This window comes from Bacillus rossius, chromosome 6 (assembly GCF_032445375.1).
Source record: "Bacillus rossius redtenbacheri isolate Brsri chromosome 6, Brsri_v3, whole genome shotgun sequence".
Classification (NCBI taxonomy): domain Eukaryota; kingdom Metazoa; phylum Arthropoda; class Insecta; order Phasmatodea; family Bacillidae; genus Bacillus; species Bacillus rossius.
Window position 1 is genome coordinate 16,900,781 of NC_086334.1, and position 51,395 is coordinate 16,952,175.

Consider the following 51,395-nt stretch of genomic DNA (forward strand, 5'->3'; position numbering starts at 1 on the left):
ATCTGTTGATTTTTTTGTTGCATTCGGTAAAATATTACTCGAACTTGTGCCAGGAACACTTTCCATCTTGAATTTCTGCAAAGGACTGTTTATATTCTAAACAGCCAATCAGAGGCTAATGTAGAAGATATGTCGATCTGAACTACTTTGCCAACCTGTTTAAGTTAAATGGGAAATGGCCTCGAACGAAACATGTTCAGACTGTGTGTAACCGCACTCAACAGCTGAACATGTTCACCTGAAGTAGTTCAGACTCCCGTGTAACCGCGCCATAAGTTACCACCTAAGATTGCATTATACATGGTAAGAGTGCCGTCACCCGACCTATGTGAAAGGCCCGGGGGGTACCTGACGGGCGCTATGGGCGTCGCGGTGCTCTTGTTGTCCGGAGGGGCACCAGGCTAGCGGGCTGCTAGGCCGTTGGTGTTGGGTCGTGGGTACTCTGCCCCCGCGTGCCCCGCCAGGTACACGGCTTGAATCTATCCTGAATGGCTCTCCCTTGACTGTGAAGGCCGCTCGGCCGTGTGGAGGACGGGAGACTCCGGAAAATTAGTATACACGAGTTGGTGAGAATTACCTTTAATCTAGTCCCGCTACAAAACACTCTCACCAACATTTGGCGACGTCTAGCCGTTACACAATTAACACAGAAAAAACATAACACTACGCGACACTAATAGTTACCGCGGCAGTCTCGCGGGTCGCGGGTCGATGCTCGCTGGAGACGGCCAGCGCCGAAAGTTAACTGGTGCAGGGGGGGGGGGGGGGTCGATGAGCGGGCTCCTAAGTTCGGTGAAACACTTACGTGAGTGATACGATCTGCAGCACGGTATCACGATGAAGACGGTCGGGATAGGCCCGGTTCCGTAAAATACGCGCCGAGTCGACATGGGCAGCTATGAATTAATGAGGTTTAAATTTAAAGATTTAGTACAGGATAAAATAATCAAAGAAAGAAAACTTGGATGCTGCCCACGGACACACGTCTGTTCCCGGCGCGGAGTGGTTCGAGACTGCCGGACATGGCCGCCTCGCAAGGAAGTGAAACTTTCTCTTCTTTGTGAGTCGGCGTCAAAAAACTTATATTAATTGAATTTAATCTATGACCAGTTAAAACATGTTCCAGGTGCCCAATTAAAATGTAGCACCTGGTAATTGGGTGCTTAAGGCTTAACAATGATTTAATGTATTTAATTATTTAAATTGTGACATCAAGTTGGCGACTGTAAATTTACTAAATTATTGTCCCACTGTGAATTGTTTTAGAGGGATTTCTCCTATTCTGACTTGATCATGGTCATGGGCATTTTAATTAAGTCCAGTGGCCGCGGTGACTGTTAATGAGGTTTGTTGTCTATTGGGGTCACGCCCGGGGCGCTCGCCTGACTCAATCCGGCTGGGCAAGGGGCACGCTCCGAAAACGGGATACGGTACTGGCGGTGCGGAGCACGGGCTTAAAGGCCATGGTCGGTACGACGTCAAGAGTAACAGCTGTAAGTAAATTTAGAGAATAATATACATCAACAATTATTAGGTAATTTTAATGATACAGCTAACCCAAAATAAGTCTAGATGCTAATATGGAGTTTCATATTTTCTTAATTTTTTATTATTTTGACGCTGACAATCGGTGTTCCCTGTCTCGCAGGATATTATGCCTCATAGACGCCTCACCCGGGCGGGTGCGGCCTCGACACCATGCGTGGAATGTAGTGTAGTGTGTCGAACGGCGCGCGCCGCCCTGTCGATAGTCACCCGCGCAACGGACGACTTCGACACATGTAAGGATGTATCTCTCCGGCAGTGTTGCCAGGTTGAGGGATAAATCCCTCATAGTAGGGATTTTTTGCTTTGAAAGGGATGGAGGGATTTTAAGCCGACCAGGTCATAAATGTAGGGATTTTCGGAGAGGTGAATGTCGTCTCTTTTTCTTGTTTGCGTTGCAGACGCCTTTTAATGAGAATATTCAGTCTTTCGATATTTTTGTCGGCGAAGTTGGTGCATATACAGCATGCTATGAATACCCAGTAACTGAAATTAATGCTGTAGTTGTTCAACGAAAACATGTAGGTACAAGAAGGATCACAAGGAAACTGAAATTGCTGGACTCTTGGCTGCTGAAGACGAAGAAGATAAAACTGTTATCTATGTCAAAGTCTTTAGGACAAAAAAATGTGAAACATTTAAGGTAGAATTGAATAGAAAATGTTGTGTGTGGACTAGGTGTAGCCTTCTTCATTAAAAACTATTTTTGCATATTATTAATACCATATTGTATTATTATTACTTGTCCTATAACAAAAAAAAACTATTTTAATGTAGGGATTTTTTAAGGCATGGAGGGATTTTCTAAGTAGTCTGCAGGGATTTTTGCATTGGGAAACCTGGCAACACTGCTCTCCGGCTGGTATGACTGTATTTTTCTGCTTTAGGTGCTGAGGAGTCACTTGATTATTATTTTAATTGCAAAAGTGATAAGTACTGTTTCTAAAATATCTTTAAATAAAAACACAGAGTCGTGCCTTTCCAACCATTTTTTTTTCTGTACCGGACATGTCAGATATTATTGATTTCAGTTGTTTCAGTTCTATTGGCTGACTTATGGAAGAATCCGCAGACTTCATTGATATCGCCTGTACAATTTTTACTTGCATCAAACACTAAATTAAACTAGTATGTGAAGAACTGTGTGTAACAAGGCTAGTGGTAGTTTTTCTTTTATAGAAGCTCGAACCCAACTGAATTGCCCTCATCATGGCAGCACCATTGTATCCTTATCCTTTCATTTTTTAAGTCACACCCTAAACTTGGCAAGGTCTCTAACACTGTGTTAGCTAAGCTTGCACCAGCAATGTCATAAATGTGGATAAAAGTTGGAAAATCTCTAATTTTGTATGATTGATCATCAACATCCATACACAAAGAGAAATCAGTTCTATTTGACTTATGTCAGTGGTGTCATTTGCTCAAATGGCATTAAATAGACTTATTGGCATTTGTCACAATTTGAGATTAGATTAAATGACCAAATGAGCTCATTTTGAATAAAAGAACCTGTTTACAAGCTCCTCCCATTACTGTTCATTAATTGGTCCACTGTTAGCACTGTATCTCAGCTTTGATTGAAAATTTCCATCATTTTTTTTCTGGCTCATTTAAGTCTATTCGTCCTCCAACACAATGACCGACTGCTATTTACTGCCTTCCGCAAAATTTTAGTTTGTATTGCAAGGATAGTCTTTTTCTGTATTTTTTTTTTTCGTTATCCAATCTTCTTTGAAAATGTATTCAATTGATAACACACTCAATATACAGAATACAATGAAATTTAGAACCCACTGCACATTGTATCTCGCATAGAAACAGAATGAAAAAATAAAAATGTATTCTGGAATTGATACGCAACATCTCTTATCATTGAACATTTGTATTCAGTTGGGACACAGATTTTGCACCCATATTTTCACTTGTAATGTTACCGGCTTCAAAATAAATAAAATAATGCTTTTTGATGTAAATAATAGGTCTGAGTTGGACACATTTTGTTAGTTCATAATTCCAAAACATAATTTTTTTATGACACGCAGGACCAAAATATTGATATATATAAAAATATTTCATAAGAAACACTTTTTCATACCAACCCTTTTAAAACACATTCTTCCTTACATATTAATTCTTATTAGCATTCGGATTATACTCGTTAAGTTTTCCTACATACATATATTACCTTACATTAATTTTATAGCTCTCATTGTCTAATGCCTTACGGGGCTAAACGCCTAACTACAATTGCAAGAAAAATATTTACATGTTATATTGTCAATAACTAATTGCAATTTCCTGTTTATTCGCAATGAACTCACGTCCAACACCAAGACATATAATTCACCCTCTCGCAATCCAAACATACTTTCAGTCGCCGTACAGCTACGATTAGGCATTATGCTAAATTCCAAAATGACTTAAAATCTTTTATAATGCAAAATTAAAGAAAATAAATATTTCCAGGGTTGCTAATTTCTCATACTTAAATCAATGTTCACTGCTAGCTCTCCAAAAATTGTCAAACTGCAGAAACTACTCACTTCAAACTGCCGTGAAGACGTTCTTCATCATGCATGCTACAGCTGTGGCACTTGTGAAGACTTAATGCCTTTCCTTCCCACTCCCTAGACCAGCCTGAAAGACAATGAACTCTGTAGGCATGGCTGGACTGTGGCTTATTGAACTTACCTCAACTTCCACGAGAAATCACCTCCAAAAATACTTACCAAATAAACTGTATGTATTTCATTACTTTTTATTTATGAGAACTTTGGAATGTAACAGTGAAAAAAAATATAAAATTATTAAACTTACTAAAAATACATGTTAGATACAGATACACATACGTATGAAAACAACACTGACTTTAAATTATAAGTGCAGCTCAGGAGGAAAATCTAATAGGAGAATCCAATAATACACAATTGTTTTTTTTTAAATTCTGTTTATTAGCAGTATTTGAAAAAACATGGAAATTTCCAGTGAATCTGCAACACTGTGCAACAGCACGCTGGTAGCTGGTAATAGAGAATGGACCATAAAATTCTTACAATTTTTATATAAAAAAAAACTTGCAATTTTGATCTTGGAGATTACATTTATTCACTCAAAAATAAATAAAAATATATACAAGTTCTTAACAATGTAAATTACACTTCTGACACTCGATCATATCTACATACAGGTACTGCACATGTCAATCTTATTTCAATAAAAGTTCTAAGCTAATATATAACTTCACTTGAAGATACAGCACTTCAGGAACCAAGTTGTGTAGACTTAGTTGTTGTCGGCCTGTAGCGTCTGATGTCTACACAGTACAAGATTGGAATGTTGTAATTAAATTCTGTAAAAATAAATTCATAGATGTTTTAGTATGTGATTTTATAATTTTGCTAAGATTAAAAAATACTTGGTACATTATCTTAGTTAAACTACATGATGGTTCAGTGATGGCCAAATAGCAGGCCGCGGTCCACATAAAAATATCAGAGTATGCTATTTTGTACAAGCCATCCTTTTTACACGCTTTATATTAGCTTCACCTGTATGTTTGTTTGTATGTATGTTTGTAACTGACTCCTTTGGGTGTGATTTTGACCCACTTTAAACGGCCAGATTTCATTCAAACTTTGTAGATTTATCGAGGACCAATGACAATACACTAATTTGATAAGATTATTTCATTAATCAATTTGCAAAATAAGATTTCTGTCAATTTATATAATTGGTAAAATGAAACAAAGACATATATGTACAGAAAACCATTTCGCACATGTGCGAACTCTTTTCTTTCAGTTTCTCTTTGGTGCGATATAAACAAAGCCTACTAAATATTGTGACATTTAATTAAATGAAAAGTGAGAGTGGGTTATGATTATTTGGAGTTAGACTTCAGAAGGGAAGTTATAAAAAAATTATGAGTGAAATTTAACTATGCATACACACCTGCAATAAAATTTTCACAGGATGAAAAAATGGCTGTAGAGCACCCCTTAACTGGAATCATTGGGGGGAGGTCTATTCCGGTTATGGGAAAATTCCGGGTAAGGGGAGTTGCGGTAGGACCGGCCTCCGGGCCGGTTGAATGACCTTCATTCAAGCAAGCTGGCAGGCACGTGTTTCTTATCTCTGTGGGTGGGTGCGTGCGTGAGCGAAGAGGATGAAGAGGGTTCGGGGGAGGTAGTGGGACTACAGCTGCAGTATTGTGTTACTTCTGTGTTGACGTGCTAGTGATTCACACTTCCTGGAGAGTGTATAGTCACTGCCACGCACAGTTTACATTTCACATACACAAGAATAACACTTCAAGAATCTCGTTTAAAAACACAGAGATAGAGAAATACAGGTAAATGTAAACTGTTTAACCATATATTAACGTATAAATATGTACATAATACATATTTGTACACTAAATTATTGTCTACAAACTGAAAGCATCACACGTTGGAAGTAAATGTTACTCGCTATCACGTGTGTCAGCGTGTGTACTCTAGGGCCGGCCGGAATTTTCCGTTTACTGGACATAGTGAAACAATAAAACTACTTATAGCATAAACATCTTTATAGTAATTCACATCTGACGCGAAAACCAGCTGTGTATTTACGCAATACGCGGGAAAGACTGGCTATAATTAGCTCTCTGACAGACGTGCACGCGCACGCCTACAAGACATGTACAGCCAGGCAAAAGCAAAAAAGCCTCGTTCCAGTGCGGAAATGTTTTGGAGATGTTTTATTGTTTTGTAATGTTTTAATTTTTTTTTGGAAAATTAGCTCCGGATATCAGGAGTTCCGTTTGTGGGAATTACGGTTGAGGGGTGCTCTACTGTATAAGTATATACAAATAAAAATAACATACTATGTGCTTTTAAATCTTATACATTTAAAAGTTTATTTTTAAATGTTTTTTATATAACTGAGGTTATGTTCCCAACGTATAATTTAATCACATTATTTGCTACATTATTTATTCCCACATTCTTCAAATCAAATTATTTCTGTGGTTCTCCTTCAAAGATGGATTATATAAAATAAGTATTTCAAGTACTACATTAATTAATCAATCTGCATCCAGCTCTGTACTGAGGAACAGTCAATTAAAATACTTAAGTGAATATTTACTCAAATTAAAGTAACAACGGAAAAAACAATCTTTGACTAAACAGCTATAAACACACTATGGCATGCCTCTGGCGACAAATTTTTATATTCTCACATATGTGAAGAACACTGCAGCCATCAGACAGTCTACTCGCAACCAAGTTGAAGCCATCATTTGATGCTGTCGCTTGGTGTCTTATCGAAACAGTTTCGTAGCGTCGTGCCGCATCTGACTCTGTGTGCATTGCTTTTATGTAAATACATGTAAGTCAGCTACTATCGGACAAAATGTAGCATCATGTTGTGCCTCATTCTGCGTGTACCCAGCCTAACTCTACAAAATTATAAATACAATTCCCAGAGTTGGATCAAAATCTCTAGCAAAACATTTTGAGACATCATGAGTATCTTATCAAATTCCTAAAAATTAATGTTAAACACTCAGTGGCATGTAGAACGGATGGATTAATTATTAATAGTTGCCACAGCAATGTGGTTCTTTTTTGTTATGTACTGAGCCTAAAGTTTGCAATCTAAGTGAACAAAATTATTTCAGGAAAAGTCCTGGTATTTGTAAATGAAAATAGATTTAATTAAAACAATAATTGAATTAAAAAGTAAAGTATTTCATAAGCTTGCATAAGATGCATTGTTTATTTACAAAATAATGATTAACAAATCAACATAATAAATAAGTTGCACAGTTGATTAAACCAACATATTACACATGTGATATATTTGGAAATGTGTCACAATGTTGAGTAAACATATAAACCACTTAGTACTTACCACTGTTAGAGTCCGGTGGATATTTTTTACATCGGACATGAAGTATTATGTTCCTACATTGTGCAATAACAGAGCAGTACAGCTTGAAAACCTCTTGCCCCAAGGTTTGTGGTTCATGCATCTAAACAAAATATCCAAAAACAATTTGAAGAAAAGCACTAAAGGCATAACACTGTGGTCAGTAAAATGCATGTACTAGGAAACAACTACCGTACATTATAATTTATCAGACCACAAAACGCTTTCTCGTTTGGTTTTATGTTTGGAGGCAGAATATTTCATAAGCTTTTGTGAATACTGTATTGAAAATTTGCATCTAAATCAGAATAAAATATCAATATATCCATTAATCTTAAATATTTTTTAGTCAAATTAAAACGTACAGCGAAATTATGTTTGCACTTCACTGAAGTCCAAGAAAAACTGATGCAAAATAAATTAAATTGAAAGAGAAAAAAATAAATCACTATAACAGATTATTTGTTACATATAGATATTGTGTATATACTATGTTGCAGAAAACAAATCAAAATTTCTTGACTTCGTACATGTTACACCACTCAATTTTTTTCTTCCAACTTTCTGTATTTATTGGTAATAAATAGAGCCACCTGTTTGCGGTGAAAATAAATGGCAGATTTCATCAATTTTTTTTGTTGATTTCGGTGTATTTTTCGTCATTTTAAAAACTGATTTCGGTGTATTTTCGTCATTTTTAAAACTAATTTTGGTAAAATTTTCGTCGCTTTTAGAATTTTTTTTCTTTTTAATGCTTTTTTATTTCTTTTTAAAAACTCGGGTAATTTGTGATCTTTAAAATTTTTAGTTTTAATGAAGTCATGCAGAAAAAACAAGAATTTAATAATTACTTAAATCACCAGCACCTGGGAAAAGTAAGGAACGTCAGGAATGTTATATAATTAGGCCTATGGCATTTCCATTTGGATAGAATTTCAGGAATTTAAAACCAGAAATGTTAAAAATATTATGAGAATTTAGGTTTTATTCAGTTTTATTTAGGTACAGAAAGCCCTTCAGTTCTCGTGTATTGAAATGTTATGCTCATTGACTGGAATTTAATTTTTTTTACAAATTTCAGTGTATTTTCAAGTTTCTGTGAAAACAATAATAAAAAAATCATGAAGTTTGTAAATCAAAGGATGTTTTTAAAAGTAGGCCTACCGTCAATGTACTTGATTTAGGATGATCAAGTTTCTCTAAAGGAATATTGGCTTCCATGAAAGCACAATCTGTTGACATAACAAATTCTTGTTTGTCTTCTTTAGCCTTTTTTGTGCGGGAAATTACGTCAGTGAGTGAAATCTGACGTTAGACACCTGACGTATTTTGCAGCTTGTGCGAACACTTTATTCTTTTTGTGGGAAGCACTGCCATTAATGTGTTTCAAACACGTATCCTTCCTGGCCCACTCGATGCGCACGTTACAATACTTCGTGCGAGAATTCTTTCTCGCGGTCGTAAATTGTAACCACCATTCTAAACGTTTTATTTTGTAGACTACACGCAGTCGACAAAGCAAACTGTAAACAAGCAGATCTACGACGAGACTAAATAATCACAGAATAACAAAACCACAAGACTCCCGACATTCAACTAAATACTGCTAACCGAATAAATATATTAAATTGACGAATCGTTCTCGCGCGTCCAGTAGGCAACTGTTGGAGTTGGGGAACGTGTTTCAACTTCACATTGCTTGCATTTAAGTTCTCACAACTTCGAACTTTTTCTTTGCACCTTATCTACCTAACCCGGTCAGACAGAGATCTCGTAATTGCCACGTAAACAAAAACCAGTCGATTCTTTACCGCGAACATGACATCGGAGTTTATCGAGCGTAAGCAGTTTTCGTTATTCTGTTGTTTGGAAAAGGTAGTTTTTTGTGGACAGCAACGAGCTAGTCGACGAAATATCGATATAATTGATATATCTCACGTTAACACGGTTTGATCGACTTATAGCGCTCAATCGAATAAAAGTAAACACAACAGCGAGAGGAATACGTTCATTTCGTGATTTTTTCGCGTTTTATCGCCATCGCGGTAAATTTCGCGCAAATTCCTAGATTATGGCGAAAATTTCGCGATTTCGCGCGCCGCTAAAAACAGGTGGCTCTAGTAATAAACAATTCAAGAAATTATTTCATATGAAATTTTGAAGCATTCATCAGAAGTTGGTAATGAATCTTCAGATCAAATTTATGTCACAACAGAATATTTAATTACTGTATTTACTCGTGTATAGCGCGCCCTCGTGTATAGCGCGCACCACGATTTTTGCAACAAATTCCAAAGAAAAAAAACTTTTTTCCCGTAAATAAATTTTACTAACATTTTGTGGTACCTGTTAAGTAATTACGTATGAAACAAATGATAATTTAAATTGATGTGTGGTGATCCGTCAGGAAAATACTTAAACTCTGCTGTGTAGACGGAACATAATGAAGCGCTGTATCGTCACAACTGGTACGTGGGCGGGAGGGAAGGAGACAGGCAGGAACGGGACGCAGAGGACTAGATGACTCACCGGTAGCAGCTGCGACAAGGAAGCGAAGGAAGTGGGAGGGGGAATGGCGACAACATTCTCTCTCTCTCTCTCTCTCTCTCTCTTTTATTTTAGTAGCTGCGCTGGCTTTCTGTAGAGGGGGAGGTCTAAAAATAAACAAGAGACGTGCGAGCTTGCGCGCGCACGTGTGTTTGTGTGTGTGTGTGCTGTGAGCGTGTGTGTGCGAGAGACCAGGTTGTGTGTGTGTGTGTGTGTGTGTGTGTGTGAAAGAGAGGCCTTGTTGCTTGTGCGTATGTGTGGGGGCTGGCCAGAAACGTCACCCGGCAGTTAACGACTTCCACTCCTCCTCCCAGCCTCACCCCATCACTTTTTTTTTCCGTGTATAGCGCGCATCCTTATTTTTTTCCTTTACTTGAGGGGAAAAAAGGGCCCGCTATACACGAGTATATACGGTAATTTTGTCCAGTGTTATCTTTTATCTTTCCAATGAAAACACTGCACTTTCAAGTAAAAATACACACACACACACACACACACAGATATATATATATATTAGGGATGGGACGAATCCACATTTTGGTCGAATCCGAATCCTTGTTCGAATCCTCAGTGTTTGTCATCGAATCTCGAATCCCAGTCCCACACTAAACTTCACCACATGTTATTAAAAAAAATCACACATTTATTTTAAAAAATTACATAGGACTATGTATTAAAAAAAATCACATGTGTATTTATAAAATTGTAAAATAAGTGCATAGTGTATACACCTGATATAAAATAGAGACAAAAAACCTCAAAAACCACACACATAAGTTTGCATCTGTCTAATTCTATGTTAAATTGATCCTTCCTATGTTTTCAATAAAATACATTTGTATAACAGACACCATTTAAAAAAATTACATTTTTTCTGCAATGTTATGTTATTGAAGGTTGGAAATGATCGAGTAGTTATGCTAATTGACAAAATGCAGCGTAGTTTATCTTATGTTTGTGCTATTTCCGTTACCTTTATAATACAGTTTAGGTATACAATTTTCTAGAGCTGGGCGAACCTCAGTTATCTGGTTTCGAACCGAACCGAACCGAATCGAACCATAGCAAAAAAATTTTGAACCAAGCCGAACCAAACCTCATACAGAAATAATTGTTTTGAATTAAAATGAACCGACCACCAGCATTTTGGTCTTTAACTGAATGGTAAGAAAGAAAGAAAGGTTCTCTAGCCATATGTAAAATTAAAACATTATATAGCTTAGCTTTATTAAAACATTGCAAAACATTTTATAAGTAAAGTTTATGCAATAAATAATGAAGGAAAGAAAACAGTTTAGAGAAAATCATTTTTCATTTAATTTCTTTAGATATATATACTTTTAATTCATGAAGAAATTCCATCTAAATTCAAAAAGACTATCTTCCTTTTTCAGTGTACACTAACATTCATTAAAAAAAATATAAGATTATAAAGATGACGAACATTCAGCATAAGGCCACAACATATTTTTGTGGTAGACATAACCTAACATTTTTAAAAAGTAAAACTTTTTAATAGGACATTAAAAAAAAGTCGAATGTGAATTAAGTTACCTATCCACATTACAAAACCCGCTGACTGCAGTTGCTGTTTTCTTGGAAGAATGCTGCTCGTCAGAAGAAAATTTAGACATTTTTTGGGGTGGTTCTGGGTCATCTGGGTCGTCATTATCTTTTCTCTATTTGGAAAACTTAAACGACGTAAGTCCTGCTAGTCGCAAATCACCTCAAGAACAATAATATTGTAAACGTAACGTAAGTCAGTGTGGTTATAAAAATTTGCGTCGGAAAAAAGAAAACACGAGAAATAATGATGGCTGCCGCAACTACGCTAGTCAACTTAGTACCGTACTGTAAAATTTACTGGACCAGTACTTTTAATACACAAGATTAAATTAATATTTTCAGTACCTGACTGTTATAACCAAAAAGTCCAAAGAAAATAAATACATTTCAGTAATTTAAAATACGTAATTTACGTAATCATTTCCTACCGCATTTGTCTTGTGTTAACTTGATCACGTTAGTTTTGCCGAAATACGAGAGTTCTCGTACATGCGCTTTAGTTTAACGTATGGGGTACGCAATCTTTGGTGATTTTACAACACTTCTCGTACACGCACTATAGTTAAAGGTATAGTATACAATACCTTTGGCATTTGTACGATAGTTTATTTTACGTAGTACGAGAAATGCATACAAAATTCTCTAAAGTAAACAAAAAACAAAGCGCGCCTATATGAAAAAAATGTTGCGAGTTATGCGACGATTAATAACTTTTTTTTATTATTTTGTCTGCGCTTGAAACTGTTGAGGCGACGATTATGCGATAAAAGTCGGAATATTACAAGTAATGGAATTTTGTTGTGCTGTTTTGTGAATGGTCTCAAATGGGGGTTAGAAAATTATAAAAACGTAATTTTTTTTTAAACGAACGTTCGGTTTTTCGAATATATTTTAAGAGGTTTCGAACCGAACGTAAGGATTCGGTTCGGTTTGAAATTTTCAAACTTCGCCCAGTACTACAATTTTAAAGTACTACCTAAAACTCTTAAAAACCCACCTCGAATCCCACCTCGGATCCTACGAATCCTCGAATCCATAGGATTCGGTATATTTGACGAATCCAAGATTCGAAAATCCCATCCCTAATATATATATATATATATATATATATATATATATATATATATATATATATATATATGAACACACACACAGATATATATTTAAATTTAAATAATACTACTAAAACAACACTAATTATAGACTTGTTCGTGGACATGAGTATCTTAGAATAGCCTCTTTGTCTAAATATGTACAGCATTTGCACGTAATGAGCATTATTGTTAAGTGTTTGAACCATTGTTTTTAGTGTCATGAAAAAAGATGTTTAAAACTCTGATATTATCTGCACTGGACTTGAGAGCATGAGTAAACAGACTGACATCGGAGTGTCGCGATTCAACTGTTACCTGTGCCTTCTCTCTGAAGAGGTATAGCAGCTCGCCGTCCCGAATCGCGAGCTTCAGGAGCGCCTGCCACTGGACCTCGGACATCTCGAGGACTTGCCGCACCAGGTCGTCCTTCACGACGAGAATGGCTTCCGCACAAGCATCTGCGACCTTTGCCCTGCACGACGCAACACGTACCTGTAACTGCTTATCTACCACTGCCATTTGAAATTCTTTGCACAACACTGTCAAATTTTGATTCTACAACCCTTAACAGTTCCTAGAAAAGGTTGAAGGGTTGTTACAGGAATTTGAACTGATTTTTACCCATGCCTCCCTCGAAAACCACTACGATGGTGGTGAGAATAGGGGAATGGAATGTGTTCGATGAGGAATGTGGCTCAATTCAGAAGGGTGAGAGGACAGTAGCGTGAATGCTTGCCACAGGGCTTTGTGCTTGATTTCAGCAGTTTTAAAATATACACGAAAAAAAAAAATAACTTGTCCGAAAGCCAAAAATGATGTGCTGTTTTGTTGGAATTTATAAAAATAGAAAATCTGTTAAACTTATACCTAAATTTTGATATTAACACAATAGATAAAAATATAATCAGCCACCAAATGTTTTAAAATAAACAATTAACCTTAAAATAGTTATGAGTTATGAACACAGCAATATACGGACACATATGTGTTTTGTAACTTTAACAAAGAAACGCACACTGCACACACCTCAATATCTCAATTATTGCTTATTACAGAGACATAGCTCAGAGTGAGTAGTATAAACTGAGTATATTTATTCGCTCCTCAAATCACAATACTTTATTAAATAATCAATTTCAAGGACTTATGCCATTATTCAAATTTCCATATTTACCAAGAACAGATGAAATTCAAGGGCAACTCCAGCTTTGCGAGGATTGAAGTACATGTGGCACTCACTCACGTGAGCAGAGCGGACGGCAGGGCTGCAGTCTTGTCGTGGCAGCCCACGAAGCCACAGGCGTCGCCTCGCAGCAGGCAGCCGCAGGTCTTGCACACCGCCTTCAGGGAGACCTTGAGGAGCCGGGAGAGCACCACCGTGCCCCACACCAACTGCCTGCCGGGAGGGACGTGCAGCAGCAAGCAGCTCCCACCCCAGTCCTCGTCCCTGCGACAACACACGTTTGAAAAAACCATTTCAGTGTCTTTCATATTAGCATGTTAACTCTCTCCAATTTTTAGGGCAGTGTCAACATTACCTAAACTAAACCTGAGGAGTAGTAAAACAAAATTTTCTAGAGTTTGCAGGAACGAGCAGATTTTCAAGTTAGAAAGCTAAAAACCTTTAAAATAATTTCCAAGTGATAGTGTCCACGAGACTATGAACCGAAATAAGGCGTCAGAAATCAAAAATGCAAGTTAGCAAAAAAAAACTTCAAAGTTTTGTGATTGCCACTGCTGTTTATTTTTGGGACTTTTGCACGACTTCCCCGATAAGTCTTCCAGTTTCCTTATGTTTGCATGATTGTTTGGGAATTCCATGAGCTGTAGAGAGCATGGATATGCTCGGGCTCCTCCATTTTCGTTGCAATGCCGGCGATGATGAGACAGCCGGACGAGGCACTCACGGGGCGACGTCCCATGGCTGGCCCACGGCCAGCACCTCGACCGTGGTCAGGGGCGACGAGCTGAAGTACGCCCCCTCCGCGGTCAGCCTCTTCTCCATCATGGTGAGGCGGACGCAGCAGCCCGGCAGCAGGCCGAGCGGGTACCTGCTGCGGTCCCACCTCGGCAGGTACACGTTCGTCTTCGGTCCCCCGCCCACTTCCTCCAGTCTCAGCACCGTTGTTTTACACACTGCAAGTCACACTTGTGCATCAGCATTTCACTTTATTCATCAGAAGACAGCAAGAACAAAGTTCAGAAATAACATAAGTAAGATTTTAAGAACTGAAACCCTGTTTAGGTATGAAAATGAAACAAAAACCCTAAAGTGAAAAAAAAAAATAAAAAAAACTAATATGATGGATACAAGCAACAAACAACAAGCTGTTCTGAGTGTTAATTTCTTAAGAAAAATTTAATCATTTGCTGTAGCATGTGTGCATTTCAGGTACATTTCACTAAGTGAACATGAATGAAAAATAACACCTAGAATATTCTTTCCTGTACAGACCTCGTCTAAACAGCCAGGAATGAATGCACACAGGAATCAAATCAATCTTCAGATTTTTACTTTATTCCATAGAAATTTTTACCTCTAACACGTTACTTTCAACAGCCCATCTACACAATCAGGTGAGATTCTGAATAAAATAAAAATTTACGAAAATTCTAGCATGTTATTATCTACTCTGCTTTTTATTCATTATCAAAAGAAATATTACATTTTTTTTCTTCCATTTTCCAATAAAGTAATACGTTTTCAACAGAAATTAAATAAATTCAAACAGACTATGTAATTGAACTGTTTAAACATATTTAATTTCTGTAATTAATAAATTAATTTTGTGAGAAATATTAAAATGATAAATGTAAACAAAGTGTCCTAACACGTATCGAACCCAAGCCCACAGATTATCATTCATGCATTTTATACCACTGTACCACCTTGCTCACTCAACAATGGAAAAAAAAAAATTGTTGAATTGTACCTTTTTAGATTAAAACTTTAAATGATGATTGTGGCAAAGTTACAAGTTATTGCCTTGTATTCAAACCCTAGAAAGCTTCCAAATAAATTAAAAACCCTAAACTTTACCCGACGTTTAAAACGAAACAGTTTTAAAAATATTTATCCATTTTTATATGAAACTCCCATTTAATTCAATGTTAATGAAAGGGCAACTAATGAAGGGCCATTCCACCGCGAACTTCACTAAGCCAACGTAGAATGTAGCTAAGTTGCCAGACCTATCTATATGACCGTAATCGTGACTATTGATTTATAAGCTGTTGAAGCTATGGTGTTCACTTCTTTTAATGGCCATTGAGCTGGAGTAACCATGTTTTGTGGTGTTGCAACAATTGGTTGTAGTCCATGGTTGTTAATGTTTATTTATTTTTTCCCACTATTGGTACGTGTAACGAAACATCAAAAAAGGCTACGACTTAACATCAACAGTAAACTTTGGTTCACAACAAACTAATAAGGTATGTAATGTCAAATATTCGTAAGCAAATGAATATTCGTTATTTCAAAGTGTTATTATTAGAGGTTGAATCGAATACAAATAATTAACTATTTTAATTCGAAAATTTGAATATTTGCACAGAACTAACCACTTATTTTGTAAACAAAAACTGAATTATAGTTTTGGGGATATATTTTCTTGTTGTATTTCATCAAGAGCATCATCTATTCATAACTATTCAATTTTTACTTCTAAAGATCTGTAACTGAAAGATGCCATCTTGGTTTAAATCACTTTTGTAAAAAAAAATTTCTGTATAATTTTATTTTATTTAGCATTTTTTTATTTAAATCAGAGTGCCTACAGTTTTAATAATGATGTCAATAGACACTATTTTATGATATTATGGCCTTGAAAAATTCAACAAATAGTAAAGTTTGCTAAAAAAAAAAATAGTTTTAACATTTACCATATATGATAAACATACAGCCTAGTTATTGATGGCAAAAAAATAACATAATAAATAAAATTAACTTTGTTAGTAAATTAATAAAATTAAAATTTGCAAGTGGATGGACATCAATTCATTTATTCTTCAACATTTGTGAAAAGTGACTGTCACAGCATCTGTTACCTCTAGAGGAAAGTTCAGCAAGATTGAAAAAAAACAATCAGCGAAGAACACCTACAAAGAAGCCTCCATTTCCACCATGCTTGCATGGTGCCCTTCCACATGAAGCTGGAGTTCTCAACACAAAAAAAAACACCAGTGGTCGAGAAGGAAAGCTGTCCACCTACAACAGATCCAGAGGTGTGTCGCCACGCAACACGTGACACTTGCATCCCTCCCGGTCACCCAGCGATGCCACCAAAATATCACCGAGAGGAACCTCCCGATGGGTCAGCCAATTGTTTTCAGGCACTCCATGTATTGATGTTTTATTATCTCTTTCATTAACATACACTGTACAACCGATGTTACAATCTTACACACTTGTCTCTCTAGTCGCCATTCTCCACACCCCCTGTACCAACTTTTCCACATCTACATTACCACACTCCACCCTCAACGACTCTCTTGTGGTTTAATGTTTTATGCTGACAGTCCAAGAGATATTGGATGGTGGATACCAAAAATAATGGATCTAGATTGTCATATTGATAAAAAAAAACTTATTTCACATATACAAAGTTGTCTAAAAATCACCCGTATTTAATCAATTTAGAAATATTTAGTACCAATTCCAGTTGGAAGCGTTTAATTATTTCATATTCAAGTGAATTTTTTAAAGCCACATTGGGAAGAAAAAAAATATAAAGTTGATTAAAATGCCTATAGAGCAAAAATCTTTAATTCAAGAATACTTGAAGTAACATGAAATAGTTTTATTAAGCTGTAAACAGCAGATGATGCACAATTAAAAAAAATTATTAAATAACTAACTGGATGGAGACTGTTGTACCTACTTGGAACTCCATAACCAGTTTCCCACAGAGGCAGTTTCTCGCTGATGTATTTGGGATCAACATGACTTCTGTCAGCAATCACACCTTCCAAGTCCATAACTTCACTGGACAAGCCTTCCTGCAGACCCTCTGACACACTGAAACCACAAATCACTGCTTTCAAAAAGTGCACTGCATATTAAAAAAAAATAATAATTAATTGCACCAACTACCAAACATTTTCCATACCTACTAGCAACACATACTCTTCATAAACGTAATCAATTCTTTAAAATAGCTTGAAATTAACACAGCACCTATTTAAAAACCCCTACACCATGTGAATTAAAACAGGTGACAGTATACATCAGTTCTGATAACATTTTCACTACTTACCTCATTTTCTAAGATTAAGATAAATATGGATTTGGGTATCCATTACAGAAAAATTTCAAAAATTATTAATTTAGAAAAATTAAGATTTTTCACACTTGGCAAACCTGATAAATTATATAACTTTACTCCAACCTGTTTCCTCCGAGTCGAAAGAATTAAATGAATGAGATCAGTGTTCTAATAACTAACTTATTACAAAAAACACAAAGAAAAACTACTAAAAGGGTTAGGAGGCAGCACCTACCATGGAACTTTGTAATTAGATAACTTAAATTTAAAAAAAAAAATTGTGTACATAAGTTTAAAAGATTTCAGAGCATTCATTTTATTATGCAACAAGTATTTATGAGATTTAAATCTACAATTATTTTAATTGTTAAAAGAGATCATAAAAATAAGTTCAAATTTTTCCATCCAGCACTGTTGTATTTTTTTTATACATATAATTGAAATTGAAAATTTGAGCTGGCTCAATCCAATAATAAACTTTGACAGTGTGAATCGATGAAAACATATTTCAGGTTAACTGCCTAACTTTATTAGACAGAGAAAATTGGAAGTCATATTTAGTCCAATACTACGCCTCAAACTATATTGTCAAAGGTAAATAAAATCTGACTGCAGGGCATTCTCTTAAGCATGAGGAATCTTATGTATAGCATTTTTTAAGTCCCCCACCCAAAAACACACACCTACCGAGAGTGGCTATGATGACAAAGACATATTTAAAAACATAAATATCAAAAAGCATTACCTGTAGAAGTCTTTACATTTCTGAGAAATCTGTGTACAGCAGAAGCTGGAATCTTGTGGCAACACAATTAAGCTTCTTGTATTAACTGTTTTTCCTAAAAAGCATCTGAAAAAATGGAAAACAAATGTCATATATAGTAGGGTTACACTATCACAAGAATTAGTAGTTAAGTAACAGGGGCGTAACCAGGGGAGGGGGGGGGTTAAGGGTTTCAAACCCCCCCCCCTCCCTTAGCACCAAATCTTTAATTAATTTCTTATTCATCACTCAAACAAATTTCATATTAAAATTAATAAAATTTTTACCATTACAATATTTAAATTTAAGTACCGAAAACTGCTAAAATAGCACTATTTTACACCTTAAAAACCAAATTTTCCCGGGGGAGGACCCACGGACCCCACGCTTTAATACGGGGGGGGGGGGAGGGGGGGGGTCATGCTTCTTAACACCCCCCATACACAAATCCTGGCTACGCCACTGATAAGTAATATACATAAACTTATAAGCTCTATCAAATAACTACAACAACAAAAGAGATCATTGTCCATAGCTGGTGAGGTTACAGGTTGGAAGAGGGGCTGAAAGAAGAACTCAAGGGGAAGGCATCTTGACTTGAGGCCTGACACAAGTGCCTCCAGAACAAGGTCATGTTTTGATGCAATGAAGGACTGTTGAAATGGGAAGAATGAACAGTAGCAACTAGAGAAAACTTATCAGCAATCTGCAACACTTGTCACATTTCTTACGCTTTGTTATGGCTGTTAGTGTTTGAGGTACCACCTACCTTGACTTGAGTGTAGGGATGAAAGCACCCAAAAAATACTAAAATAATTATAAGCATTTAGCTGAAACCAGTTACCCTAGCAACTTGTAAAAACCATCTCACAAATAGTACTAGATAATTTTTACTTTGCCAACATTAATTTTTAAATTTATTACTAACCGTGTTAAAAGGCATTGCTTTGATAAAGCTGAGTGACAGTCTACATACATCCTTAACAAATTATACTAGACCGATAACAAGAAGATATTAAACCCACATAGAGGAAAATTTTGTATGAAAATGGTTAATTAGTAGTTACCACTAAAGATCATAGTATGTTAACTTCTAGCATGAGGAAGAAACCAGTTCCAAAAAAATTTCATAAAGTCAAGGGTTTGAATGTTTTATTCAATGATAATATAATATAAGTAAACTCCTGAGAAGCCTTGCACAAAAAAGTAGGGAGTAAAACATGCAACATACAGGTAGGCTGAAATATACCAGTTGTTGCGCGACACTCTATTTAGGGGCTATCACCAGAGGCACCTTACGCATGACAACTCGTTCTGGTACGTCTGCCTGCTTGGTTGGCTTAGAAGAGATTCCTAGGAGAGGTTTGGGGGGGGGGGGGGGGGGGAAGTATCCGATGAGTTCAGAGGGATTCCCTAGCGGGAAAAATGCCTCGCTAATGGCTGTCAGAAGTCTGTAAGAGAACGGTATTCATGGATAGTATCTGACGAGCGGCTGGTTGTTGAAGAGGCTGCTGGATGGCTGCTTCTTCCCAGGAGATGGTGCTAGGTGGAAAGGAAGTCACCTCCTCACAGTAAATGATATGTGGGGTTTCCTGTGGATACCCCCTTCCTGGAAAGACACCCACGATTTCTGATATCTCGATTTGTTACACAAGCACGGGTTAGACAGCCTCCCCTTACACACTGGTCTCAGACTGATTATATCCCTCTACTCCAACACCGTCGCTCCGCTGACTTTGACAGTGGCTACGGCCTATAGGAAGGAAGGTCTCTCTGCATTGCTGATTTTTTTTAATTGGGTATTCCAGTTAAAACTATATAAATGGTCGATAACCTGGCAGAATTACTAATCCAGCACGGCTGTGATCCCAAACATGCTGGACTCAAAAGCTTTCACTCTTTGTATTAATTTTAGCCGCAGGAAAGAATACCTGCCAATTTTAAATAAAACCGCACAACAATTAGCATTTATTTCATAACCAACAAATTTGAAAGAATTGCAAATTAAGGATTACTTGTAAAATACTGCTTCACAACAGCACAGTCAGCCATGTGGGCATAGAAGAAAAGTGGCTGCGAACGTACGGTGCTTCTCGCCTGACCAGCTCGGGCGAGTCCTGGGGCCACCAGAGCTTGTACGCAGTGTCGGTGTTCAGGAGAGGCAACAGCATCAGGAGTCGACCACCCAGCTCCAGGTAGTGAAGCTGCGAACCCAAGCCTTCTTCCTGAACAATCACATGGAACAGGAGTAATATTCAGCCCCATACAGCCCATTACTTTGCAAATTAATAGGGCTTGATAATCAATCCATTTCAAATGTTCCATGTCCCAGAGGTATCAAAAAAAACTGACCACAGAATTGTAATTAACATGAAGTGACCAGTTCTCATCCTAAAAACAAAAAAAAATTATGTATTTAGTTCTAAATCATTTGTACAAATGCAAGGCAGAGACTTTTCAAAACAGCACTGCTCTTCTGTATTTTTTCTTTCTACAAAGATGGTAATTGTAACTTATTTTAAATACTACCATCATGGCCCCCACAGTGGATTACGGGCCCTGGACCCAGAATGTGTAGTTCTACCGTGTTATCTCGCATAATCTTCGCACATTTTATTCTAAAATCAAGTTTGAAAAATAGGGCTGCGACGATTATGCGGAAATAAAAAATTTTTGTTAGGTAAAGTTATTCATAAAAACAAAACCCGTTCATGGAAAGTACGTTTATTTAAAAAAAGGTGAAGTATACAAGAGCACGCAAAACAATCTATATTAATAACTCAAACAAAAACCTTTCTTCAACTTTAAATAAAAAAAACCAAAACACTATTGGATCTGACGTGAACTAACGTGTCGTAGTACACACTTGCCAGGAAAGAATGCGGTCTATCAATTGTAGTTAACTCTGCACCTGACAGAGAGCGCGCGTTGCATCCAATCGGCGAGATATCGATATTCGACTACGTATGCGCGCTCTATACGGGAAGCAACATAACCAAACATGAATGATGCGCTGGCTGCATTTTTATAAGCGGTACGCCGCGGCAATGCAGATAATCAGATAAAGGAAATAACGTTTAAAAACTTCTTTAAAAGAAAATTTACACGTCAGAGAACTTTGTATTTCCGTTAATTAAATAAATAAGTGGTAATGACCGAATTAAATTTTAGATTTTTACTTTAAAATACATAGTTTTATACGGAAAAGATACCTACTCCGCGGCGACGCAGACAATCTCATAAGGGAAATAATGTTTAAAAAGTCTTTAAAAGAAAATTTACACGTCAGACAACTTAGTATTTTTCCGTTAATTAAATAAGTAAGTGGTAATGACCAAATAAATAATAGATTTCTACTTTAAAATACATTGCTTTATACGGAAAATATACCTACACAAAGCGCTCGGCATCTACTAGCGGGACCAAAAACATCATGCGAGTTTACGCGAGAAGTATTTTTATCCCAATTTTGACGGCCTAAAATATGGGTTCGGCAATTACGCGTGTGCGACGATTATGCGATAAAAGAGGGTACATTGAAGCTGATATCATCACAGTTTATTCGTATTATTCCAGGGACAAGATATACTTGCTATTACAACACAACGCCCACTTTTATTTTCAGCAGTTTTGGTAAAATATATAGTATTATTTTGAGGTAAATAGGGTAAATTTTTAAATTATTGATTGTGTGTACCTGAGTTGTTTCTCCTTCCTGGAGCAACCCGAGGACATGGCCCCGTGGTGCCGTCTCCCCTGTGGGGATCCTGACCGCAGACTTGTGCAAACAGCGCACGCCAATGGAGCCAGAGCCCGCGCTCCCCGAGGAACACGGAGCTTCACCCTCCCGACGAGCTGGCGCCCTCGCCGCACGGAGGGCGCACTCCGCGGGGGGGCCGTGGCTCAGGCACACGTGGCTGGCGTTGGATGCCCTGCCACAGCGAGTGCAAGCGCCCAGGTGCTCCGCCAACTTCCTCTGCATGTCGAAGACTAGGCGCAGGTCGCTCGCGGAGACCACCAGGTACACGTAGCTTAACGTGCCGGTCTCTGTCTGCAGTGAGAGAACAACCGGGACCTGGATACCTGCCACTGGGAGACGTGAATGATCACCAAACAAACCATTTTCTCCAGCTACGAACTTCATTACAGTTTATCATGTACCCTTTCTAGAAGCCAGTAAAATCTCATTGCCAGGTGAGGGCTTATAAAACACTCATTATCCTCTGTACTTTTAGTAGCTTTTCTGCTTCAACACCCAGAAAATTAATATTTACATGTTTTAACAGTCACTAAACTCTTCACGAAACCTTCCATGTTAAATTATTTTTCAGTGGTGAGTAGCATTACTCTGTAGACAAAGAAAAACATACCATAACTGAAGGAACAACACACACTTACTTACACTTTTGCAAGGTCTCTAATTATAGCCACCCTGACACAAAGTTACCTATAAAGTCACATTTATAATCTGGGCAAGTACGACAACCAACAAAGCAATAAAAAAAGCCAGCCCATACCTACCTTAAAATATTCCCAAACCAGATGGAACCTGGTCAGAGCTACAAAGTTCCCGACGAGAGGCAAGACAGTGCTAGGGTGGTCCAGAGAAGTCAAGATGCAGGGCACAGAGAGGGTCGAGTCTTTCAGTGTCCAGTGACCACCGGTGGTGTCCAGGTATGCCACTACCGGCATTTCCGGGAGAAGCAGCGAGAGCTCCTCGCAGCTGTACCCCCAGAACGAGGAGGAGTCGACAACTGGGCAAGCGCCTGCGATGTCCCGCAACGTTGGGAAGTTCTTGGAGAATACTGCCTGCCAGGTAAAAACACACATCATGCCTATGATTAAATGAGGTCAAGTATACACTGCCATGATTACAAATCATACACTGATAAATAATTTATGCTCGGAAGATTATTTACTGCATAATTAGTAACTGTACATGTTTTATGTAGAATGGTTTTGCACAAGGCTTAAGTCAACAGACACTTCAGGATAAGAAAATGATTGCAAACCAGGGTCCTGGTCCTGCAAAACAATATAACTTCTCCACATGAGTGAGATGCTTCACTGATCACAATATCTCAGAACCCTCTTTCACTTGCAGTTCCAAAAGGAAAGTTTTACCCAAGCCAGAAAAATACTTTTATATGTTAAAATGTATTGTTTCGAACCAAATTAAAATTTTGAAAACATCTAAGTTGATATAAAACACAGTTTTTTAAAGTTTTTTTTTTTTTTTTTTTACTTCTAATTGACAATGTTCAGCCAAACCAAAAACACCACATCCTCCAAAATCCAATTTTTCAAAACTGACGATAGTGTGCAGCACTAAAATTCATTACTTCACCTTCGATAAAGGTTCGTTTTAAGAAAACAATTAATAGGCCTACAATGTGGTTAATCACATGTCTGCTTCAGGAAGACACTAACAGTTTTTATTATGGACACTGGGAGAAAGAAAGTAAATTTCATAAATAAAAGAGAATGTGTCAAAAGTTTTGCAGGTGATATTTGATAAGTAATAACCTAAAAATTGATCAGTTAACATAGATCAGTTAGCACAAAGCATTCAACGCACAGGTCTGTCGAGGTCGCACTGAGAGTGTGCCAGGAACTCCTCCACGACCGAGCGAGACAGCGTGGTGTGTGTGGAAACAAGCTTCACTGACATCGCAAGGACTCTCTCACGCAAGCCTGGGCACAGCTCCCTGCAAGCAAGTGCGTTGTTGCCCGAGCGCCACCGCTAGGCACAAGAGCCTGGCGAAACATAGTAACTACGCACGTAAAGCACCAGTAGAAATTAAACCATCAATCATACAGTTCACTATCTTACAGTACTACAACAAAGCAAACAAACATTAGAATCATCATCACATTGCAAAATGCAGTAGGATTATACCTTTGGCTAAGCAGCATTAAAGCAATACCACCTCAGATTTTTGTACTTACTAAATAAGAAAATAAGTTTATATACTAAACTCTTAGTAAAATATAAAAATATCCTGCAATGATGGAGAAAAAAATACTTTTATATTTAAGTTTATTTTTAAGTAAGCAGTCTCAGCAACTATGGCCATATACCGTCTTGATTTTGCATTTTCGTTCTGACAACAGATGATGTAAAAACAGATATTTATGGCACAGTCAAATCTGCCCTGTAAATGTGCATTGGTTCGCACAAAAATTTTTGAAGAGCAGCGAGTATCAGTAAACATTACGGTTTGATTGTAAAAGTAGCCAAAACATATGCTAACAGAATGTAACTTTTTTAAAGATAGTTTTTTTTTTCAATACAATCTAAATACATAAATTTACAATAAAAAGTTAATATGCAATCAATCACAATGCTAAATCTCACAATGTTGGTAGAATGTAGCAACTGATACCACTTTACTGTAAAAAATAATAATAATAATAATTTGAAGTGCCTAATATTACTGAAAACCTCTAGGGCAAAATACTTACAGAATAACCCCCACCCCTTGCAAAAACTGATCAGAAAACTTTTCCTCAAAAACATCAAGTTGTGTCTTCAGCCAAAACACATCTTGGATGGAAAAGTCAAGCTTTGCAACCAGCGAGATAAGTAATAAATTTTTTTCACTGGGCAATAAACAATCAGAACCATCCCTGAAAAAAAAATTTCAAGTTATAACACATCACAAACATTTTAAAACTAATAGATGTACACAACTAAAATCACTTTATCTTTCAATACTGAACATAAATCTTTACTAACACACACCTGCATTTCATTTGGTTTGTGAAAATTCTTGGAAGCGCTGTTTAAAATATACCGTATATACTCGTGTATAGCGCGCCCTTTTTTCCCCTCAAGTAAAGGAAAAAAATAAGGATGCGCGCTATACACGGGAAAAAAAATTTTGGGGGGGGGGGGGAGGCGGGGAGGAGTGGAAGTCGTTAACTGCCGGGTGACGGGTGACGTTTCTGGCCAGCCCCCACACATACGCACAAGCAACAAGGTCTCTGTTTCACACACACACACGCACACGCGCGCGCAAGCTCGCACATCATGGTCTCTTGTTTATTTTTAGACCTCCCCCCTTTACAGAAAGCCAGCTCAGAAGCTAGTAAAAAGAGAAAGAGAGAATGTTGTCACCAGTTCCCTCCCCCCCCCCCCCCCGGCCAACTTCTTCGCTTCCTCCATTCCTCACCGGTGAGTCATCAAGTTCTCCGCGCCAGCTTAGCAACGTAGCGCGGCACGCCTCCCTCCCTTCCTTCCTTCCACGTACCATTTGTGACGATATAGCGCTTCATTATCTTCCGTTTAGACAGCAGAGTTTATGTATTTTCCTGACGCATCACCACACATCAATTTAAATAATCAGGTACCACAAAATGTTAGTAAAATTTATTTATGGGGGAAAAAAAATTTCAATTTTTTTTTCTTTGGAATTAGTTGCAAAAATCGTGGTGCGCGCTATACACGAGGGCGCGCTATACACGAGTAAATACGGTACATACTTTCAATATTCCTCCTTCAGATAGCAGTAAACATTGATATAACAGTAAGTGACTCATATACATGCATCGATCATGTAAAATTAATAATATATTACATGCATGAATTTTTTACGGTCATGACAATTCTGTTCATAAGTTAAAAGAAACATACAGTGACCAATCATATTTAAAGTTATGTATTCAATAAGACTATGTTGTGGACTTTGTTTCTTGATTTCATACCAACTTAACATGGTGTAAACCTGGTCATGATAATTGCACTCATTTCAAAATATCCTGGATGAACATGAAATCAGATATTAAAAGTCACATTACTAGGATGTACAATTTTGCATGGATATAACTACCTCATGACAACTCAAGCATAGTTTAGGAATCTATTGTTAGAAATCTATTTTAACCCCAGACAACAGGCCAGGCAAGCAAGGGGTAAGATTGTTTACTCACTGCCCGAGTGATTATCAGGCTCTCAGTGCTCTAAACCGATTTCTCAGCACTCACCTCAAGATCAACCGGCTCCTTCCACACATAAACAAACAGTCCCAGACAAAATGCCCGTGCAGAACGATGATCTCTTGTCCTTCTCGTAGATCAGGGACATTCGCGCACAGCCTCACAAAAGTAAGGCTCAAGCAAGGCACGTTTTCAAGTTTGTACAGCGCCAAAGGTTGATACACCCCAGTCACCTAAAATATGTTACACAGAATTAAAACTCTTCACGAACGTGTAATCTTCACAGCAGACATGACAAATTGTGATATTATAAGGACTCAAATTTATGGCATTTATATAGATAACTAACACAGGTGCAAGACTATGTACTAACAGTGGATATTAAGCACCTCTTCTTCTGTAAGCAAGGTACTGCACTGCAGTTCAGATAAACATGCAGAGGGAAATATAACAATTGGACTTCAAACAGCGACTTCTTATGCAGTTAGCAGACACTTGAGAACTGGACCTCTCACGCATCCTCTCACTGCTCGCCCCAGTAACAGCTTCCCTCTCCTCGCCCAGGTCCAACACTGGAGGACCAGGAGCAGCCGGTAGCTGGGGGTGTGACGACCATGTACCTCGGTGGCTCACATCTCTGCAGAGGGCTTACGAAAACTCACCCCCCCCCTCCCCAATACTACCCCGAGCGAAGTGTCAATGCCACTACAGCCTCGCATGCCTCTGTGGCCAAGCACCTGACCAGTTCTGCTCTCATCCACCTGGGCGTCCAGCTACACCTCCTACAAGTAACCATTCTCACCCCCTCGCCAGCATCTGAGTGCAGTTCAGTACGTCGTACTGTACAAACGTAGGGGGAATGGGTGAAAGTTTCGTATCACATATCCAAGTTCATCCTTTCATACCGAATAGCATTATCATGTTTATGTTGATCCCGTGGAACATGATGCTTGCTGATTTAATCTAGTACGTGGAAAGAACCTGGACATAACTAAAACTTGTTACACAACGAAGAATGTTGATCGTAAGTAGAACATGAAAAATATGAAGACGTGACAATTTGTTTGTGTTGAGATATTCAAGTTTTTTTTTTTTTTTTGATCAGGATCTTTTGATGAATGAAATGTGTACAAGATCAAGTAACAGGGTGTTGCTCTAAAGTAAACTGCAATATCAACTGGCACAGCGTGCACTCAATAGCCCCACCTTGTGCCACGAACAGCCGCCATCTCCTGGTGCCGCAGGGAGACCGACAACCTCCGTGCACGTGCTGTCTGCAGTCGTTGCCCACAGGCTGAGGCGGTGGTTCAGGCGTCTGCCCTGCACACACAGCCTTCAACTGCTACCCACAACGGTAACTTATCACGCATCAAAGTTTATACCTTGGTCCTGATGACATCATCCCGTGTATACTGATCTTGTGGTACATGATGCATGTTTTAATTATGCAGGTATGGCAAAATATACTGGCCAAATAAAAAACTTGACTAACACAATACAAATAAATTATGTTAGGGTTTGTGGAAATTTTTTCTTTCGTATTCAACTTACAATCAAAATTCATTGTTGTATGAGAAGTTTTTGGTATTTCCAGAATATTTAGACGTAGTAAATTAAAATAACCAAGCATCACGTACCACAGGATCAATGTATACAGGATCATACCATCGGGATCAAGGGATAAACTTGGATAAGGATTTGGAACTTTTACACCCTCAAAGGACACTTTGCAACTGCTGATTTTTTTATGCATGTGCTGTGTATACATTAAACTTCCATTTCTGTGCTGCACACAAATATAGTGCACCCTTAAGCAGTGAAAACAAGGAAATAAGTTCAAAATATCAGATCTCACTATAAATTGTAAAGGACGCGGTTCTTCCGTAAAAATATTGATAGAATTCCAAATTATGTGTTTTTGAAAACTACTAATGTTCCTCTATTTACCCTGAAAAACAGAGTTTCAAAATTCCTACAGATTTCTGAGCAAATAACATCTTTACATTACATTAGGTATCATGTGCAGTGATGCGGCCATCACGATGTTGTGCTTTGTTTTTTTATTAGCGTAGCCGAGATTGTTTTCTACGAGAGATTGGCCTAGTTGTTGTCACCGCCCTACTGCTCACTTGATACTAGCTGCAACATGTCCTGTGGTTTTCAACCCTAACTAGGCACAATTAAGATAGAAAACCAATTTGGGTGGAAAATAGTGGTGGCCCCTGCCGTAACATACTGACATTAAACATTCCTGTCTTTTTTTAAAACAGTATCGGCTACGCTGTATTCCTAAGGATTCCTGGAGAACCACAGGATCAAGTTGCCGCTAGTATCAAGTAAACATGAGGGCAAAAACAACAATCAGGTTTGGATATGCTAATAAAGAACAACATGACGACAACCAAGTCTCAGCATAGGCTACCTACTGTAACATTTAAACAGTAATTTCTTTGAAACCAGTAGGAATTTTGAAACTCCGTATTAAGGGCAAATAGTGGAAAGCCTGTAGTGATCAAAAACAAAACATTTGGAACTACATTTTTTTTTTTTTACAGAAAACAGGTAACTCTTACAATTTACAGAGTCACAGATAAAAATTTGTAATTAATATCAAAACATACTACAGGAAAACCAGCCATTAAAAGGTACATGAATAAAAAGAATTGTTATCTGTTAGTTCATCACTTTTAGAAAAGCCTCAATAATTGATGAAAGTAGAGGCTTTTACAGAAAAATATTTGGTGTGAATAGTACAAAATATATAAATAGTCGTGCGGAAAAGAAATTTACAAGTAGGAATCATAATGTTCTGCAAAAACATAACAAAGTTAATTGTAAATGCTGAAAATATATAGGTATATAATTTTTACTTAAATCACCTTCTTTAAAAAAGCCGCTACCTGCAGCAACTAGCAATAGAAGTTTATTTACCTTAAAATCGCAGTTTTTCTTAACTAGATGACTGAAGAAAAATGTGGAATTGACTCTCAAAACTGCCTGCCAAAATTCCTGTTTCTCCTGTCCCACAATAAAAGATGTCTTGCTACCACAAGATAACTCAATGAAAAACTTTCTCGGGCTGAAATTATAACAAGACCAAAACAATGTAAAAATGCAAGTACTTAACTCGAAAACACTTATTTAATTGGCCACATTCCTACTCACCCGAAAACATGGCTCACAGCAATAATGCTACCTGTAACACAACTCACGGACATCGCCTCGAGTACATTACATGCAATCCAATAACACCATTGATATTTTTATCGTTTCTATTACATACGTTAAAATAAAATGCATCATTCAACGAAACCAATCATCCTATTTATTTTGTAAATTTTGCGCCCTAATTTGGTCAACAGCTACAGACGAAATTTACCTTTGCTCTGAAAATTCTCTTTATTTTCAAAAGGTTATGTTCTATTATTATATTAAAACAAACGTACATACTCAAATTTTTAGATACCTTGGAAATCGTGCCGGTACTTTTCACTTATGGTTTTAGAAAGGCTACTATTATTGTGAAACTAAAATGCCATAATAGTGTGCTGTTGGGGAAGCCTTCATTTCACAGACGAGAGAGCCACACCCGAAGTTCCCCGAAGTTCATGCTAGGAAACCGTTTACATGATTTCACAGTATCTTTAATGTAGCTATCCTAACCAAATCAACCGTCCACAATGTTTTAAAGTATTTATAACGTAGCTAACCTAACCTAATTGACCATTAGTTATCATGAGTTACAATGAACAAAAATAAAACCGAAGATGCACGATCGGGCGTTTGGCTCTATCGTCTGTGAAAAGGTTGCTTCCCGTGCTGCGCATCTATATAGATCTCTGCCAAACAATTTGTGTCGTCACTCTGGAGATACTTCATTTAGCTGGTATAGGGAAATGAGTTGTTAATTGTGGGGTGATCATTGAGAACCATATACATTCCAACCCCACTTTTAAACAAGAGACCTAAATGAGGTCATAAATTACCACATGCAGAGGAATTTTTCAGTGGGGCAGCAGATGCTTCTTCGAGACTACAGGGGGACTCGTAAGTGGATACCAGGAACAACTATAGTTAAACAAGGGCCGGTGACATACCACTGCCCAAGACGATAATGACTACACATATAAACGTCACGTGCACCAATTGCTGAGAAGCAATGTAGCACATCCGGCACACCAAGCATTTCCATCTACAAGCACCTATGGCAGTGCGTGGACCAGCTGTGTAAGAGACACCCCACACCAGCTAATGCAGACTGACGGGACGGTTCTGGGGGAGCCTGGAAAGGTATCAGTGACCAAACACAGGTGCACTGTTCCGACGGAGCCAGCGAAAAAACCAGTGTCCAGACAGAAACAATCAGCAATGCATGCATCAGCAACTGGCCAGACTATCATCAGTGGGAGCACCAATGCCAGTTCACAGCAACCTTTCTTTCAGAGGGTTTGCGCACCCTTATGACCAGGGGCGAGAGCAATGGGAGGAACTACGTTTGGAGCCGATACACACACAGCCGACTCAGAGTTCGAGCAGGGCAAGGAAGGTACCCAACAGGATTCAAGACTACGTGTTGTGATCTTAAGGGGAGAAGTGTAGTGTAGAATATGTGTAATGGAAATGGTGGTAGTCCTGCGGTGGGCGTCGACAAGATGGCGCTCGTGAGGTCATTCGGTCGTGTGTGTTGAGATCGGGTTCGGGAGTGGTAGGACACATGGATATGATCTCAAACAGTATAGGAAGGACAAAATATAGTGCATTCATCTGGCATTGGCTAGTTTCTTCAGTTAGTATTTAATGAAATTTGAATTCTATGTTAATGTAATAAATAACAAAATATTCGTTAAATTATATAGTGACAGGATAACCATGTAACACTTGACGCCAGCCGCCGGTACTCCCTCTGGGTCGCACAGGCCGTTACGTACCTTGAATTGCGTGTGCAACGAACACGCCCGTGCGTGATGTGCGCCGCGACGAACGGCAAGCCAACCGAAGCGCCCGGCCGGGTGTGGCCATGCGCTAGTGTGTAATTAAATAAGTAATTCCTCTTTTCAAAACCAAAATAATAACAATTAAAAGATACTGAAATAATATGACAATTATGTGCAATTGTAAAGTAATCATGTAAAATCAAATTTAACAGCTAAGTCCAAAACTGGTCGTCGCTGTTTTCCCGCGCTACACGCGTCTTGGCGCGAGGTCGCGCGGCACTCTAGCGCCAGTCGTCTTCCCGCGCTCACTAAGAATGATAGCTTGCGCCCATCGCGCAGACATCATCGCGCCAAAACCAACATTTAGGCGACATGGCGTAAGAACATCCTAAGTAATGACTTTTGTATTCGCAATCCAGCCGCGTCACGGCGATCTTACAGTAACTTTCATGTTTTAGCGTTTATTATCAAGTTAGGCTTTTCTAGGTTCATAGTTTATTTAACATTATTATATTTCATTTGTGTTATGTGTTACCTCCATATGGGAAAGTGCAGTGTCTTTTCAGTCAGTTTTCCTTTTATTTCGAGGCGTCCTGGGTGGCCTAAACAGCCTGGGTAATTTAAAATAACGTCGCACTCCTGCCTGCAGCCACAATATTTAATTTTATGAAATAATATCCTCAGCAACTGGTACACCAGTGATTTCTTCAGGGTCTTCACCAGGAACAAAACAATCTGCACATTCCAAAACATGGCCAGTGTTTTAAAAAACCAATATGCTTTATGGGCACAATCAATGTTCTTTATACTTTTTTAACGGACTGTGTTATGTGAAAAATTTAAAATGCAACCTAAATATTATGTAAATATTTAATTTTATGAAATAATATCACATACATAAAATATGTTAATTTTTTGTTTGTTTGTAAATTATGGATAGGTACATACCAAATTATTAACTTGAAAGTAAGACTCGTTTTTTAAATTTAAATTTTTTGCATACCTATATCATTTTCAAAAAATATTACAACTCCAACTTGCTTATTTGTGATCAAGTAATTTTAAAGTCAAATTGATATTTTGAAAGTTAGCATAAAATTTTGACATCATCTTCTACACCTTTCACACCAACTTCAGAGTGGGTGGATAAGTTCTAACACCGAGGAGCAGAAATTGTAGTTGCAACCACCAGTAGAGTGATAACATTGTTGTTACTTTATTTCTACAAGAACACTTCGTTACTGTTTGGCTGTTTGCTTGTATGAATCACAGAAGGCACAGCCCACGCAAAGCCAATATGTGACTTTTTTTTTTTTTGCAGCTATTAAGAACACACAGCATATGATATCTATATTGTCTCTTAAGTAGAGGAAAAAAAGGATAATGATTAAAGTATAAAATATATAAATAATGTATTTTACTGTGCTTAAGCTATGAACCCTCTTTTCTTTTAAATAGGTATTTATTGAATATGCATCAAGGTTCTCGCAGATGGGGAAAATCTGGACAACAGGAAATCAATGAGGTATCTTTAAAACCTGGAAAACAACCTGTACAGTAACAAATACACAGATGCTATGCAAACTATTGAATTATTTTTATGACATTTATTAATTTTCACACATTTTTATATTATTTTGTGTTGAATTTAATGTGACTATTTAGTATTTACGAACATAGTTTGTGATTTGACAAAAATAAAGTGTAAGTGACGCAAATGCAACAAACAATATTTTCATAATCCCATTTGTGACTTTGAAACCCTAAAGTAAAGGTTTTCTATTTTTAATAATATATCATGATTGCGGAGAGGGGACACTTGTGGACACTCAGAGGTCCACGGTGAAAGATATTTTGTGGACAACAAATTTATTTAGTCGGAACAATAATCTAACCCTCATTTAAATAATTATTTTGTGTGTTTATATAAATTTGGAACTATACCTGTAATAAGTGTATGAAGAAATCTAGGATATAATTGTCAATGTAACAGGTGTAGTATATCATAAATCTGGTACATTATCGAGCCTCAGATTGATTGATTGATATCCAATTTTGATTAGACTAGATATATAATTCTTCTTTTAAATTGAATATCATTGAAAGTTTTGTCCAAGATATATTTTTTATTAACCGCGTCTTTTGCGTATTCCTGATTACACAAAGAGAGTAATTACCTGTATTAGGTTGCTGGTTAATCCAAGTATTTTTCAAACTATGTTCAAGGGTGCATCCAGCTCAAAATGAGTGAAGAGAATTCAACCTCTTTCATGTTGTTGCTGCATTTTCCTCTTTAACAAGAGGCTTAAGCTGTGCTTCTCACAGACGATGCAGTCTCTATTTCTTAATAATTAGTCCCTTTAAAAGTGTAGAAATACCAGAAACTATATCCTCTTTATAAACATTTCAGATATTTCTTGTTTATATTTTTTCCCCTTTCAATTTATGTTTCTCTTTGGAAGAAGGGAATTGATTCTCCCCTGGATGTGCCCTGGCATTGTATGGTATGATCTTTCATTATAATACTACGTACAATGTTCACTCAAACTGAGGTGTGTATGTACAATAAGTTTATCTTTCATCAACCTATGGTCAAAATTAATGATCTATGTGATAAACAAGGGCACCCATATGATAATTTGTAGGGGGGGCCAGATTTAATATTTTGGAATACTAACTGCGGCTTGTTACTAGCCATAAAACAGTTCCAGTTCTGACCCTGTTAAAAATGTTTGTCCTGTTACTAAAATACTAAACCACAGTACTCATTCGCCATAAAAAAAAACTTTATTGGCTACTTTATTAATTAAATATAAAATATTTTATTGAAACAAGTGAATTTTTAGCAACACAAATGCAGAAATGCAGTCCTTATACTTTTGCAGCGTCTCGGGTACACGAATATCAAGAATACAGTTCTTCAACTAATTGCTCTATTTACCCCTCAATAAATGACTCATACAAATTAAATTAAAATAATTATAAAGTTTAAAACATGTTGGTCAAAAGATTTAACTTTTGGAGAGAAACGATTTAAATATATTATCACAGTAAGAAAATAGTTGTTTTTAAATGTAACACCTGAACTACGCTTATAATTATAGTCAAAAATTGTTTCAAACAATTTTTTTTTAATTTAAACTGTTGTTTACCTTTACCACGGCGATATTGTATCACACAAAATATTCCCTCGTTCACAGTTAAATTAATATTAGTATGTTTCGATATGAATCATAATTGCTTATCATTTAGAATTAGCACAGATGGATTCAGTAGTCTAGGACTATAAGTTTATTTAGTGATAGTAAAGCTTCAAATTACAAATGTGAAATATGTTTACAATATTCAAATAAGATATAAATTACTATCAAAAGGAATTGTTTCAAATCATGTAACTTCAAACTCAATTTAATATTATCAGCTCAAATCATGTTATCAATGAGTGCCTTTAAACAGTGCTTACGGCTGTTGTTTTGGTATTTAATGAATATAATAGGTATTGTTACGAATGTGAGCAAGGCCACGACATGTGCAGGTGCAGAGCTGGATGGCGGCTGCCGCAACATGATATGCGCCGCGCGCGCCAGGAAGATGACAAGGATAATCACTTCCCCTCCCCTCCTTCCCGCCACTCACCGCGCGGCGCCCTGCCTTTGACACGTAACTGAAACCAGATAGCTGCGGAGTTACGCGAGCCGCCGACACGTGTTTCGAGAGATTTCTGCCGTCGTGTCGGCGCGGAATGACGCGACTGGCCCAGGCCACAACTATGAGTTCCAGAAATTACGGCTGATATATAAAAAGAGGACGTCGGGCTCAGAAGCGGAGTCTGAGTTCAGAGAGAGTTCAGGCGGGAGCCTTCCCGCGGCGGAGCTTCCGGGGCGGGAGTGCCGCGGGTGCGGCAGAGTGGCGAAGTCCTTGGACGAAAGTTCCAGGGCAGGGAGTGGGTGAGTTCAGAGTGAAGTCGGGAGTTTTCCCGCGGCGGAGATTTCGGGCGATAGATTGGTGAAGTCCCTGGACGAAGATTCCAGGGCGAACAGTTCAGTTCCGGGCGATAGTGTAGCGGGCGCAGCGGAGTTCCGCGCGAAGTTCCGAGCTAGGCGTCGAGTGGTGTCTCGGCGAAGGGAGTGTATCGGCGGCGGCGGAGGAGTGTGGTGACGGAGTCCCGCGGCGGAGGACCACGAGGGGTGCTGCGGCGAGAGTTGCGCCAGAGGTGCGGCCCAGCGAGGTGTCCGGAACGAGTGACTGGTGAAGCAACATTTTTAAGTGCAATTGATAATTTGGCAATTTTATAATATTAATTGTAAGTAACATCAATAAAACTGTGTGTGTGATAAAAAAACTTTAATTGGGCTATCCTTTACGAACCCGCGGTAAATCTTATCAATATTTTTTTATGCCCGAAAGTTCTTTTTTAGCATTTTTGCTTTATCGTATTTCGAATATTTTATATTATAATTCTTAATGTGTGGTCTCTAAATTTATTACTTCTCAAATATAGGCAAATAGCACAGATGATTAAATATAATTTTTATCAAATATTTTTTTATAATGTATACATCGGATATAATTTTTATTTGCACAGTATTAAAATTAATTGAATTTTTAATAAAAATTTCAAGTACATTCAATTAATGTGTTTTTTTTTATAGTTAAGATTTTTAAACGAAAGCTTTAGGCGCCTTATAACCTCCTAGTAAAATATCGTGGGCTTAGTGGGAAAAGTTGGAAAGTCCATTTATTTATGTAAATGAGTTAACTTCACAGATGAAGTTGTAAGATCAATATCTTCGCAAAGTTAACGTTTGCAAGTCCAAATAATGAATGATTGCGGACGTTTTCTTCTAGCTTTATTTCGGAAAGTCCATTATAACTCTATTTTAGGCAAGCAAAACTTGGTAAGTGAACTAACAGTTTTCTCCAGAAAATTACGACAAACTAAGTGACTGTTTCTTCTGGAAAAACATTGTATGTGCATTTACTTATTATTTTATTTGCAATACATTTCCTGGCTACTACATTTATACCGAAGGCCATTATGCTATGAGGGATATTGTATATATATATATATATATATATATATATATATATATATATATATAGACGTGACAACGTCTAATAAATCGATGAACGCCGGATGAACGCAAAAAAAGTGCCCCGTAAAGCACATTGTCCCGTTACGCTGTGTCCCGTTACGCTCATTGTACGCTTGCGCCGCATCTATCTCTCTTCCACTCTATTGGAACAACCATCGATTTGACTTTTTCGTGGCACATTAAACTTGAAACACTCCCATTCGTTTCCTACTTTTCCTATCATCGTCCTATCCTTAACAGAATAACACAGATTGGAAGAAGTTAAATAGCAAACATGTATAAAAGTTATAGTTAAAACAATCTCTTCGTTAAAGTAATAAATATATTTGAATTAATTAGTGCAAATAAAAGTTAATTCATCAATTAAATTGTAGATTTCATTTCACTCCTTCTTTGTATCCATACAAAATAGTGATAATTCAATAAAAAATATTCAATTTTATTCATAAAAGTATGCAATCATTTCATCAATGTTTTGTTATGACGTTGTCACGTTAAACTACCGTCCGTAAACCGACTTTACTGACAACCTTTTTTTTTTTTTGGTAATTGAAAGTAAAGCGATGACATCACATTCAGTGGCACAGTTCCATACGTCTGGCAGTGTAATTTAAGATGCATATAATTAGCAATCATCAAAACGACGAAAAATATTTGAAAAAAAATGACTGCCTTTAATTATTATTTTTTACTAAACAAAAATAATTTGATCAATAAATCTCATGTGTTTGATTTATAATTTGGCTTGTTTATTAATTTATGTTGTATTTCAATAATTCTCTGAACAACCTTCCATCCATTTTGACGTGTGGATACAACCTTGCGAGCGGCTAAATAAAAACTGGGCACAGTCTTACCGACTTTGCGGCACGCTAGAGGTCGTAATTTTTGTCGAAAATAAAAAATTAAAAAAACTGAATTGTTTGTCTAAACACGCTATATAGGTTTGGTACTAGACATTTTTCGATATCTTTCACGAGAAAAACGATAATAGCAAAAAACTAATTTCACTCCCCAAATTTATGGTTTTTTCGATCGATATATCAATAACGATGAACGATACGTGAAAAATGTAAAGGGCCCTAACTGTATATCGTAAAAAAAAGCAACATAAAGGTATTGCATAAAAATTTTCGTATCTCAACGGGGAACCGAGTTATGATGAAAAAACTGAATTTAACTCTTTTTTCAAGATGGCGGAAAATGCAGAAGGTAATTTTGGTCGACAATTTGAATTTAAGCATTTCTAGCCCCCCCCCCCCCCCCACCCCCCTGTAATATCACAAATTTAGCTTTCTCGGTTCATTTGCTTTTCTAAATGTATATATGTATATAATGACGACTACAGCGTTAAAAGCAGATTCGGCGTGCTGTTGAGAGTAAAGCTGAGGCCATACAGAAATGTGAGAAATTTTCGCGATATTCGTTATTTTTGCGATGTTTGCTATGTTCGCTACGCCAGGTGGCGAGACAGGATAGTATAGTTCGTGAAGTCGAAGAGACGCATGCCATGGGATTCGAGTGATGATAATATTCTGCTGGCTCTTACAGTATGTAATCGTAAAAAGAAATGGATTCATGAATTTAATATAAAAATAAAGTAACTGGAAGAATTTCATCATTTGATGAAGCAGATGCTTGTAAGGATGAAACCAGATTTATGGATTATTTCAGAATAAGTTCAATTCAGTTTGAAGGCATTTCCTTGGAATCAAATTCCAGGCATTGTCTTGCATAACCTGCCTTCTATATTATTCCATTGATTTAGTCCATAAACATGGATATTTTCGTAATCTTTTAATTATTATTCGCGTCAACTTAACAATTTAATGCACAATACTGACTAGAGATAAATTAAACTTCATAAAAAGCAAACGCAGAAGTACAGCACAATTCCGGGCGAAAAACAGATGTTTTTGTTTATTTTGTTCACGAATACGTGAAGTCAGCGACGTTTTAGAAAAATAGCCAAGAACCAAACACCTGGCGACGTCGCCAACATAGTGAACACAGCTTGGTGTGGCCAGTGACACCTGAGATGCAGCTGGCTATATTTTATTCGGGTAACGAACATCGCGACCATAGGGAGCATAACGCCCTGTGTGGATGTGACAAGTGCACATTAAATTGCACGCTGTAGTATACGGACGAGACAAGCTATAGGCCTAGCACCGAAACATTCACCTGTGCCATTCCCACCCAGTGCAAACACACACCTGGCAGGCGGCAAAGCCTCACTGAAATATTCAGTGGTAGGAACTTCGTTTTTTAACATCGTATAACAAAGTCATGAGCTACAGACGCATACATTGTAAGAAAAGGGAATCGGGAAAATAATAGGTCATCAAATATACGCCAGAGACAATCATGAACACATACTCTATGTAAGGGTACCATAATTTTTTTTTGTAAATGAATCAGAAATATTCCTGTACACATAAGGATATTTTTAATTTTGTACATTTGCGAGAAAACAATTGCATCACTAAATAGTGTTCTAGTAATACTGGGTTCGGAATGCTACCTGGGCATTTATGCTTTGGCTGTCCCAATACCTCCAATACCTATTTAAAGTTATTTGTAAACCGTTCCCTGTATAGCTTTCTAGTATTAACTTGGCACATCAATAAGCACATAATAAATTAAGGTTGAATATTCTATTATATGTTTACCATAGTTAAAAAAAATATATGCTTGAATACATCAATTAATATATAATAATGTACCTATTTTCGTAAGAAATATTCAGTGTTATCTCTAAAAACGTATATCATGTATGCAAAAATAACAATAGCCATGTGTTGTACAAATTTATAATATATTTCTTGTAGTATTAAAAAAAATATTTCTTTGCAACTGGATTCCAAAGGATTCTTGTGTAAAAGTACAGAATTTATTTCTGCGTGGAAGCAAAAATACCAGAGCAAGATACACACAGTGGGCTGAAAACGATGGGACAATTGTATCAACAGAAAAAACACAAACTTCGATCTTGGACCACACAGCGAAAAACAATGAACCCAGCTATGATACAAAACAGATAATCTTGAGAACACAACGAGAATACAGAAAGACAGCACAGAGAATTCCAAAGTGGTGTCTATATATTTTAAAATTTGACATCAGCTAATTTTGGCTTGTTTTTCTGCGTGTCGTGTATTCATCTTCTTTGTCTTATCATGTGACATACAGTGAAAACCAAGTCTATAAAAATAAATTTAATAATTTTCCCCACTGAAAGAATCATCCAGAGAATAAAAATATTCTAATAGCATTGGCACTTCGAAAACCTTTGACAACTGCGGTAGTTTTTTTATTATTAAAGTGCAATCGTTAAAAAATATGCTTAAATAAAGAAAGTAAAAAAAAATTAATCCTACATGTTGGTATCATAAAAATTAAATAAATAAACAAACTGTTTATACAAAACATGTGTAATCTACCAGTTTTTATACATTCAACCTTAAAAAAAGCGTGAATGTATCTTTTTGATAAAGGTTTTTAGCATAACTATCAAATATTTGATCGGTATTGCTCGGTTGCTTGTATGGAACTTCGTGCACAGACAAGATCGATATCAGCTGAAAATCGTGATGTTATTACTCTTTGCTTGTATTTCAATGAGAAAATCTTGTCTTGTTTTTAATAAAGAGATTACTAGGGTAGATGACCATCACTTTTAACAGACCGTCATGACGTCTTGCCTTCCTCATGGGACACGGTGACCTAAACGATATTGGTATTATCCAGTTACTCGTAGAACGCCAGAATAACGTCAACACTAAGACAGTATGCCGTGTTTCAATACTCAGGAAACTCCAAAAGAATGATAATGCTAACAAAGGTGTACTCTGCTCCAGGTACTCCGAGAATATCAGGAGACAGTCGGCGCTGTTGAAAGTATTATGTTTACAAGGTACTAGGAGAGCGTCTGGGTCATGTCAACACTAAGATAGTATACTTAGTTCCAGGTACTCAGGAAACTCCAATAGAATGTTAATGTTAATGAAGGTGTAACCTGCGCTAGGAACTCAGTGAAAGCCAATGGGCTGTCAGCACTAAGAAGGCATACTCTATTCGCTGAGCAAGCGAGACGGACGAGTCATCCATAAGAGTTCACCACTAGCCCGGAACACCCGCAGTGACTGATAGATATTAGGCAGTGCCATCGTCGGCGTTAAGCCGACTCACTCGTCTTGGACTTTTAAAAGTAATATTCATTTTATGTACAGAATGTTTCAAAACCGAGCCAAGATAAACTTTGCATGATCAATATAAGTTTGGTTTTTAAGAACTCTTTGATATGTAATTCTACTTGTCCAGTAACTACGGCGAAGTGCCGTCTTTTAATTCAGAAAATAATATTTTGTTTCAAGTATTGCAACTGACTGTGCTATACAGAGTTTAGGTGTCTTTTTAAGGGACCAGGGATATTATTTGTGCAAGTTTACTTAAACCCAAGCTTCTGTTTTACAGCCATGGACGATTTTGTCTAGAAGTCCCACCTTAAAATGTGAGCACAGAACTCGGCTGATTGAGTATGTTGTTTTATATAGATTGTAATAAACAAATGAATAGCACCTTTTGCTTCTATTGTCGGCCCAACCGTGTTTTCCTTTAAAACCCCGTGGTTGTAAAATAGCCACAACAAAGACGGCAAACAGTACTACGTTTGGCAGGAAGCCCACAGTAGATGGCAGGAAACACAAGTACGAATACAATAATTGTAAGTCTCTTACCGTCCTTTATTCCTGTGACTCCTGCCCTGAGCCTACCGCACTGAATAATGCGAGGGTTTCAGAGTAGAAAATAAAGTGATTATTTACAACCAGAGGCACAAGAATATACGAGGGACGTTCTGAAAGTAAGTCTCGTAATTTTTTTTTTCACGCGTATACTTTATTGCCAAAAAAATACACCATTGCATGATGAACTATACACCTTGCACTATTTTTCGACATTGTCTCTGCCAACATTGAGACAGTTGTCGTAGCGTACAGTCAGTTTGAAGACACCACTCTGGTGAAACTCGGTGCCCTGCGATGCAAGGAATTGTCGCCCAGCCTGCTCCACCTCAGCATTGTTTTGGAAGTGACATCCCGAGAGTGCGGCTTTCAACGCTGGGATAACAGCACACACTTCCATTGGCGACCACGTTGTCAGTACATGTCTGTCTGCCTCGTGATCTGTACTCGAATAACCTCGGGTACTGTGGTCTGCTGCTACTCTCTCTTCTTCGGCGCTCTGCGCATGCGTCATTACTCCTCCGCTGATGGCGATTGTTTCACCTGGAGTACCAACTGCTCTTTCCAAAAAAAATTCGCTTTTACTTTCGGAACATTCCTCGCGTATACTTGGGAATCACGCGGATGCGTTTGCTGTATGATATACACATGTATGCTTTCATATTGACTAACGTCTACTATAGAATCTCCTCTTTTTTGTAGTAGGGCGATGTGGTTCGGTCTCTCTACTGCTATCTAGTTGCAGAGGGGTGTGTACAAACAATTGTGATTCACTCATCAAAGCAATGCAATGGCATGCGTTTTTGCAGTCTACCTTGCAACCAAAAGAATCCGGGAAATTTCAGTGTCATTAGTAATAATGTATTTATTCGTAAGATTAAAAAAAAATGCAGACATTTTCCTCTAGGCTATATCCAACATATCAACATACATTATACCCCAAATATTGAAATTGCATTCAATAGAGTTAGACATATTTGCCGAGATGTAAATAAAGGATGATTAATACGAACAATTCACGCTAACGGAGCATCAATATTCTTTGTATGTATTTATTTATATGTAGGACGATGTTTATATTATGGATCTTATAAATATATTGAGACTGAGACATGAATAACTGGAGTAATAATTATATTATTATTAATAATAACAGCTTTCATAGGATATGTATTACCATGAGGACAAATATCATTTTGAGGTGCTACAGTAATTACTAACATATTATCAGCAATACCATATCTAGGTCAAGACATAGTCCAACGCCATGGCGACATTATATTATTGAGAGCTCTGATTTATGTACTGATCGTAGGTGGATAATCTTTGGTACTGATTATGTATTACAATGATTTGGATTTTCTTACTGTATTTAAATTTTATGTAGACCCCATCGTATCCACCATCAACCAAATTTAATTTTTTATTTGACACCACTCCATTGATACTAGAATTTTTTTTTATTTTGGACAGTAAAGTAACCGAACATGGTTTTAAATAAAAGTATTAAATGTAAGCTTCCTTTTAGGTTGATGTTTGGGAAACTTAAATTCTTCTACGCATTTTAATTAATTTACAATAGTAGGAATTTCAGCTAAAGAAGAATGTACTAAGATATGTGTTTAACACGTATCACTCGATTTTAGGACAAAATCTATGGGTGTTCAATAACAAATTCACTAACAAAACTAAATTACTGTGTCATTGATCATTACGGGAACTCTACGTAAGTGTATTAGAATATAAATATCGAAGACGATAAAAATTGGCTAAAATATTATAAATATGGGAATGTTTAAAACATTTATGTTGTTTTAATTAATTTTTATATTTTATATATCCTGACCCAGTTACGGTATCATTCCCATACGCATGACATATCATTACTTCTGAAATTGTAAATTTTATATTAGTTAGTAAAACCGCGAATATTGAGACTTACTATTGAGGCATATTTAAATTTAAAAGCCCAAGTATGTTGTTTGTTCTAAACTGAAGTGACGTGAGTAACTATTCTGATACTGTTTTTGGATTTCTTTGAGAATTATTATTCTGAAAAGCTTCATTGTAATCAACGGCTAAGTCTGGGCTGCTACCAACAATCTCTCTGGCCAAATATTTTAACAATGGAATGTTCCAAACAAAGCTATTGGCAACCAATTTCTGGTCATTTTGCAAAGGCGATTCATTCGTGTTGCAGTGAGAGCGGTTAAAAAATGCGAAGAATATTGCGCGTTTGTGTGTTTGTAATAATCGATGTACTGTTTGCTGAACTCTGCACGTGCATGCCGACGCCGCAGTTTTACAGGTCAGTTAGTTAGTTAGTTAGTTAGTCAGTTAGTGATTTGTTACCGAGACACGCATAAAACATAAGCTTTCTCGAAATTGGTAGCAAAGTGAGTCAAACACGTAGCACCTAATACTGTAGTATTCTTAATTATTTTGCTTCTAATATTTCTTGTTTTACACATTATTTTAAATAAATTCATAGTTTAATCATTTATATTTTTATAAAAAAATGTAAGTAAATATGTCTATAGGTACTTAATGTTTTTTTATGAACTCAATGGCAAATATTTATATCATTCGTAACAGGTACAGAAAGCCATGAAATCATGTGGTATGGCGCTTTGGATTTAACCGTTTGTATGTAAAGTTCATCTTAAAACACTTTATTTTTAGTATACCATTAATAAATCAATAAAAGTTTTACTAAAACCAATAAAACGTTAGTTTTTTCAGTGTTTTGGAAAAATTACCTTTTTATTGATTTATATATGATATACTAAAAAAAAGTTCTTCAAGACGACCACTACATAATTGTATGCCACACGATTCTATGCTCTGAGTACCTGTTAGAACTAACACAAATGTTGACCATTAAGTTCATAAACACCATTAAGCAATGACTTTTTAGCAAGAAAAGCCTTTTAAGAAACAATTATATATGATTATATCGTAAATTTATTTAAAATCACTTGCAAAAAGCACGAAATATTAGAATCCAAATTTTTTAAGACCTACCGCCTTAAGTTCGGTTCACATGAGTCGTAAGCTTCGTTCGCTCAGTCACGGAGTGTCAATCGCACTCACTCAAATTAAAAAAAAAAAAAACAGCAAATCCTCCATTTAATTTTTTATTTAAATCCATGATTGCTTGTAATTATTTCAGTGACTCGCAGTGATTTCTACTTTTCTTGCAGCGAATTTCACATGAACGAATATTGTTTCTCAGAGAAATTCACTGATTTTTCAGTTATTAGAACCTCTTAAGCAGAAAATTAACTGAAATTACGCAGTCAGTTTTAAAGTTAATTTTTTTAGTTTAAGCTTGTCGGCAGTGAAGTCATTTCAGAAAGAAAATATATTTTTAACTTTTACAAAAGAATCCTTTGGAAACCAGGTGCCAAGAAATAGTATGAAATACGTGTTTCAAGATAATACTGAGTATTTCTTACGAACATTGGTGCATATTTTATATTTAATTGATGTTTCGTTCATGCATTTTTTAAAACCAGGTAAAGATAATAGAATAATCAACCAAATTGACTTATTTTTTTTATTATGCTTATTATGCCGCTGTTAAAACTGGAAAGTAACTCTAGGTACGATTTACAAATAACTTTAAGTATTGGAGTTACCTGGATAACACAAAGCATAAATGCCCGGGTAATAATCCTGGCAAATGAATAATAACTGCGAACACTATTTTGAAGTGATACAGCTGTTTTAATATAAATGTACTAACTAAAAATATCCATAACTTATTATAACTATGACTGATCTATTTACAAAAGAAATTTACAGTGTATAGACGATGATACATAACACTCCCAAATAGAACAGCAACATTGCATATTGTAAGAAACTATCCCAGTTTTTGTCTGGAGAAATTAAGGGTAAAATCTAAAAACAGAATCAGGATGACCAGGATAGAATGTCATCCCGCCTCCTCTGGAACTTAAGGTTAGTGTCTCTAGTGTCTCTATAGTGTCTCACCTATCTCCATTTTAGAGTCTTCTCTGAGGACAAAGTCAATAAAAATTTCACTTTTAAAACATAGTACTGAGGAGAGTATCAGTCATATCTTGTTGTAGATTTACAAATACAACTATAGAACACACGCCTTTTTGCCATTTTCACTATTCTAAAAACACAGTTTATAAAGTAATCAGAAATCAAAATGTACTTTTCGGACTTCAGCGAATTCTTAAATGATTTTCGTAAACATACCACACTCAGACATCTTGAGTAGTTTTGAAACCGCGTGGTTTTTTCTGAAGCTCTGCACACAGTATGTGCGCCTGGGCAGACGGCGCCTTAAAGTTATAGCGTATCCCGGTTTGATTTTTGCCAATTCAAAGTATTTTTTTTAAATGAATGAACAAAATTCATGTAAAATCACATATTTTTAAATTTACATGAAAACAACTGTATCACTTCAAGATAGTGTTCGCTGTAATACTGGGTTCGGATTCTTTACCGGGCACTACTGCTTCGTGTTGTCCCAATACCTCCATTAGTTAAAGTTATTTGTAAACTTTTCCCTTAATTGCTTTACAGAATTAACTGTGCATGTTGATAAACATATGAAAATCAAATGATCCTCATTATTGAATACTTAGTATTATCTCGAAAAATAATCAAACCATGTGTCGTACAAAAGTGACAGTATCTTTCTTGCAGTATTACAAGCTATTTCTTGACAACTGTTTGCCAAAGGAATCTAATGTGAAAGTACAGGGAAATATTTTTTTCTGTGTGTGGAAACTACGGGAATGCCTCGCCCCTGAGGCCGGAAGCATTGTTTCAGCGGGAGTCCGGTGGTGGAGCTCCCTGGCGCTGCCATCGCCGGGCGAGCCAGCCCGCGGGCCAGCGGGGGAGCGGGGGTGAGTACTGAGCTGCTGGCCCCGGGATGTCCCGGGACTCTGAGACTGCGGACACTGCCCGGACACTGGTGGGCGGCTGGTGGTGCGACGAGCGGACCACGAGCCAGGGTCGTCCCGGCGCGGGCGGACCAGGGCAGCACAACCGTCCACAGCAGTTCCGTGAGGCAGCTGACGAGCATCCTGCCCCGTGTCGCGTCAGCTCTGTCAGTGCGATCAACATCGAAGGAACATCCGTGCTCGACATCGCGGCCGGCGTGTTCTCCTAGGTTTTGAGCGCTGCGCAGATTTATAAAAACATTTCTGAACTTTTACAAAATATTCCTTTAGAAGCCAGTTCACAAGCAAGATGTAAATGTAGATGGAATAATGTTTTCTTTTTTTCTAACCATGGAAAAGATTATCTAATGTTCCACAATTGGAGTATTTCCATGCACGCAGTTAATACTGGAAAGCTATTCAGAGATTGGTTTAAAATACCCCTAGCTAATTAAGATGCTGGGACAACACAAAGCATAAATTCCCGGGTAAGAATACGAACCCAGTATTACTGCGAACACTATTTGGCAGTGATACAGCTATTTCCGTGCAAATGTATAAATTTACGGATATCTGTAATTTTTAAATGAATATTTATTTTTTCTTTTACAAAAAGAATGTGCAGTGCAAGTCATATTCGGATGCCAAGTTATATTACATGGGTCAATAAGTCTGGAGTAAAGCATTTGAAAAAAATAGCATGTGAAGAAAAAAAGCTACAGAATATCACGGGGAACTTGCGTTAGCAAATGAACGATTTTTAAACTATAAATAAAAAAAGACAACCAAATAATTAAATGAAACTACACAAACGAGATTTGTCACTCAGTTTCCGTGTCAGAGCCGCGTGCTGTTTCCCTCCCGGCCGCGAGTCACAGAGACTGAGCTGACCCGCCTGCGCCCGTACTCGCCATTTGCCAACAGCGCTGTCAATGTAGACCGATGTGAACCAAACACACACTTTTTAATGTGTATCTTAGCTCTCGGTATACTGTATTTACTAGGAGTAATTACTTGAATCGTAAGTCGCATGGAACGGATATGTGTAACTACGTTTCTGACATTTGTGGCGAATAACGGGAACTAAATTTATCAAAGCAAAAAAAACGTTATAGTGTTAACTGTTTAAAGAATTTTTGACAAAATGGGCCTTTTATAAGGGTAATAAAATTTTTTGTCGAAAATCAGCCAGAGTTTAGTAATTTTTTAAATTTTGTTTTGCATTTATCGGAGCCGTTTCTTTGTATAGGTTCACATTTCGCTCTGCAAATCGCATAATTCGGTTGTCCACGTAGCTGCTCTAGCAACGAATTCTAGCGGCGTGTGCGGAAACTACGCTTGATTCGCTTCCAGAACTTAAAAAATAATAATAATATTCGTATAAGTATATATCACGCTTAACAATATTTAGAAGATTTGCACGTTAAACTTCGTGTGCGAGTTTCATATCATAAATGTATTTTCAACACAAGAACACGTGAATTTTTTCGTTACTAAGATTAGATGTTCTACATCTCTGGCGAGTAGATACTAAAAGACTCGCTCACAATTTTTTGTTAAATATCATTTAAATGTCAGCAAAACCAAACCCGCTAGTAATGAAATAACAAACAAATACTGCAATATAATTCAGATGTACAAAGTGCTATGAGTTGCAGGAAGCAAAATTTCCTGATTGTACGACAGCACCAGTCAATGACGAACCTTTGCGCCACATGCTCCTGGATTAAAATTGTTAAATTGATAGAACTTTCAGTACATAAATGTTATATCCTTTCGTGGTTAGAAGCAGAATTATTGTTTTATGTACGATAACTAGTAACTTGCAATTGTTGATTATTTATTGGCTTGGAATCGGGCTGCGAACTGTTGATAAAAATTAAATAAATAATGACTAGCATGGAAAAATTAATAATATTTTAGCTAACATTTTTACGTGAATATTATTTAAATTTTAATCAAAAAATTTGCACGTGATAAAAGCACGCTTCGCCTCTCGCTAAGATATTATTCGTTCCAAACCCGGCTTGTTTGGAGAAGGAATTTTCACAATTTGGAGGAGTTACACACCAAGGCCAGATGCTGCTCCACGATCTCCATTTCTCACCTACAGAGATAAAAAAAAGGGCTGTACGTTTACAAAAGATTCCTTTGGGAACCAGTTCCAATAAATGTTTTTTTTAATACTACAATATATTGTAACTTTGTATGAGATATTGCTATGGGTATTTTTTTCATGTATGAAATAAGTTTTTGAGATAATTCTGAAAATTTCTCACGAAAATCGGCACATAATTCTATATTTATTTGATGTTTTACTCTAGCATAATTTTTAAACCATGGTACAGACAATCGATTATTCAATAATTGTACTTAATTTTGTTTTGTTACGCTTGTTTATGTGCGCAGTTAAAACTGAAAACAGTCAATAAAGTCAACAAAGTTCAATTAAATTTGAAAAATTAAATAAATAAATTTACAGAAAAATTAATATATGACATAATTTGCACTGAATATTATAAGATACTTAATTTTAAATATTTATTATTGATTATTTAATATTTTATAAGAAAAAAATATTGCGTGGAGTCCCTCCGCGCGGAAGAAGTGAAACTTCGTAATGTGGAAATGAAAATAAGAAGGGGTAGAAATTTATTTTTAGTGAAATCATATTGCATCAAATCAAACTAAAATAAATCATGAAATCATTAAACGATAAAAGCTGTTTATTTAAGTAAGCGGAGGGGTTCACCCTAAGGAGAAAATTGACGCGGTGAGACCTCGTGGACATAGAGAAATGACACACACTCACTATTTATGTGTCTATGAAACATGATTTCTTTCTGCAGTTTAAATTGTAATATACAAAAAGGGTATTGAAAATTGAAACAAATATGGCGACACTACAAACTGTCAGGAGCTTTATTTTTTTCTTACTCTCTACTTAGTTCCTTACAATAGCGCGTTCGAGAGCCACGCATTCACTCTCGCTCTGTCTCTTTCTATTCCCCCTCCCCAGGAGCGTTAAACGTTTAACGCAACCTTGTTGGAAGTCGCATTAGAAATATAACTTCAATAAAATTATGTGTAAATTTTTGTAAGAAATATTCAGTATTTAGAAAAAAAATGTATTTCATGTATGCAAAAATAACCATAGTCATGTGGTGAACAAGGTTGCAAAATATTATTTGTAGTATTACAAACTATTTCTTGGCAACTGGTTTCCAAAAGAATATTTTGCAACAGTCCAGAAAAGTTTTTTTCCCTATGTACTTTAGTTACTTAAGTTCACACATTGGTGTGAGAAACAACACGAGCTGCACACACCGGCAATGTTTTTCCACTACGTTAACAAGGTCATTAAGACCTGAGCCAGTGGTGTCGATGAAGCGTGTATCGTGTTGCAGATGGTGTACGTGCTGGTCGGTTTGGTGAGCCTCCCTCTGCTGGTCACCGTGCTGTGGCTGCTGCGCCAGTTGTGGCGCATGCTGGCCTCCTGCGCCAGTCGGCCCGACCACGGCCTGGAGGAGGTCGTGATCACACCCACCGACCACCAGTTGCACGGCTCAGTTCCTCAGGGCGTGCCGTCTGCTAGCAGTGCCCTGCTGCGTGATGGGCCACTGGCATCCTCCCAACAACAACACAAGTTTTCACCCGTTTCTCTGATGGAAGAGATGTTGCTTGCGTCGACTCGTGAACAGATGCAGAGTGCATCAACACCTCAGCTGCACGACTGCTCACTTGCCTCTTCTCGCGAGCAGATGATGTCCACTTCTGCTCCTCTGGACGAAAAGGCGGTGCTGATGTCCATACATGACCAGCTGCACCTGGAAAATAGGGAACTGGTGACCTGCCACCGCCATATGCTCTTGTATTCAACGGCTCCTCAAGTGGATTACGTTAAGGGGTTATTCGCTGATTACCAGTCTCCTATCCGTCACGTAGAAGAGACGGAAGTAGAGGCCGCATGCGACCAGGATCAAGCGGTGCTTTCACCTCCGATGCAGGATTTGGAAGCGTTTTCCATCCCTGATGCCTTCGCTCCTGCCGATGCCGACAGTGACAACCCACAGTATACCCAGGAGTCAGGGGTGAGTGTAATAATAACTATAATTATCTCGAGGGTGAAACCAATGGCAAGGTACACATTCTCAATGACTTACGAGTTAATAATAATAGTTTTAACAAACTAAAATATACGCTCTTATATAAAATGCAACAAAAAAATAGAAAATAAACATTATTAAATATGAGTTAAGAATAGTGTAAATAATAAAAAAAATGTATTTTATTGCAAAAAACGAGCATGGGGAGCATGGTGTCATTAGTTATAAATATGTTATTGACAGATATGCGTAGAATAATTATCATTTGATAATATCTTAAATAGCACCCCACGTTTTTTTTTTGCAATAAATAAGATTTTTTTTCTTATTTATACTATTCTTAACTCAAATTTAATAAAATTTATTTTCTTTTTTTTTTGTGGGATTTTCTATAAAAGAGTATATTTTATTTTTTATGCTATTATTATTTTTCATTTCTTAGTTGGATTTTCTATAAAGGATCTTTTTTAGTTTTATCAACTATTATTTATTTTTCATTTTTTAGTTACTTTTCTTTATTACATCAATTTACTATTAAAGTGAGTTTGAGTAAATATTGGCTGCTTTTAAAATATATATTCGATATAGCGTGTTGAAGAACTATAGTACACAATATTTTCAATATCCTAATATGAAAATCGTTGATTTAAAAAAAATCGGGAAGTCATTCATGTATAATTCCAAGTCGGTAACTTATTCAAGAAATGAGCAATTTTGGCGCCTGCTGCCTCCCTTGGATGAGATAGCTGGTTCTCAGGTTTCCTCTCCAAAAATTTCATCTTATTCAAAGTCGGTAACTTATCCGAGAAATAGGTGATCGGCACGCCTGGTAGTTTCCCTTCTTGGTCTTGGCGCAAAGACACTACCAGTAAGGAAAAAATAGCTAACCCTGATTATCCTAGTAAGGATAACAAGTTCAAAATATATAACTGTCATCGGTCCTTGATAAGTACGCCAAA

The 51,395-nt window shown here is 37.1% G+C and overlaps 1 protein-coding gene across 4 annotated transcripts; it reads right to left on the reverse strand.

Moving 5' to 3' along the window:
- Positions 1-4,586: 4,586 nt before the first annotated feature.
- Positions 4,587-30,052, reverse strand: LOC134532724 (uncharacterized). 4 transcript variants are annotated; one of them, XM_063369510.1, is made up of 16 exons: positions 29,796-30,052; positions 29,562-29,709; positions 27,837-27,950; positions 26,679-26,863; positions 25,158-25,322; positions 24,271-24,400; positions 23,214-23,501; positions 22,390-22,743; positions 20,778-20,917; positions 18,675-18,779; positions 17,546-17,682; positions 14,573-14,801; positions 13,909-14,112; positions 12,981-13,137; positions 7,441-7,561; positions 4,587-4,894 (listed from the first exon to the last, which is right to left on the reverse strand). In XM_063369510.1, the coding sequence occupies exons 1-16, from the start codon at positions 29,846-29,848 to the stop codon at positions 4,806-4,808; spliced, it is 2,619 nt and encodes an 872-aa protein (XP_063225580.1). In that variant the 5' UTR covers positions 29,849-30,052; the 3' UTR covers positions 4,587-4,805. The 4 variants fall into 4 exon arrangements, with proteins under 4 accessions (XP_063225580.1, XP_063225581.1, XP_063225583.1 ...); XM_063369511.1 differs by having other exon boundaries at positions 20,778-20,896; positions 29,796-29,962; XM_063369512.1 differs by lacking the exons at positions 4,587-4,894; positions 7,441-7,561 and having other exon boundaries at positions 13,077-13,137; positions 13,905-14,112; positions 29,796-29,962.
- Positions 30,053-51,395: the final 21,343 nt, after the last annotated feature.

Excerpts from the sequence above, each read along its gene's own strand:
- LOC134532724 (XM_063369510.1), bottom strand. The coding sequence starts at position 29,848 with ATGTCCGTGAGTTGTGTTACAGGTAGCATTATTGCTGTGAGCCATGTT. Across the intron at positions 27,951-29,561 it reads AGAAAAACTGCGATTTTAAG|GGCAGACGCCTGAACCACCG; the intron begins GTAAATAAACTT and ends CTGTGTGTGCAG. Across the intron at positions 23,502-24,270 it reads AGTGCGACCTCGACAGACCT|GCAGTATTCTCCAAGAACTT; the intron begins GTGCGTTGAATG and ends TTTACCTGGCAG.